The sequence below is a fragment of the Saccopteryx leptura genome, chromosome 9, assembly GCF_036850995.1.
Source record: "Saccopteryx leptura isolate mSacLep1 chromosome 9, mSacLep1_pri_phased_curated, whole genome shotgun sequence".
NCBI lineage: Eukaryota > Metazoa > Chordata > Mammalia > Chiroptera > Emballonuridae > Saccopteryx > Saccopteryx leptura.
Genome location: NC_089511.1, coordinates 5932214 through 6003952, shown reverse-complemented (window position 1 = coordinate 6003952; position 71739 = coordinate 5932214).

Genomic DNA, 71739 nt, shown 5'->3' with positions numbered 1-71739 from the left:
GGAAGGAAGGGGTGAGGCCCTGGGCCCAGGTGGCCCTGGCTTCACAGCCTGTGCTGTGGAGACCAAAAGGCGATGTCGCTGGGCCAGCATGCCCTCACATCGGGCTGCAGACACCTCGACAACGAAAACTGTGCCACGTGAATGGGCATCTGGCCGTTCGAGTCGAGGGAGCTTCTAACAGGGGTCAGCTTGTTCCCAAGCTTGTCTTTAAAAAAAAACCAAAAAAAAAAACCAGAGGACCATTTTAAACATTATTTCGTATCTGTGACTATCCTTGGGACGAAAGGCAGACACCTTGCTGTAACAATCCTATGGTTCGTAGCTCCTGTTCTGTTTGAATTGCTTCAGGGTCCGACGTGACATTTTAGTATCAATCAGAATGTTCAAAAATGTTCATTCGCCATAGTCTTGTTACACAGGCTTTTGTGAATCATTTTATTAGGAGATGGAGGTCTCTCTCATCCATACAGTAACTTTCTAACTCTTCAAACCTTTTATTTCCAAATTCGTGGAATTTCAAGCAAAATCTATTTCTTTGAGAAGTTTTTAAAGGCTAAATGAGCCCATCAACAGAGTAAATAAGTTCGCAAGGGGAGAACACACAGGTCCCTTAAGAGAACGAACTATTTTCAGGCAGTTTCGAAGCAACCCTGTCATTAGGTTGGTGTGCTAATTACAAATCATTCTAATTGATTCAATAGTCTCCCCAAAGACTTCCATAATGTAGTGGGCAAACACTTTATTAGCCAAACTGAGTTACTGTAGGTTCTCAAAAGGAAAAAGAAAAAGAAAAAAAAGAAAAGAAAAAAGCTTTCTTGAAACACTATCAAGTCGGACATTTTCCCTGAGAGAAGGGCCCTTTCTTTGATTTTATTCTCAGTCAGTGTTTGTTCCACTGCCTTGACTTCCTGCTTTTATTTAATGAATGCTAATGTGAGACAGAGGAGGGGAAAATGGGCTTGGTTTCTTCGCTCCATCCATCTTGTCTCCCTTTGTCGAAAACATCTGTTGTTCATTCTTGACCAGGATCAATTCTCCTTTATTTCTTTCACTGAACCCGGTTTGTGGTGTGTATGTGTGTGTGTGTGTGTGTGTGTGTGTGTGTGTGTGTGTGTGTTGGGAGCCACCCCTACCTCCGCTGCCTGTCCCTGTAGCTTAGCTAGATTGGGCCCAGCGTCCTGGGTCCAGGAGGCATGTGGGACCCGAGGCAGTCCAATCAGTATGTCCCGTGCCTCGCTCCTTACAATGAGTCTGGGCTGGACTCACGTGAGAAGGGAAAGCATAAGTCAGTGCCCAGGATGATCCCACGGCCACTGCCGCAGAAGATTCATTTTGGGCCAACAGGGAACAGCTTGAAGGCAGCAAGTTGGCTGCAAATTCTGCAGGAAAATAAAAAGTGATGGTCATACCCTTAGGAAAAAAGACAGGACATCTACATGTCACTCTAGTATCGGGGGCAAGACCCTAACAGCCGCTCTCCATTTCTGGGTCTCCGCTTTGCCCTCTGGAACGTAGGGATAAGCAGACCCCTTTCCCCCCAAAATATAGCAAAGATGCAAGAGCTCCGTAACGGCCTCCGTGTCCGCGAGCCGCAGATCAGAGTCTGAGCCAGTGTCCAAGTCCCGTCAGTGCCGGCCGGGTTCTGAAGGAGCCATGTTCTGTAAAGCTTCCCAGGTGAGTGTGAAAAACGAGCCCGGCTGAGTAAGGGGAGGAAGCGTTCATGCGTTTAGGAAAGTAGCGGCTCTCAAAATGGCTGAGGCTCACCAGTAAAGCTCTCTATAAAAATAAGGGTCCCTGGGCCAGACCCTTGGGACAGCCAGGATGAGGGCCTGGAATCTGCCTGTTCAAGGAGTAGTAGCATTGGTGACCCTGTGTTGGAGGCCAAAGCTGTGGGTGACCCACCCCCCAGAGCACCTCTGTTCCCATCTCCTGGCTTGGCCACCGCTGTCCTGAGAGGCTGAGACGCCACCAGGACAGACCTGCCGGGCTGCCCCGGGAGTCCATCACGACAGCCGGGCTGGCCCTGTTGACCCTCCGAGGGGCCCGACGGCTCTGCTTGGCCTTCTCCGAGGACACAGACAGAGGAGAGGCTGTTTTCTGGGCTCTTTTCAGAGTGAGGAGGCATCTTTGTTGTCTTGGGGCTCAGAGAGGGGTGTGGCGGGGTGAGGTAAGTCAGCATGGACGCTGAGAGCTGAGCAGAACGCTCCCACTGAGAAACGCTGGCGGGCCGGGGGCCAGTGTCCTCTGACCAGGAACAAAAGGCCCGAGGATGGTTGTCACGCCTTCCATTAAAGGGAAACTTAGGTGTCTGAAGCTTCTGAGGGGTCCAGTGAGACGCAGGGTAGGTCCAGCCAAGCTACCCCGCAGAGCTGAAGGCGCCTGTACACACGGAGGGCCTCTGCTTCCTGTGTCCTGGGGTGCTGTCCCCGCGTGCATCTCAGGAGCGACCGTGGCCGTCACAACACTCCGCCGTGCTGTGCTCCACTTCCGTCCAGGGCTTCCGGACAGTAGACCGTCTCGACCCCTCCATTTTCCAACTAAATATGTGTAGGTTTTCAGCCAAACACACTCACACAATTCTAAAAATAAATAAATAAATAAATAAATAAATAAATAAATAAATAAATAAATAAATAAATAAATTCTACTTACATGTGGAAGCTAATGGACAAAATAAACTAACAGAATAGAAACCGACTCACAGAGACGGAGGACAGACGGACAGCTGTCGGAGGGGTGGGGAGGGGGGAGGTAGAAGAGGGACAGGGCACACATGGTGATGGAAGGGGACTTGACTTGGGGTGGTGAAGACACAGTACAATAATAGAGAGGTGACTGATGTATTATAGAATTGTACACCTGAAACCTTTATCATTTTATTAACTGTCACCCCAATCAATTCAGTTGAACATTCTCATATTAGCTGGCAACACTGAGAATGCTCAACATTTCACATTACAATCCACATTTTGAGCTTTTGAAAAAAAAAGCACCACCGTGGAGGCTTGGCAGCCGTGTGGGGGACACTGAGTCACCCTTGCGACTGGAGATGAGCCCCTTGGTCCTCCAGGTCCGGGCGCATAGGGGGTGTGGCCGAGATCACAGAGCACAGCGCCCTCCATGAACCGGCCGCCGCCCCTGCGCCCCAGCGTCCACCGCCGCCGACTCTGAGCAAGCGGGTCCCCCCCAGCCCGGGGCAGGGGTTCCCGGCTGGGCGCTGCCGTCACAGAATTGGACCCGGCTCTATTTGGCTTCCCCGCCCTCTTCCTGACCAGAACTGCCTCGTGGGACAGGGTTTCTCACGTGGTTTGGGGTGACCAGCCCGCCCCTGCTGCTCATGTCATCACGGGTGCGGGGGGCCGAACCCTCAGGGGGGCTCACCCTAAATCAGATCCGCAGCGTGACCGCGGGGGCGCCTGCAGGGCATGGGCGCCTGCAGGGGGTCGTGTTTTACACAGCCCCCCTCCAGGCGGCCCCCCCGCCCCCAGCCAGCTTGGGTTGCCCGCGGGAACTTAAACCCAAAGCCCCCTAAATGACATTAACTTAATAGATGACGTTTTTATGAAATAAGTCTGTGTGGAAGGGGCTGAAAGGGGACGATGAGACAGACTGGAGCTGAGTTTCAGGGTGTGTGTGTGTGTGTGTGTGTGTGTGTGTGTGTGTGTGGTGTGCAGGGGCCCAGGGAGGACAGCAGGGAGGGGGCTCTGATGTGTGTGTGTGTGTGTGTGTGTGTGTGTGTGTGTGTGTGGTGTGCAGGGGCCCAGGGAGGACAGCAGGGAGGGGGCTCTGATGTGTGTGTGTGTGTGTGTGTGTGTGTGTGTGTGTGTGTGTGGTGTGCAGGGGCCCAGGGAGGACAGCAGGGAGGGGGGCTCTGATTTTCAGGCTTGTCCTAAAACAGCTGAGAAGACTGCTTTGCGCTGAGGTCTCTCTTGGAGGTCTGTGGGGGTTTTTTTGTTGTTGTTTCAGAGACAGAGAGAGAGTCAGGGAGAGGGATAGGTAGGGACAGACAGACAGGAACGAAGAGATGAGAAGCATCAATTATTAGTTTTTCGTTGAGTGTTGCGACACCTTAGTTGTTCATTGATTGCTTTCTCATATGTGCCTTGACCACGGGCCTTCAGCAGACCGAGTAACCCCTTGCTCGAGCCAGCGACCTTGGGTCCAAGCTGGTGAGCTTTTGCTCAAGCCTGATGAACCCGTGCTCAAGCTGGCGACCTCGGGGTCTTGAACCTGGGTCCTTCCACATCCCAGTCCAATGCTCTATCCACTGCGCCACCACCTGGTAAGGCAGGTCTGTGGTTTTTAAAAGGAGAAAGGAGTTGAGGTATAATGCACCTTGGGGAGGTGGGCAGATTGAAGGGCGGGGTCTCCATGGAGGGGGTGTCTCCGCTGTGGGGAGGGGAGGCGGCACTCTCTCTGTGAGCATCTTGGGACAGAACCATCTGGAGATAGGGGGAGGGCGTGGGGACCATCTGGCAGGTGCCTCATTTTCATTCTATTTCCGAAATACAAACTTTTGACATTATCCACAAATGAAGTCACACATATAGCCATTGGTGTGTGTGTGTGTGTGTGTAAATGTGTTATTTTGCCAGAAGCCAATATTGAACATAGAGAACTTTTTTTTTTCCACTCATCTCGTAGTATTTCTTCCCTTTTGAATACATTTGCCAGCTAAGGAATGGGAATAGCATAAGCCTTAAGTTCCAGTGGGGACGCCTGACACATGGCCGCTGCCCTGTCCTCCCAGAGTTCCCTGGGCCACCGTCAGAGTCTCCCCCGGCTCGAAGTTGAGGGGAAAGGTACGTCCTGTTACGCACCTTCCCGTCGAGGCAGGGAGAGGAAGTAGCCTTTCGCTGTGTTGTTCCCTCGTTGGAGTGCAAGTTCTCTCCGGTCTCCTCAGCAGGAGACGGGCCTGCCCACTTCTCCACACCGGGATCTGCGTAGCTCCTGCCCAGAATGGGAAATAAAACAAACACAAAACCCAATGTCTTTCTGTAAAAGAAAAGGAAGGGAGGAGGAGGACGATGCTGTGCCCTCTTCCCAGCCCTCGCCGGAGCCTGGCGCCGGGCCTCGGCTGGCGGCCGTGGTCGGGAGGCACGCAGTCGTCTCTCTGGCTGCGATTAGCCACCGAGGCCATGGCGCCATTCCAGGAGTCGGCCTTCCGCCGGCGAGCTGGGCACGCCGGCTTGCAATGCCTCCCAGGTGCGGGGTCTGGGAAAGGCTGGGAGCTAGAGCCGCGGGCTGGCTCTTCCAGAGGAGTGCTTCCCGTCCAGCGAAGACCTGCCGGCTGATCTTCCAGCCGGGGTGGCACACGCCCCCTTGCTGAGCCACGAGGGGGCTCGAACACCCCAAACATCCACACGCTGTCAGAGTGGGGTGAGAGGCGGCTTTCTGAATGGAAGGGCGTCCTGCGGGCACCATGCTGGTAAGTCACCGGCTGAGAGAGGTCCGGAGGCCTCCGAGAAGCTGGGAGAGGCCCCTGAAGGACAGTGACACACAAAACGACAAGGCTGCGATCTGGGTGAGTGCTGGGGGCCTGGCTCAGTCCCTAGATGACACTTCAGAGGGTCTTGCCAACCGGCAGGACACACCAGCGAGGACGCCGCGGCCGGGAGGGGCTGCAGAGACAGGCCGCCGTCCGGGCGGAAGGAAGCCACAGGGAGAACCATGTGCAGATAATTAGGAGGAGAAAAACGCCTCGGAGTGGTTCGGGTTTCCAGATTTCCAAACAATGAAGGAGGCTATAGATGCTGAAAAGGATTGAGTCGCTGTCAGGTTTGTGTTCCCTCACGAGGTACTAATTTTATTTACTAACTCTTGTATAAGTACTTACGTTGAGCCAGGCGCTGTTCTAAGTATTTTACAAGTATTAACGTACGTCAGCCTCGTTACGGCCCTATGAGCTAAGCATTTATATGTCATTACCATTTTATGGATCTGGAAACTGTGGCCTTGGGAAAGTTAAGTAACTTACCTGAAGTCACTTAGCTTCCCGATCCATTACGGTCTCCAGCCTCCATCGCCGGTCTGCAGATAGCACGGCAGCCGCTGTTTCTAATAGGACACAGATACTCAGCGAGCGTTTGTTGAATGGGCGCATGAGTGGATCAACAGCAAGCAAACACACTAGACGTCCGCCGAGTGGCAACACCCTGCGCCCGGTCTCCTGCGGCACACCCCCCTGCTTGCGACAATGACCCAAACACGTGAATTCCTGAAAGAAGCCAGAGCCAGGAGGTCATGACATAGAGCAGAAATCAGAAGAAGTTAAAAGCAGCTCTTTCTCTGCATTCCCGAACGCGATCTCAGCACGGAAGGTACTAACTCACTCCGCCTGGAAGGGTTCCATCCCCGACATCGCTCGGAAAAGCAGCGGACCGACCCTCCTGGGGGAAAAGGCTGGCAAACTCGGGTGAGAAGAAATGAGCAGAACAGGGGTGTTCTTCCAGTCACATCAAAGGGACATCCGTCTGTGGCCAGAGGCTCGAAAGGAATGTATTTTTTTTTAAGTTAAATGGCTTATGAGGTAGGTTATACGTTACCTACCAACAGCAGTGGGCAGTGCTCCTGCACGCAGGTGTGTGTGTGTGTGCGCGCGGGCGGGTGCAGGCTGGGCAGCAGGGTATGAAAGGAAACAAGTGCCTCCTTCCCAGGAGACTGTGCCCTCAGCGATCAAACAATCCCAACCTTTCCTGCAAAAGTAGCTTGATCTCTGGTTAAACTGTCCAGGTGGTTGCCCCAGTCCTAACCTCACAGCGGCGATGGGGGTCAGCCCCAAGTCCTAACCTCACAGCAGCGAAGGGGGTCAGCCCCAAGTCCTAACCTCACAGCAGCCATGGGGGTCAGCCCCTAGTCCTAACCTCACAGCGGCAAAGGGGGTCAGCCCCAAGTCCTAACCTCACAGCAGCCATGGGGGTCAGCCCCTAGTCCTAACCTCACAGCGGCAAAGGGGGTCAGCCCCAAGTCCTAACCTCACAGCAGTGATGGGGGTCAGCCCCAAGTCCTAACCTCACAGTGGTGATGGGGGTCAGCCCCAAGTCCTTACCTCACAGCGGTGATGGGGGTCAGCCCCAAGTCCTAACCTCACAGCGGTGATGGGGGTCAGCCCCGAGTCCTAACCTCACAGCGGCCATGGGGGTCAGCCCCAAGTCCTGACCTCACAGCGGCAAAGGGGGTCAGCCCCAAGTCCTAACCTCACAGCGGCGATGGGGGTCAGCCCCAAGTCCTAACCTCACAGCGGCAAAGGGGGTCAGCCCCAAGTCCGAACCTCACAGCGGCCATGGAGGTCAGCCCCAAGTCCTAACCTCACAGTGGTGATGGGGGTCGGCCCTAAGTCCTAATCTCACAGTGGCCATGGGGGTCGGCCCCAAGTCCTAACCTCACAGTGGTGATGGGGGTCAGCCCCAAGTCCTAACCTCACAGCGGCGATGGGGGTCAGCCCCAAGTCCTAACCTCACAGCGGGATGGAGGTCAGCCCCAAGTCGCTACGGTTTCTGCAGTTGGATCGCCGTTGCTCTTTGGGCCCAGGCTGTGTCCTCTGAGGGCACGTGGAAGGTATCTGACTTATAAGGGCAGCTGAGCTAACATTGCGTCTGACTGTTATGAACATATTAGAATGATGGCTACAGAGGAAAGATTAAAATTAATAAAAAGAAAAAAAAAAACCTCGAGCTTATTCCAATCAATGGAGTGACACGAATCCTACTAAATTAATCCTACTAATTTAATCCTATTAAAGTCATATTCAATAAATTCTGGAGTTAGACGGTGGTAAAGTTTGCACAACATGGTGAACATACTTAACGTTACTGAATTGTGCATTTAAAAATAGCTGAAATGGTACATTTTCCTGTTCTGTGCCTTTTTTTATAAAGAAGGGAGCTATACCTTGCCTCCAAGCAAGAACACCTCTGTGGCGTGAGGCATGGTCCAAGTGTTCTCAGATCGGGCCAACTTCGGACCTTTCCTGGGACCACATCCTTGGTCGGCATCCCCCCCCCCCATCCCCATTCTGCCCCTCCCTGTCCTAAAAGGTCGGACCTGAGATCACTCCCTCAACGAGGCAAGGGCAGCTGAGTGCCCGGCTCTGCTGGTACAGCACTTGGCAGTACCTGACCCTGGTGAATCAAGTGAGCACTGTCAGTCAAGGCTGTCAATCCCCGAGCTCACAGCCTGGAGCTGGGATTCCAGCTCCCACGGGGTCTGACTCCGGAGTCCGCTCTCTGACAACCAGGCTGCCTTCTCTAATAAGGTCACCAAAGAAGCAGCTCCCCCGCCAGGCCAGCACTGTGGGGCCAGCATCTTGTCCCTCTCGGGTCTTTCCCTGCCTTCTTTGAACCTCCACACCCTAGACTAAGTGGGAGCCCATCTCAGTGGTTCTTCCCTGCGACCTCAAGCCCTGTAAAATAAGAGTTGAAAAATAAAAAGAAACATGAACACGGCCCATCCCCCGGCCCACCCCAGCGACAGAGAAGTGACCTTATGCGGGAAACCAGCTGTCCACGCTGACATCGCCGAAAAGTCGCTAAGGATATAGAAAGGTGGTAATAATTCACTTGTCTGTGTGAAGACATTTTGTCCCATCCGGAAGCAGCTAAAACCCCTCATAAATCCCCATTTAATGGCAAATTTGTAAATGCCTGAGTGTAGTCATAATAACACTATTATAACTTTTGTTGAACATGCTCAAAACAGTGGATTATTTATAGCACCATGCTTAATGTTAAACACTTTAAGACACAAATTACAAACTCTCAGAGTCTGGGGGAAGTTTATGGAAAGCTAGAACAATAGAAGTAAAGTTTAATGTGAGGGAATTATAGTGAGAAATTACTCGACCAAATTAGAAATCATTTTTACTTACTTCGTGGTTGGTGTTCAGACCGACAAACGAGAAGGACAATGAATCATGTCTCAACAAATGCAACTGTTCGGTGGAAATCATCAGGTATATTCTCTTTCCTTTCTTCCTCATAGCTAGATTTGAGAGAGCTTTCTCTGTCAGCTAGTGCTACATAACAAGCAGCCACAAAAATAATCTCAGTAGCAAGTCATAATAAGCTTTACTTCTCAGTCGTGCACCTGTGATTGGACTGGAGCTCTGCCCGTCTTGTCTACACCTAGCCAAGCTTGGCTTCACGTAGCAAGTCAGGTATGTCCTCCATATTTGCTGCTGTGTTGATATCCGCGACTGCCCAAGGCACATGCTTTTCACGGCACTGTCCCGAGTGCCACAGAGAACACCAGACACACCGGCCTGCTTCAGACCTCTGCCTGCATCTCATCTGACCCTGTCCCCGTTGGCCAAAAGTGACTCCCGCCCTGGCCGGTTGGCTCAGCGGTAGAGCGTCGGCCTAGCGTGCGGAGGACCCGGGTTCGATTCCCGGCCAGGGCACACAGGAGAAGCGCCCATTTGCTTCTCCACCCCTCCGCCGCACTTTCCTCTCTGTCTCTCTCTTCCCCTCCCGCAGCCAAGGCTCCATTGGAGCAAAGATGGCCCGGGTGCTGGGGATGGCTCTGTGGCCTCTGCCCCAGGCGCTAGAGTGGCTCTGGTCGCAATATGGCGACGCCCAGGATGGGCAGAGCATCGCCCCCTGGTGGGCAGAGCGTCGCCCCATGGTGGGCGTGCCGGGTGGATCCCGGTCGGGCGCATGCGGGAGTCTGTCTGACTGTCTCTCCCCGTTTCCAGCTTCAGAAAAATGAAAAAAAAAAAAAAGTGACTCCCCTGGTCGAGACCAAGGCCAAGGAGCAGAGGTACTCAGCCCAGTATGAGGTCAAAGCAAAACTGGACATAGTAATGTATTTCAAAGAAACAGGAGGTAGGGCCAATCATTACATGACACAGAGGGCCTGAATTGCCCAAATAGTTCCATAGTTTTTCTGTAGACGAAGAGGATGGAGGTGTACGGGGCGGGGGGGACCACACATTATTAGCTGGCGATTTTGCCTGCCCAGTTTGCCTGCCCAGTTCTAGTAATAATGGCAATTTCTTTGGGGGTGAAACCACCTCGCCCCTCTTGCTTTTTTTTTTTTTTTTTTCATTTTTCTGAAGCTAGAAACAGGAAGAGACAGTCAGACAGACTCCCGCATGCGCCCGACCGGGATCCACCCGGCACGCCCACCAGGGGCGACGCTCTGCCCACCAGGGGGCGATGCTCTGCCCATCCTGGGTGTCGCCATGTTGCGACCAGAGCCACTCTAGCGCCTGGGGCAGAGGCCACAGAGCCATCCCCAGCACCCGGGCCATCTTTGCTCCAATGGAGCCTTGGCTGCGGGAGGGGAAGAGAGAGACAGAGAGGGAAAGCGCGGCGGAGGGGTGGAGAAGCAAATGGGCGCTTCTCCTGTGTGCCCTGGCCGGGAATCGAACCCGGGTCCTCCGCACGCTAGGCCGACGCTCTACCGCTGAGCCAACCGGCCAGGGCCTCTCTTGCTTTATAATTCAGACAGGACTGACCTCTCCCTGCCTCTGGGAAAAAAACATGAGGCTGCAGATTGGCCAATCAGAATAATCCATCTTCTTGACTGGTTCTGGTTGGTTCAGGGGTGGTCATGTGACCCAAAACAAGTCGATAAAAGCCACGGCTATCAGAAAAATATTCCCCTGCACATGCATGGGGCGTTCAAGTTTGGCAACTCTTCCTATCCTGCGCTATCTTCAAAGGGGCCTTCCTGTTGCCATGTCACGCCCAGTTTCTCAAGGACTCTCCCACCTCTTCACCCACGAAAATGTCCCTTTCTAAGCGAGGCATCACCTGACCCACCAGTCTGTATGTTGCTCTTACCTCCTAATTGTTGAGTGGTTTCATTCCCTAAAGTCCTGCCTCTTGAACTGAAAAGCCATCAGAAAAACATTTCAGAAACATCACCATCCTCACAGCAACATCAGTTAACTGAAAATATCCTGATATTCTGAAATGTCACCAGTTTAAATGGGAGCTAGAAATATATATATTTTTAATTCTCTTAAGAACAAAACAAAAAGGAGATGCCAAAAAAACCCCCCACAACTCAACAAATGTAAACCCATGCGTGCTGATATTATTAGCATTTGAAACACAAATGTTGGAAGGAGGATAAGAAGAAATATGAGTAGATATAATGTACAAGGTTGATAACCTACTTGGGTGCCTCTCCAATTAACAGTCAATTTGTTACAGTTTTCTGCATGATGCTTTGGGATGCCAAGTCTTTGGTCTTGAAGCCTCAGGCCAGATAAACATCTTAGGTGATTAAACAAAAGCACATTTAGGGAAATAATTGTTCTCAAAGGCCCTGGGGAAAAAAGTCACACCATTCTTTACAATTTCATGATGAAAGATGAGTATGTGTCTGTCAAATTCACTTTGCTCAGTCTCATAAATGGAGGGAAATGCAACAGCAGATGCAAATATCAAAGCACAACTTGTTTTCCTTCGGTCACGGGATGGGAAAGACTCTTGGTGCCTGCAGAAGGAAGAGAGGACGAGTAATGCAGGCAGGCTCGCATCACAAATCTCAGTTTCCGGCCCAGCCTGCACCCTATTTACCCCCGGGGCAGCTAGATCCCGGTAGAGAAGCTGTGGGAGGAGACGAGGAAGAACAGTGCTGACAGTTCTCTGCACTTGTCCCGGTACCTCCCAATTCCACGCCCTCACGACAGGAACTGGGAAACCCGGTATCCAGGAACTGCCTCTCTGGAAGCACCTGCTAGATCTCCAGCAAGCCGGCTCACTACTCCGACGTGGGCGGTCCAAGTCAACGTCTGCGGGAAGACCGCCGCCGCTGTTGTCTGTCTCTCGTTCGTTAGAACAGCAGTGACGCTGTGTGTGAAACGGCCCCAGATCTCAGTGGCTGAACACAACAATCTCAAATCATCTCTCACGCCCAGGCGTCGGCTGATCCAAGCTGCTGGGCGGTGGGCAGCCCTGAGACACAAGACTCCCACCCTCTCCTGAGATCAGTGGGCTGCCCCAGGGATGCTCCCCTTATGGCATTGGGAGGAGTTAAAAAAAAAAAAAAAAAAAGCAAATGGAAGCAAGGAGGCTTCTTCAAGTCTGGGCTTGGACCTTGCACTGATGGAAGGAAGTAAGTCACTTGGCCAAACCAAGAGCCAGTGGTGGGAAAATACACACCTTCCCTGTGGTGGGAGGAGCTTCAGGTCCCACAGCACAGAGGTGCAGGTGCAGGTGCGGAGGGGGGGGGGGTGTTCAGAACAGGGGCTGTTGGTGCAACCTACCACGTTTGTGATGGTAAAATTTTATTCCACACTTACTGATCTGTTGACTCACTCACCCACTCAGTAACCGTTTACTAAGCACACGTGATGTGCTGAGGACAGGGATTCCAAACGTGGAAGAAAGATGAGGTTTCCTGGCCCCATGGAATTGGCATTTTCGTGAAGGAAACAACCCACGAGCAAACAAATAAGTAAAAGAGTCGGAACTTGTGGTAAGCACCGTGAAGAAAATGAAGGGCGCGGGGGTAAAGCGTGAGGGGGCGATGGAGGGGGAGGCGGGCTAGGAAGGGTTGTCGGGGGACCTCGCCCTCCCCACTGAATGAAGGGCGCGGGGGTAAAGAGTGAGGGGGCGATGGAGGGGGAGGCGGGCTAGGAAGGGTTGTCGGGGGACCACGCCCTCCCCACCGACCCACCCGCTTCTCACAGCCTCTCGTGGCCATAGGCTGAGTAGGAATTAGGCAGCAAACACGGGTAACACAGGACACTGTGAACCTTTGGAGAAAGGGTGGGCTGAAAGGGACTGAAATGTACTCTCCAGGTGAAAAGAAAAATAACAAGGACTGGGCAAGGGGTAAAAAGGGAGAGGGCATTCGGCGGGTGGGCAGGAGGTTTGCAAACTAATGACCCCGACACACGCTGGGTGACATGGGGCAGCCCCTGCCCCGCAAAGCCTGCTGAGAGTACAAAGCCACGTCAAGAAGACGGGAGAAGCGTTGGCATCAGACCTCAATCCCAAATTTTATGTTTTTCATAAAATATAAGATAGTCATAGAATTCTCTTTATTTCCCAGTAAGACAAGCGAAATGTGAGCAAAGGGAAGAGGATGACCCCGTGTGAAAGAGCTGGAATTGGGGGGGTGGAATGCATCAGGAACAATATGAATAGAGGTGTGCAGCTTTTTCCCCAACACAGAACCAGGCTCAGAGGCGTGACGTGAGAACGCAGAGGTGGCCCAGAGCCCGCCCCTCTCCTCGTCCTGCCGGGTGGCCACCCCTCTGGAGCGCTTACCTGGGGAGGCAAGGCAGTTTATGTTTGGGGTTGAGTATCCATTTGTTTTAAAATCATAAGTGTTTTTTCTTTTTTTTTTTTTTGTCCTGAGAACTTTGCATGTGGCTTTGTTATTGTATTTTTCACACAGTCAGATTACAGTTCCCTTTTCTTCTTTGCCCCCTCAGAAGAGCAAGCAGAATTCAACGGATATTGACTTTTACTAAGACAAATTCTAGATTTATTGACCTGAGGAATAAATATTAATAGAGGTTAAATTGGGGTCAATTTTTTACTCCAGGAGATGATAAATCTTGATATTTTCCTGCGGTGGGCTGGTCAATACATTTCCCGGGCCCACCACGTGCTCCCATCACAGGGTCTGGCGGAGGGGAGCCGTATGCTCCTTCCCCACGGGCACGCCGCCTCCTGAGGCTCCTGGGACGCGGATCTCGTGTGAAAACTGGACGCTTGCTGCCAGGATTTGGCCACTGCCCAGGGCAGGCAGATCTCGTGTCTAAGAAAATAACGGCCTCCTTTGGTATTTCAGCCATCGTTTTTAGGGCTTTCCACACACGCGCGTGTGTGCACACACGCACACTTCCCACCCCACACCCTCCAGATCAGCCACCACAGTGAGGGCAAGGCAGTGCCAGCAGGTCGTCTGCAGCCGGAGCGGAAGGTTTCCAGGACGCAGTCTCATTGTCAGCGTCTCTGAATTTGTTAGGAATGTGTTCAGCTGCAGTGAATAGAAAACCTGACCTGGCAGGCGATTAAGGAGAAGGTCGTCTCTCCATCTCTCACATGTGGGTAGGGCTAGGCTGTTACTTAAGGAAGGCATTTCAGTTTGCTCGTCCACTGAAACTCTGAGACCAGATTCGCCCGTTTCTGCTTTACTACTAAAAAGGTGATGACGGCTATTTCATTCAACAAATATTGGCTGCCTTGGTATTTACTCCTAGGGCATATATCTATAGATAGATGATAGATAGATAGGTAGATAGATAGATAAATAGAAAGAAAAAAAAACCTTTTCATTTATTTATTCATTCATTCCTCATAACCAACCCGTGAGGTAGGCACAGTTATTATGCTGTATGACATGTCCCAGATGAGGAAACTAAAACCCATGGAAGTTAAGTAACTTGTCCAGGATCACACAGTCCCGATCTAAATCCCGGCTGTCAGGCTGCAAATCTGTACGTGCCGCAACCACTTCCCATAGCTTACCTTGACGATGCCGGACGCTGAACGCGCAGCAGCGAGTGATGTGCCGTGTGCCTGCTTACAGGCATGTTTGTGCTTGAAGAAATAATGGAGCATTTATATAAACAAAGTTATGGCTATTGGGTGATAGGAAGTTATGTCTTCCTTTTTTTTTTTTTCTTTGTTACAGTTTTTTTGCCCTGTGCGGCCCACAGTTTTGTTTGTAAGATCCTACGAGTTGTCCGGGAAATCTGTAAATAATTGTAAATGAGTAAGGAGGGCATCACAATTTAATCTGCCATTCAAAGGTTAAATCCAAGAGGCAGAGATGAACCCCAGATGTCCAAGAAGCCGTAAGAACTGATGCTTTGGGGTAGAAGGCATCTGCAGCCAGAGCAGAAAGCTTCCAGGACGCAGTCTTATTGTCAGTGTCTCTGAATTTGTTAGGAATGTGTTCAGCTGCAATGAATAGAAAACCTGACCTGGCAGGCAATTAAGGAGAAGGTCGTCTCGCCATCTCTCTAGCTCTCTATCTATCTATCTGTTCTCCCTTAACGAGAGATCCAGGGCAAGTGATAGATTTGTGTTGGTTTAGAGGCTCCACAGTGCTATCAACATCAATCTCAGGAAACCAGCTTTTTCCTGTTCATCTGAGCTCTGCCTTTAGTATGTTAGCTTTTAGTTCTCATGTGTTACAACTTGGTGGTTTTGGCCCCTTGCATCATGGGCTATGGGCACAGCCAATACATGTTATTGACAGGTTTTTGATACCTCATATGATTTTCATGTGCATTTCTCTGATTTCTAATATGATTATCAGTTATTTTACATACTCATTTGTGAATACTTGTTCAGGGCTTTAAGCCACTTAACATTTATCAGGTTATCTTTTTCTTATTGGTACATGGGTGTTGTTTATATATTCAGGATACAAGTCCTCTGTTGAATATAATTTTGCTTTACCCGCCCACACTGCACAAACAGAAGGTACAGAGAAATACGTGTGTATTTATATATATATATATGTTATTGTATACTCATCTGAATACTCATCATTTCAAGTAGGATCTAGCAAAAACCATCTAACATTTTTCAATTAGCATGTGCGTAAAATAATATAGGGATAATTTTTCTAATTTTTGCTTTTAATTGTCGATACCCATAGTTTTCTATATATTTAAGAGGAATTAAATTAACCGAAGGAGATTTTTTTGTTTTTGTTTTTGAAATGTATCTTTTCACCTAAAAAGTAATGAAGGACTTGTCCCAGCCTCGTAGGATGATTCCTGACTCCAAGGATAACTCCCTCAGTGGGAGGAAATGATATTCTGGTAACTTACATTATTTTAATGCTGGTGTTCTCTAGGTTGAAACCAGGGACAGTTCAAATGAGAGACTGAGGTTTCTTCTTCCATCTCTTAACAGTTTAAGGCTCTGAAGTTCAGTGTGGTGAATAGAAGCTCTATGCGTGGGCTATTGGAGCACTTAGCGATGTGCGGTGAGCATCGGTGGAGATGTGCCCACAGCAATGAGGGCTGGTGCTCTTTGTTTACTTGAAGCTTGTTGATCTTCTTAATAGGCACACCGGAATCTTGCACATGCATTCAGTGGTAGGCTCTCATCACCAGTCTGTGGACTATAAATGCATGGCATAAAAAAAAATAGGTACTGCCTGACCAGGCAGTGGTGCAGTGGATAGAGTGTCGGCCTGGGATGCAGAGGACCCAGGTTCGAAGTCTTAAGGTCGCCGGCTTGAGCACGGGCTCATCCGACTTGAGTGCAGGGTTGTTGGCTTGAGTGTGGGATCCTAGACATGACCCTATGGTTCCTGGCTTGAAGCCCAAGGTCGCTGGCTTGAGCAAGGGGTCACTGGCTCAGCTGAACCCCCCCCCCTCCCCGCCCAATCCAGCAAAGCACATATGAGAAAGCAATCAATGAACAACTAAGGTGCCGTGACAAAGAATTGATGCTTCTCATCTATCTCCCTTCCTGTCTGTCTGTCCCTATCTGTCCCTCTTTCTGTCTCTCACTAAAGGAAAAAAAAAAAATAAGTGCTACGTAAAATAATAACAATGAAACTTTATTTCCCTATCAGACCCACCTGCACTACAATAAATTCCTATTGGTGGGGAGAGTGGGGAAATCCAAAGAGCAGAAATCTTCAACCATCCGAGTTTCAATGGGAAGGCGAGACTGTTTTATCTAACAACATGCAGAAAAACACCTTTAAGGTTGTTTTGTTACTGCCTTCTGAAATCACCAGAAGAGGCTCACACTATGCGTCCAGGCAGTTTTAGAATGTGTGTTTTATGACTTTTTAAAAAAAATTTTTGATCATTGATTATTTAGCATGTGTAAGTGAACTTTCAGTTAGGCAAAAGAGTGACAGCTATTTCCTGGGCACCAGCCAGTGCTCATAGTTACACCGGACAAAGTCGAGGACGCAGAGAACGTGTATTTGGGGCAAAGGGGAGCTTGAACGTTCCCGGTGCAGGCGGAACACACAGTGGGGAGCTGGGTGACACGAACACAAAGCGTGGCCAGTGGTGAGCTGGGTGACACGAACACAAAGCGTGGCCAGAGTTCAACAGAGAAAATCCCACTGTGACGAGGCAGCTGGAGAACGTGGGGCTCCATCTGGGTCTTAAATCCGAGGTAGATTTGGGGGGAAAAGACAGGGGGAAAAACAACAGGAGCAAAGATCCCAAATTCAGCAACTTAAAGAAGATGGAGGCCCTGGCCGGTTGGCTCAGCGGTAGAGCGTCGGCCTGGTGTGCGGGGGACCCGGGTTCGATTCCCGGCCAGGGCACACAGGAGAAGCACCCATCTGCTTCTCCACCCCCCTCTCCTTCCTCTCTGTCTCTCTCTTCCCCTCCCGCAGCAGAGGCTCCATTGGAGCAAAGATGGCCGGGGCGCTGGGGTGGCTCCTTGGCCTCTGCCCCAGGCGCTAGAGTGGCTCTGGTCACGGCAGAGCGACCCCCCGGAGGGGCAGAGCATTGCCCCTGGTGGGAAGAGCGTCGCCCCCTGGTGGGCGTGCCGGGTGGATCCCGGTCGGGCGCATGCGGGAGTCTGTCTGACTGTCTCTCCCCGTTTCCAGCTTCAGAAAAATACAAAAAAATAAAAATAAATAAATAAATAAAGAAGATGGAAATTTACTTTTTCACGTAAAAGTCTCAAGACAAGAAATTCTATAAAAAGGAAATTAAGAAAAAAATTTCATTTCTAATATTATGACTGTTTTAGTCTATGTACTTAGGAGTATACTTCACCAAGGAGGTGGAAAACTCGTGCACTGAACACATAACACGAACGAAAGAAGTTAAAGTAGACATCCTAAATTCATGAATTAAATAATCAATGGAAAGCCGTCCTAAGTTCACGAATAAAATAATCTTTATTGTTAAAATAGCCATATTTCTCAAAGTGATCTACAGATCAATGCAATTCTTATCAAAATGTCAATGTCATTTTTTTTTTTTTTTTGCAGAAATGGAAAAAACAATCTTAAATTTGTATGACACCACAAAAGATTTTAACTAGCCAAAGCAATTTTTAGCAAGAAAAACAAAGCTAAAAGCATCACTCTCTGGTTTTAAAATATATTCCAAAGCTATAGTAATTAAAACAGAATGGCACTGGCATGAAAACAGACATTATAGGCTGATGGAAGGAACTAGAAAGCCTGCAAATAACCCCACACGGGTGGGGTCAACTGATCTCTAACAAGGGTTCTGGGAATACACGATGGAGAAAGAATAGTCTCTTCAATAAACGGCATTGGGAAAAGAGGGTAACCATGTGCAAAAGAAAAGAATTTGCTCTTATCTTATACCGCACGCAAAATCAGCTCAAAGTGGATTAACGACTTAAACGTGAGACCTGAAACTACAAAACTTCTAGAAGAAAACGTAGGAGAAAAGCTTCCTGACATTGGTCTTGACAATGATTTCTTGGATATGACACCATAAACACAAGGAACAAAAGAAGAAATAGGCAAGTGGAATTACATCAAACGAAAAAGCTTCCTCACAGCAAAGGAAACAGTCACTAGCATGAAAAGACAACCTGTGGAATGGCAGAAAATACTTGCAACCCGTATATCTGATAAAAGGGTCAATCTCCAAAATACATCAGTGACTCCTACAACTCAATAGTGAGAACAAAAGAAAAAGTCACACACACACACAGACAAGTAAACATGTAAAAGTAGACAAAGGAACAAAATAGGCATTTCTCAAAAAAAGATATACAAATGCCCAACAGATGTATGAAATCATCAAGTCAAGGCAAATCAAAAACACAATGAGCTATTCCTTCATACCTGTTAGGATGGTTTATAAAAAAAACAACAACAAAAAAAAAACAGATAAATGTTAGTAAGGATGTGGAGAGAAGAGAATCCTTGTACACTGTTGTTAAAGACATATAAATTTGGTGTATCTCTTATGGAAAACAGCGAGGAGGTTCCTCAAACACTGCACATAGATCAACCATGTGATCCAAGAGTCTCACTTCTGGGTGAAGAAATGGAAAGCAAAATCTCAAAGAGATCTCTGCCCGCCCGTGTACCTCGGAGCAGCCACCATGGTGCAATGCGGCACTGGTGTTGGTCCCCATTTACTGGGGGTCAGCCGTGATGGTTTCATGGAAGTTCCCTCGGCACGATCCCAGCCCATCTCTCGCCTTTGCACGTTCCTGGCAACCAGGGACCCTCTCTTTCTAAGCTCTCACTGCTGATCAACCTTACAGGAGCAGGCTTTTTCTGTACGTGTGTTAACACCCTTTAAGTTACAGTGTCATTCCGATGTCCTGGGACTGTTCTCATTTTCATCTCTTTCTCTTGGCTTTTGCCTATCTCTGCACTGGTTTTGGAGGGTAATCTTACTTTTTTTTTTTTTCATTTTCAAATCCTTGGGGCCACCTAGCAATAGCCCCCAAGGACGATGGCATTTATTTCTAAGATGCCTGACCAGGTGGTGGCGCAGTGGATAGAGTGTCGGACTGGGATGAGGAGGACCCAGGTTCGAGACCCTGAGGTTGCCATCTTGAGTGTGGGCTCATCTGGTTTGAGCAAAAGCCCATCAGCTTGGACCCAAGGTCGCTGGCTCAAGCAAGGGGTTACTCGGTCTGCTGAAGGCCCGTGGTCAAGGCACATATGAGAAAGCAATCAATGAACAACTAAGGTGTCGCAAAACACAACAAAAAACTAATGATTGATGCTTCTCATCTCTCCATTCCTGTCTGTCTGTCCCTGTCTATCCCTCTCTCTGAGTCTTCTCTCTGTCTCTGTAAAAAAAAATTCAATATATTTCTAAGACAGCTGCAACTTGCTGTCCTCACACGCCGTGAACTCCGCGCCAAACATCCTTAACAAATTACGGAACGCCTCTGGTAGATGAAGCATATTTTAATGAATGAGGAGGTTCGTATTTCATAAACACAAGAAAAGTATAAACCGACTTCCGCTGTCAACAGTTTAAAATCAATTTGGAGGCATTTGGAAAGCGTTTTAAAGAGCAACAAGACATCAATAAAATTTAATTAATTGGTTCTATGGATGCACATGTAAATTGGGTGTTAATTATGCTAGCAAATGCTCTTCCATTAAAAATTAAGCTTATGATTAGCAAACCAAGAAAAACAAGCCGTCGTTCTATAAACAAGTCTCATTCCCTTGTATTTGAACCCAACCTTTCGGTAATTAAATCATAACTCTACATTTACTCAGATGACTCGAGCCCTGATGGATGACTGGCGCGTTAGCCAAGTGATCTTCCCTGGGCCGTTCCATAAAAACAATTGATATCTGGAGACATAAGTTATGTGCGGTTGGGCTGCCCTTTAATACGGAACTATTGAATTATTGAAAGTTCTCTTCTATCTAATTGACACCAAACAAAGGAACGGTTGACAATCGCGAGAGACAGAGCGAAGATTGGTGATCGCTTCGGAGCCAGTGACATGGGGAGATGGAAGGCCTAGAACAAGAGGTGACAGGCTGGGGAAGTGGAGTCCTTTCCACAACCCTCCTTCCCACCCACCTCTCCACCCCCGAGATGAAATTCTTGCATCTGAAGATAAAAATGCGGCAAGGTTTTTTTGTTGTTTTTTTTTAAAGATGAACAGCAAGTAGACGAGCACTCTTTGGGGGGTTGCCCCGATTTATTTCGCTGGTCTCCTTGGGAGTCGGAGTCTAATCTGGACTCGGTGCGAGGACCCACCGCGGCGGGCTTTCTCAGTTGACGAGGAGTGAGGGGCTAGCTCTCAGAGCTGGAAGTGCAATACAATACAGGCCACACTTGACCCGCCCCAGTTGGCTTTTCTTCTTCCCGGTGGCTTTTCCAAGGGAAATTAAGTCCATATGCTTCTGATCCATCTTCCCAAGGACCATCAAGATCCTGTTTTATTGGGGCTGTTTGATGGGGCATTTTATCTATTTCAACGAGCCTTTTGATGTCCCCTTTTCTTAGTCATGGTAAGTTGGGTTTACAGAAAAGACAAAGATACACCCTCTCACTGCCACGCCCAACAAGAAAGTAAAACGAAAATGTTTCCGAGCCACAGGAAGAGTAGGGGAGCCGCTGAGGAGTTTGCCTAGACTGACTGACTCATTCTGTCTTGAGAAAGGAAAGGAGAGATCAGACGGGCTTTGGCGATGGGATTCGGCTAGAGGTCGCTTTGTAAGAGGATGTCCTCGTTTTCATGAGAGACTGGCCCTGTCCGTCTGTTTCTCCTTTCCAAAATACTGGGGTGGAGGGTCAGATGGTGGAGGAGAAACTCACAGGCATAGGAAAATGTCTAAGGAAAGAAGAAGCAGTTATGTGTGGATGAATTTTAAGGGTTTTTTTTGGGGGGGTGGTTAGAGAGAGAGACAGAGAGAAGGGCATTGAGGGACAGACAGACTGGAAGGGAGATGAGAAGTATCAATTCTTCGTTGCGGCCCCTTTGTTGCTCATTGATTGCTTTCTTGTATGTGCCTTGACCAGGGGCTCCAGCAGAGTGAATGACCCCTTGCTCAAACCAGCAACCTTGGGCTTTAAGCCAGCAACCTTTGGGCTCAAGCCAGTGACCCTGCGCTCAAGCTGGTGAGCCTGCACTCAAGCCAGCAACCTCAGGGATTCAAACTGGGGTTCTCTGCATCCCAGTTCAACACTATCCACTGTGCCAACACCTGGTCAGGCCGTCTGGATGAGTTTGAACTTCTGCTTCTCACTGCTTTATTTCTGGAGGCCGTCTGTGAGGTCGCAGCAAAGCTGTTATCTGGTTGGATTTTGTGCCATGCCGAGACCCTGGAGTCCATGCAAATGTGAATCTCGACCCTTGCTTCAGTATATAACACGGGAAGAAACCTATTCGTGCTTCTGTGTAAAAATGCACGTTTGAGTAAGTACATGTGTGCATGTTCCCATGCGGACATGCTGCTCCGATTCAACGCCTTCTGATCAAGAGCCAGTCATCACAACTGAGGACAAGAAAACACACCTGCTTGCCCGTGTTGGGACTTGCAGCCCATCACGGAGGTACCCCAGACATGCACGTCTGTTGCCCCACTGCCTATAGAATGTGCCGGAGAGAGAGTCAGAGCAAAAGATAATGTAACCATTGGGCAGCCTGGAGACCTCAAGACCACTGTTGCCTCTTCCTGGGGCTCACACAAGCCCAAGTCCACTGTGTGAGCACCTCCTACGGGTCGGTGTTGTATTAACCAGGACGATGGATGGGGAATGAGAGACTGGTTTCATCTTCTGGTAGCAACAGAGTGTGTGTGTGTGTGTGTGTGTGTGTGTGTGTGTGTGTGTGTGTAGGCGGGGCAAGGAGGTTAAACTCATGATTAATCCCCTGATAGCCAGAAGGTTGTCTGGGAATGTATTTTGGCAAAACTGTAAAAATTTATGCAAATGAAGTCATAATCACTCAATGTGGAAAACAAATTTATGGAAGAGATCCATAGAGTAACCTGGGATGTTATTAAAACAGGGCCACCAGGAGGGTGAAACGAGTGAGGTGCCCAGGGCGTGACGTTTAAGGGGGCGCTCGCTCTCAAACAGGGTGACCTGCTCTTGCGGGACCCTGAGAGCAAACGCCTCCTTACGTTTTATACGCCGCGATCCTCCCTCTCTTCACCCGAGGCCCGCTGCACACTTGAACTCGATCCCTGGCCTTCTCAAGCCCCTCCCTAAGAGGACAGGATCAGCCCCCCCCCACACTGGACATAGAAATTATACTGTTTGTCTGCACTGCAGACACTGGCTGGTTATTCACTAAGCTGTCCCCTTCACACTCCCGGCCACCCCGCGAGATTGACTTCCTAGCCTCCTCGGCAGTTAGGTGCAGCCCAGCCCGGTGACTGAGTTGTGAGCAGATGTGAATATGTCACTTCTAGTCCGAGCCCATAAAACCACTTTCTGCCAACTTTTATTCTGGTCCCTCCCACCAGTAAACGGAGAGGACTCCAAGGATACAGGGGAGGGAGGAGCCACGAAAGGGAACGAGAGTGGGTCCCCAGCCCCACCCTCACGGGAGTGATATGAGCAAGATGAATACATTCATGTCATACTCTGTGGGATGGTACTTTGATTTATAGCAGTTAGACTAGCACCACATATGATGGGCTGTCACTTAAAAATTGCACAATAGAGGACTCATAATGACTGACAGCTTAAACTGGCAAAGTCCACTCTTTCAGTGAGAACAAGCCTGACTGTACAGGCAGTCGAGCTATTTCTGTATAATGTCACTTGGGGGGGGGTCTAAGAAACCCCTCTTGTGCCCCAAACACCTTTCTAACTTAACTTCCACATCCACTGAGACCCTGTAATTAGAATTGTCCCTTTGGAGATTGTGTTTAGAAACCTGGGCCTTAAAACTCCTCAGAGGACCAACATGCTCTGTCCCTGCCTTCCTCGGGGGCTTTGTGGGATGGCTGGGTGACATGATGAGCTGACAGGACCTTGTGAGCTATGGAGTGCCCTTAGCGGGGGTGGGGGTGGAGTGCTACCAACTCTTCAGTCTAAGTTAACAAACATGTCAGCCTACTTGCCTACAGAAGGGAGTGGTGTGCTTGGCAACAGAGACACTAATAGAACCAGGAGAAGTCCCATTAAAGGGGAAAGAGGAGGTTGAAACATCCGCTATGTGTGAGACTCTCCACGCGCATCATCTTACTTAATTCTCACAGCGATCTTAGGAAGCGAGGGCAGTGATCACCCACTTGTACAGTTAAAGAAACCGAGGCTCAGGAGAAATGCAAGTAACGTTCCCAGGAAATGCCCAATCCAGAATTTCAACCCTGGGTTCGAATCCAGAGCCTGCCTGGTAACCACCGTGAGATGCTGAGTCGTGACCTGTAGCTACTGAGGAAAGGGAGCTGGGTAGAGAAGTGGACAGGGTGGGAGGCTCGGGTGGGGAGGGGGTGGGGAAGTGACACAGGACTGGCCAGCCAGCGCCGAGAGAGGAAAGCTCCCGGGCTGGGAGAGCGGAGCGGGCAAAGGGTGTCACTCTGTGTCTCGCGGTGTCAGGTGTCGAGCCGGTGTCCAAGGAGCCCTTCTGCTGGTCACAGGGGCCCGCTCCCTTCCAAGCCGGGGGTGGGGTGTCCCTGCGTCTCCCTCTCCTCCTGTGTGTGGGGCGGCGGATTCCTCTCTGGCCTGGCATGTCAGGCCCCTGCTCCCCGTGGTCCCCATTTCGCGTGGGGTAGACTGATGGCACAGGGATGTCCATGCCGCTTGCACTGTGCCGTGGCCGCTGACATTTCGCCAACCACCCTATGAACTTCCCCAGCTTGAAGCAGCGGCCGCCTGTGCCCTTGGAAACGGAACGGAAAACAACCCTATTGATTTTCTACAATCCACAAGAGAAAGACAATTGCCCTTCGCTGAGAATGTTCATAATGCATTTCACAGCACTCGTTCTCGGGCAGTCCTCCTCCTCCGGCTGCAGCTGGGCCTGGGCAGGCCACCCCCCTCCCCCGGCCCTGGACTCTGGGAGAATTAACCCTGCAGGGCCGGGCCCCCGCCCAGCCCGAGGACCCCACTCCCACCCCTCTCCTGATGGCACTGAGCGAGCATGAATGATGTGTTTGCACAGACAACCCGCTCACTTGTGAGCCATGGTCACTAAACATCACAAAGGAACTCACATCTGGGAGAGGGTTAGAATTGGGAAGAAGAACTACAAGAATCTCTTATAGTAAACTCATCTTTTAAAAGTGCACACTTTGCTTTATAAAAAGCACTATTAACATCTGTATCGGCTTTTGGAGACACGTAAGCATGTATATCCATTGACCTAATTGATTGAAGAATCAGCGTGTCGTTTAGTAAATTTTCCCGTGGACGCAGTCCTTTGGGCTTAGCCAAGGCCCGAGATCTGATGTGCGAGGAATGATTCCAAATTTTACCAGACCTTTTCATTTTTTTCCAACATGTGTTGTATGCCTGGCATGTCCCAATAATTCTATTTTTGATGTTCCCAACACACCACAGAGGGAGTGTGAGGAGTCAAAAAGAGATACGAGCACCTTGCACAAGCAAGCCCGACCCTCCAGGAGAACTGTCGTGTCAAAACCAGTCAATATTTATGCCTAGCAACCTTCACAATATCCTTTTAATTAAAATCAATGGAGGAATAAAACATGCATTAGAATGCACTTGGGATCACTCACCTCATGAGACAGGAAAGACACCAATAATATGCACAGTGTGATGATGGCCGGGAACACGTCCCCACCATCTGGGTGTTGGTAACTGGGTCTCTCTCTGCTCGATGGCCTGTTTCATTAAGTGCTACCGTGTGTGTGTGTGTGTGTGTGTGTGTGTGTGTGTGTGTGTGTGTGTGTGTGTTTCCATTTGGTGCAACTTTCTTGAGACATATATTAAAAATACACCTCTTAAAAATTCAGGTAATATGTTCATCGGTCAAACTGTGACCTAGATTTTGTGGGGAAGGTGAAAACACCGCGGAAGGGGCGAGGCGGCGGGGATTTGGGGATTGGATTCACGGGGCGGCTCCGCCTCTGCCCGGCGGGGAGGGTGCCCGTGAATGGGTCTGGGGCAGTACCTCCGCGGAGCAGCTCGGCCTTCTTTCTCTAAGATGAGGTGATTAGACTCAGTCCTCACAGGTCCCTTCTGGCTGCCTATGCCTATTTCATAGGGTGATAAAAAGCCTAGCAACTGCTGTTCTTTGAACGATTTCCCACGTAGTTCACTGCTTCCTCATCTTTACCAGAAACCTGGGAGATAGGTTCCAGAATTATCATATTTCCATGTTACGGATGAGGAAACGCAACTGGAGGGATGGGGTCGTTCCCGGATGACACCCGGCGAGGGGTCAAGGGCAGAGGCGGAGTGCGGCCACGCCCACGCGTTTCTCCCTTGTCACACGCCACCTCCTGCGTCTGTGGAAAGCGGGGGCGGGGGGATTGAGGTCTGAGAGAAGCCACCTGCTTCGCTTCCACGGCCTCTGAAGTATCTTCTCACTGCGCCGCCCAGCCAGCTGGGTTCACCCAGTTGGCGGTGGCTTCACTTAACCTCTAGCCACTTCCAGGGGTTCAGGGGTCACCAAACCGGGGCCGGTACAAGGTTCCTACGCATCCAGCTCTGATTTCAAAGGCCTCCATGCAGGCAGGCTGAGCAATGACAGGTTAAGGTGGCCCAAGAATGGGAGGCAATTCAACACTGTCCTCTCTGGCCCAGCTGGGCAGATCCAACACCAGATATTAGCACTTTATAAAATCCCAGCGTCACAGAGGCGTCTTGTTTGTTTGCTTTTCTCCTGCGGCCGGGCCCCTCTCCGCTGGCAGGCGGGGGCCCTCTGGGGCTGCCTGCAGGATGACTGTCCTGTTGTTAAAAGCTCCCCTTCCTTATCTCACTTCCTTATCTCCAAAGAGGGATTTGAGAGCCCTCGGCTCTGGGCTTTCCTCTTCAAGGACCTGCTAGAGCTGGTTAATGGAAACTAATTAATGGAAAGGGCCTGGGGATACCTTCCTTCAAAAATTATGGAATGTCCTAATCAGACCGGCAAGCAATGGCTTGACCTCTGGGTCAAAGGGTCACCCTCAAATAATACGATGAATTCAACTATTACTGTCATTTTTTTTTTGTTACTCCAAAAGAGTGACAAAAGAGGTTAAAGTAGGCCCTGAAGGGGAAAGGGACCCCCCGGGCCTCTGCTCTGGAGGTGATAGGGTAAAGAACATTCCTTATGTATTCCCAAAGTCTTCACAATCCGACTGCGCTTGTAAATGATTTTTACCTTGTCAGTTCCCATTACTGAAAAACTTGTCATTCGTTCTCTCTTCCGTGCGTTTCCCTGTCACTGGCTTTGTCACGGGGCCTCTTTATCCTTCTTCACCCAAGTGACTGCTCTTCCTCCCCCCACCCCCGCCCAGAACTCACCCCTCCCTCTCCCAAATTTTTCTTCACTTTGCAGTACCTACTTAAGTTATTTGAAACATATTTTCGTAAAGTTTGGGAGTCTCCTTCTTCAGAGAACAATTTTTTCTATTCCTCCTCCTAAGTCAAACTAAACAAAAACAAACAAACAAAAAACCAAAACCCCTCAAACATTATATATGAAACTAACATAAAAGACTGTAAAAGATAGAAGAAGACAGACTGGCTAGACTCTTCAGGACCCAAGGAATAACATGGTGGCAGGTTCCCTGGGCTTTCTTAATGCCTCATGGACACCAGACTTAAGGAGAAGGAGAAGGAGAAGAAGAGTAGTAAGAACAAAGAACTGGGAGAAGGTAAAGAAGGTAGGACACTGGAATCATCAACAGGGACAGAGCATACTAGCAGAGAGCCAGGACTTTGATCCTTGCCAGGGGGAGGTAAACAGCTTCCTCCCCCCCCCCCTCAGCACTGTGTCAGGGGAAAGCACAGAGAGAGGCTGGACTTGGGCTTTCCTCAGCAGGAATAAGGCACTTCCCCCACTCCCCTCTCGGAGAGTACCAAAGGAGGCCCTAGTGGAGAGTCAACATTGGCACCACTGCACAGCAGCGACAAAGCCAACCTGTCCCCCTGTGATGTCAGGGAGACCAAAGAGGAATCGGCGAATGTCTGCTAGGGGGCTGGAAGTTCCATCCCACCCAGCAGTAATGGGGAGTCCCCAGCACACACACATTCAGAGGTCAGTGGAGGCCAAATGAAAACCTGGGACTTTTCCCACCTGGCAGTCATAAGCCAGCATCCTTCCTTCTCCTGGCAGAGCAATGTCAGAGGATTTCAATAATGCCCGATATCCAAATATCTGTATCAATAAAAAAAAACTTATTCCCTAAAGAGTAGGAAGATCTCAAACTGAATGGAAAAGGTAATCAGTAGATGACAACACCAAGATGTTGTCAGAAGATCATCTGACAAAGATTTGAAAGCAGGCAAAATAAATATATTTTAACAAACAGTTATAAATGTGCTTTAAACAAATATATAAAAATAGAATAAGAAAAACCATGCCATAAAAAAGAGAGGGAAGGCCTAAAGAACCAAATGGAAAATTTTAGGTTGAAAACTACAATGATCAACATAATAAACTTAATATATGGGCTGAACAACAGAATGGAAAGAACAAAGGAAAGAGTAAGTGAACTTGAAGATGCAAACAGTAGAAATTGTTCAATCTAGAAAGAGAGAGAAAATAAACTTGAAAAAAATGAACCAAGCCACGGAAAGCAGTGTGGCTCAATCAAATGATCTAATATACATGTTATCAAAGTTCTGGAAGAAGGAGAGAAAGAGAGCAGGGTTGCAAAAATACTTGAAGAAAAAAATGGCTGCAGAATTCTCAAGTTTTGCAAAAGACACAAACCTACAGATTCAGCTTAAACCCAAAGACATCCACACCGAGACACATCATAGTCAAACTTGTAGTCTCTGAAGACAAAGAAAAAATTGTGAGAGCACTGACAGAAGCATCATTTTTTTCACAAAGAAGAAACAATTTGCATGAAGCATATTTCTCATTAGAAACCATGGAAGAAGTGATACAACATTTCAACAGCCAAAGGAAAAAAAAAAAAAAGAACTGTCAACCCAGATATCTATACCCAGTGTAAACATCCTTCTGGAGTGAAGGAGAAATTGAGACATTCTCAGACAAATAAAAACTAAAAGAATTTGTTGCCAGAAGACCTAACATAAAAGAATGCCTAAAGGAAGTCCTCCAGACAGAATGGATACTGGAACATAGGGAAGGAAGGAAGTGCACAGTAAACAAAGTCTGGGTAAAGACATAGGTGTTTCTTCTTGAGTTACCTATATTATGCTTGATAAAAATTTGAACTGTTGGTGTGGCTTTAAATGTATGTAAATACTTGAGATAATTATACTCTAAATAGAAAGAATGAAATGACATAGAGGGCGCTAAGCTTTTTAAACTTCATTTGTAAGACGATATATATAAATGTAATACCTAAAACAACCACTAAAAATGCTGTCGAGGCCTGACCTGTGGTGGCGCAGTGGATAAAGCGTTGACCTGGAATGCTGAGGTCGCTGGTTCAAAATCCTGGGCTTGCCTGGTCAAGGCACATATGGGAGTTGATGCTTCCAGCTCCTCCCCCCTTCTCTCTCTCTCTCTCTCTCTCTCCCCCCCCCTCCCTCTCCTCTCTAAAATGAATGAATGAATAAATAAATAAATAAAAATGCTGTCGAGAGACTCAAAACTATTACAATATGGAAAGGAAGAAACATATAGATGGCTATTTAGAAAATTCCAAAGAATCCACCAAAAAAAAAAATTTTTTTTTAGAACTAATAAGTGAATTCAGCAATGTGACAGGACACAAGGTAAAGATACAAAAACTGAATATATTTATACTTCTGCACGCTAACAATGAACACCGAAATTAAAAATGCTGTACCACTTGAAATAGCTCAAAAAGAAATTAAATCCTGCAGTGTAAATCTAACAAAAACGTGCAGGACCTGCATGCTGAAAACTATAAAAAAGTTTCAACTTTTTAAAAAAAAACATAATAGACTCCTATATATTCACTACCCAAATTTTATAATTCTTAATAATTTTTTTTCTACAGATCTCTCTTTTTTCCCAAAGGAAGTAAAATAATATAGCTCTATTTAAAGAAACTCCCTTTCTTAATGGAGCCCATTTCCCTCCAGAACTAAGCGTAATCCTGAAATTCCCTATGCGCCTTCTGATACTTCTATTGTATGAACGTTCCTGTAGCAAGAAATAAGACTGTTTTATGAACTTTTTCAAGGATGACATAGACGTTTTCCTGCTGTTCCAGACAATACAGTCCACTTTACAAATTGCTCTTTGCTTTCGACGCTAAGGGTTTGAGACTTAACCATGCTCATGCTTGAAGACCGAGGGTTTTTATTTTTACTTTGATTATTCTATTATGATCCTAATAAATAATGTGTAATACTACGTGCCAAACACTGTCCTAAATGTTTTACACACTTAACCTGTTGATCCTCATTAAGATTACAGACCCTATAATTTATTGTAGCTGTACACATAAATGTATACATTTATTGTTTTCACATGAGAAAAGTAAGGCAGAGAGCAGTTACTTGCCCTTGGTTGTTTTGTTACTAAATGTGAACTCCTGAATTTGAACCAGAGCCTCTGCCTCCATGGTATAAACACGTATTTAAAAGCTATCCCAGAAGGGAAAATGGACTATTCCCTATTTTCAACCTCCATTTCCGGAATTCACAAACCATATTTTCCTTTTGAAAAATACTAAAAAGGTGAAAAGCATTGTGCATGAGAACATGTTTTATGTCTAGTACACATTTAGATTTTTTTGTTGATGGACATTAAGATTTTTTTTGCAATTTCCATCAACTACAAGTATCCTCATTCTTGTCTTCTTGTGCACATAGTAGAACCTCTTTAAAACACGTACGGACACACGGCCCTGCGGGGTTGCAGTATGGACTCATCTGCCCATAGGCAATATATACAGAATGCATAGGTATATGCTTTTGGTGTGAAGGTTTCTATTTTTAAATGGAATTTAATATAGTCTTTTCTCTATCAATTCTGTATGCATTGTCAAATATTCCAGCATCATTTCGTTTGAGGCTGACATTCCCCCCTACACACACACACACACACACACACACACACACGCCACACACACACACGCCACACACACACACACACACACACACACACATACGCCACACACACACACACACGCCACACACACACACACGCCACACACACACGCCCACGAATACACCAACTTTCTATATTACCGAGTACCACTGTTCACTCACTCCTGGTGTCATGACTCTAACCTGTGATAGATAAACTCCAAAGTACTCATGTTTCCCCTCTCTATTTATTAAAAGGTAGGGTTTTATTTTTTGTGTTTTTTTTAACAAGTGGAATTATACTTCTCAGGCTCAGTTGTGACCTCCTTTTTCAATTAACATGTCACGGACATCTTTCTGTGCGGTTGACGGCTCCAGGTTTAATGTCAGCAGATCCCATTCTATTTAACGACCTCCTGTGGATGAGCCGTTAGTCTGTTTCTATAGTTATAATACATATCACATGGATTATAGGTATAGATATAGATATGTCTTTATATTTGAGATAAATTACTCATTACTTAAGAAAATACAAAAAGGGGAACCTTGACAGTCAAAGAGTATGGCAGATCACAATCACAGCCATTTCATTCTCGGGACAAACTGGGCCCATTTATGCTCAGCCCCTCATCTTCCACCCAAGCCTCCGACCCAGGAAGTGACAAGATCAGATCTAATTTGAGAAAGCCCGTCCCATGGTGGAGTAGCAGCGTGCATGTCACAGAAGCCGCACAGAAATAGTCAGACGGTGTTCCGGAAGACGTGCGTCTCTGATCTCAACCGTAACCAACGTTTGGTGGAGACGGTGAGTGGCAAGGAGCCTTTGGGTGCCCGGGGCCAGCCAGGTCTCTCAATCCAGACTGAAGGGCTACACTCGGCTGCAGCAGCCGCTACAGAAGCAGGCAGTGGCTACTGCAGGAAGGTGTGCAGGCATCTCGGGCGAACTTCACTGCAGAGGAGCTAGGATCCCTTCATCACAGGATGATGCTCTAACCCTCGGGGTGAGGGTTAGAGCACCATCGCCATACGCCGTGGCTGCAGCCCATGTGAGAATCAACCGATGAATGCATAAGTGAAACAACAAATCAGTGTTTCTCTCTCTCTCCTTTCCTCTCCCTAAAATCAATTTTAAAAAAAGAAAGAAGTTACGCACAAAAGGAAGATGAATAGCTAATAGCTACTCAGACTGTGCCGTCTGGTAAAACAGCCCTCTGGCTTGCTGCTACCAAGGAGTCTTGAGACAAGAACTAGGAATGATCTGAGTGCATTTATTTACAGCAAATGTTTTGTTCCGGCGTGATCCAGAAACTTGGTAAACTTAAGCCCAACTGCTTGGGAAGCTCAAGCCGCTGCTTGAAGTAATATTTTTTCTGAGACGCACACTTTTTTTTTTTTTGCTCCTATGGTTTCTTATCCCAAGTGGCGTCCAGGCTAGGAAGAAATCTCACTTCCCTCCATCCCAACCCAGGAAGGGGACATGGACACTTCACAAACACATGGCTTTCTTGACCTCCGTTTCCAGAACTCGCAACCCATATTCTCCTTCCGGGTAATATTAAAAAAGAGGAAAAGCATTTTGCATGAAAACATGTTTTAACTGTATTTGTAACACTCAATAAATAAATTACAGGTTTTATATCCTTCTGAGAGAGCTGCCAGTGATTTATTCAGTTATTAACTTTGCACGCTTGGTAGCGTGAATTAAAGGCTGGCCCGCATTGGAGGCGCGGGGATTACCAGCCGGAAGAGGCCACCGCAAAGTCGGGGCAGCCCCCGCGGGCCTTTCGGGACCAGCGGCCACGGTGTGGCGGGGGACACGGAGGACGGAGGAGTCCGTCCGGTCCGTTTACGGCAGCTTATAAGTTCCATAAAAAAGGAAATGAATTATGCATTATTGGGTTTACATAAGGTCACCCAGTGAACTCTGACCTCTCTCTTTTCTCATTTGGCTCAATTATTAGATGAAATGACAGATTTGATCTCTTTTCAAATTGTATTAGAAAGGGTCTCTTTACTTCGCCCTCCAGCCGCAATCAGCTGACAGGACGAGGCAAGTGCATTAATTATGATTGATTTAGAGTGTCTATAGGGTGATTATTTCTAGAATTCTCCTCCTGAGCCAAAACCTTTTGACCTATTTCAGGCCACACAGCAAATTAATCCATAAAAAGATTTAAGGGAAGACTCTGGGACAGCGGTTTCCCTCCTGTATTTGCAATCAAAACATTTAAGACACTCCGGGCAATCCAGAGGGATTGAATTACTGGAACACTCCATGGTGAAGACATTTAACAACCTGACAACTCGGTTGAAAAACATCTTGTGAATAATAACCAAGAATGGCTCCGAATTAGCCCCCCTCAGAGGGAGAGACTCTTAACTCCTAACTCCCTCTGTTCTGAGCTAATAGGAGAGCAGGGAAAGAAATCTCTCTCTCTCTCTCTCTCTCTTATTTTTTTTTTAAGGGATTGTGAATTTGTCACAATTGAAATTTCAGAATAACATGTCTGTTGTGGGGACGTTTAATCTCCCCCTCATCATTCCAGGGGATTAAAAATGACAGTACTAATTAAAGAAGTAAAGAAAAGAGACCACTGTCGGTCGCATGCATAGGCTTGCATTATAATAAGGCTCAGATGAGGAGAGAAAAAAAGAAAGTTGGGGAGGTCTCATTGTTAGGAGTTTCTTTCTAAGTATGGAAAAGCATCCTGCAGATTAATTCTATTTAAAAAGAGGGTGTTTGACCCAAATTGCCATCTCTGAGTTATTAAATCCCAGTGGAAGGATTAAAGGGGAGAATTTTCTAGAATTAATGCCAGCAGATCAGTTAACTCAGTCCTACTACCTGCTCTCCAAAGCCCCCAGTTGGTAAAGAAGAAGGAGTTTGGGTAAGGATTGGATAATTCCACTCCATAGCACGTACAAACTGTGTGACCCCGGACAAGTGACTTGACCTCCCTGATCTCTGCTCTTTTTCTCCTACAGGGTGCAAATAAAACCCATCCCACTGCAGAGGGGCAAGTGAGGATTAGAGACCATATGTGTTTAGAGAAACAAAAATATTTTATTGTTGTTATTTATAACCCCCCCCATTGCCTTTTATGGACGTAGGTCATGGGAACTGAAGAATCTTTGATTTGCTGAGCACAAACAAAATTTCTCTTCTCAGATTTGAAAATAGCATTAATTGATAGGAGGGGAGAAAAACCCGGGGTGGAGGAGGGAGACCATGTGTAAGAAGAGAGGAAAGATCAGCTCAGGGGAGGGGCGTGGAGTCAGGGGTGTGAGGGGGCCCTGACCCGTGCAGGAGAGAGACCAGAAAGCCAGGGCTGGAGCGGGAAGGTTGGGGGGTGGGCTTTCCTCAGAGGCAGTCCGGGTGCACCCGCGACACAGGCCCCTCATTCTCTCTCCCTTTGAAGATCCTCAGTGGAAACACACGACGCTCACTGACTCTTTGGTGTCAGCGGGCTTTTCCAATCAGTGCAACATTCTTCAGGCCCAGCAAGGAGGGTAGAGGGTGCCCCTCACCCAGGCAGAGGTGCTGTCACATCTGGGCTCCGGCTCCGACACCCTTAATCAAGGACGCGACCGTGATGGTTGTAGTTCCATCAGCTTTTTTTTTTTTGTATTTTTCTGAAGCTGGAAACGGGGAGAGACAGTCAGACAGACTCCCGCATGCGCCTGACCGGGATCCACCCGGCATGCCCACCAGGGGGCGACACTCTGCCCCTCCGGGGCATCACTCTATTGCCACCACAGCCACTCTAGCGCCTGGGGCAGAGGCCAAGGAGCCATCCCCAGCGCCCGGGCCATCTTTGCTCCAATGGAGCCTTGGCTGCGGGAGGGGAAGAGAGAGACAGAGAGGAAGGAGGGGGGGTGGAGAAGCAGATGGGCGCTTCTCCTATGTGCCCTGGCCGGGAATCGAACCCGGGTCCCCCGCACGCCAGGCCGACGCTCTACCGCTGAGCCAACCGGCCAGGGCCGTTCCATCAGCTTTTTGTTCCTCTGAAAGAACTTCCAGAAGAAGGAGCTCCTTCTGAGACGGTGAGCAGCGACCACGACGGCTCTGCCACCGGCTGGCCCGCGGGCCAGGGATGGTGTCCCCGTCACTTCTCTGGGACGTCCGCGTCCCCACTGGGAAACGTGGGGTTGCAGATACGGATCCCGTCTCTGTCTCTGCTCCAGACTCCACGGTTCTATCTCCCGACCAGCAGGTTTCGCGTTGACAGAGGAAGCCCGGGGTTTTTAGCTGTCTTCAGGGACCCAGCGGATTAACGTGCGTGAATGACAGAGACCAGATGTGCAACAACGGGAAGAGTGGAGGCCGTGCGGGACAGCGGAGGATACAGGCGTGGCTTCAAAGTGCTCCAGTTTACAATGTTTTGGTTTTTTTTTTTCTCTCTTTTATAAAAAGCCTTGTGCAGACCAAATTCTGCCCTCTGGGAACCAGGTGGCCCCCCGGCTGGGACACCTAGAACTTGGTTGGTTCTTTAACCCTACGGTTCAGCCCATTTTCGCTGCCATACCAACCGACTTACACACACACACACACACACACACACACACACACGGAGCCAGCGCTGCGTTGGCTTCTGGAGAGTCAGTTACATTAAACCGAGCGACTGTGGGGCCGCCAGGCTGTCGTCGTCCCGGGGCCTGGTCATCAGTTATGAAGCTAATCAGGACCGACCGGCACAGACACCCGTGGCCATCCTCAAGCCTGCTCCTCTCGTTCTCGGGTGATTGCGTCACCACGAATGCATGGGTCTTTTTTTTTTTTTTTTTGTATTTTTCTGAAGCTGGAAATGGGGAGAGACAGTCAGACAGACTCCCGCATACGCCCGACCAGGATCCACCCAGCACGCCCACCAGGGGCGATGCTCTGCCCACCAGGGAGCGATGCTCTGCCCCTCCGGGGCGTCGCTCTGCCGAGACCAGAGCCACTCTAGTGCCTGGGGCAGAGGCCAAGGAGCCATCCCCAGCGCCCCGGCCATCTTTGCTCCAATGGAGCCTCGGCTGCGGGAGGGGAAGAGAGAGACAGAGAGGAAGGAGGGGAAGAGGTGGAGAAGCAAATGGGTGCTTCTCCTGTGTGCCCTGGCCGGTAATGGAATCGAACCCGGGTCTCCCGCACGCCAGGCCGACACTCTACCGCTGAGCAAACCGACCAGGGCGAATGCATGTGTCTTAACGAAAACTAAGGATAATAATAATAATAGTAATAATAATAATAATAGTGACCCAAACGAGCACCTGGCTGAGGACGTGGCGGGGTAGCCAGCACCACGTGGTAAAGCTCGGAGATGGGGGGGGGGGGAGCAAGAACATGTTTCCAAACATTTTCAAACATGGAGAGGACAGCGCCCCCCTCCTGCAGGCCGAGGTCGGCTCACTCCGGCTCTGCTCTCCAACGGAAAAGTGGCTGAGTAACCTTGCACGGTGGCGGGCCAGCTGGACTTCGGGCTCACTGGTTATTGTCATTTGGACGGGGGACCAAATGAAGACTGTCCAAAGAAATAGGAGGAGGCAAGAGCCAGGACCAACAGGCTCTTGGGGGGCAAAAAAGTTGAACAGCTTTCACCAGCCTAGGAGAGAGCCGGGGCCGCTTACGGCTAAGCCAAACGGAACCGTTTCTCGAGCAGTGGCCCTCTGCAGAGCCGTCTGCGCGGCAGGCTGTGGGCAGAGAGGAGGAGGAGGAGGCCTCCACCCCGACGTGGTCAGTGGGCCGGGGCTGGGGAGGACGAGAAGAAGCAAGGTGAGCCCAGGGCAGAGGGGCGGCTTCCCAGGTTGGCGAGGTCGCGGCCAGGGGACGTCTGCGGGCGGTCTGAGAGCCCGCCTCTCAAGGCAAAGGGGCGAGGACAGCACAGGGAAGGTGGCAGAGACCCTTAGGGATGAGACCCTTGGAGTTGAGATAAAGAGCTAAAGGTATTGAGCTCTCCCAATATGGCGGGTGACTTTGAAGTGTGTCACACGATTTAATGCAGTTAGAATAACACAACACCCTTCTGAGGCCAGTCATTATTCCCATTTAACAACAACAAAAAAAAACCGAACAAACGAAGATACAGAGGTACCTAGAGCTTAAAGAGTTCGTCCAAAGTCACGCAGCTGATAAGTGACGGCCCAGGAAAAACCCTGCGCGTTGGTCCCCGAGTCTGCACTGGTCACCACTCCCCCAGCCCCTGTTGGGGTGACAGTCCTGGGATTTCTAAGGGAGGAGTTTGTGGGGTGGCTGGGAAGGGCCAGATCAGAACACGATGCTGAGAGGCAGCCCTGGCCGGAGACGAGCTTCAGGGTCAGCCTGGTGCGAGGGGACAGGAGCAGGAAGGAAGGCTTCAGAACCCCCTCACGGGGCACGGAAGAGGTCGGGGCCGGGGGCCGGGGACCCGGGGACTCGGGGAGAAGAGCCTCGTGCTGTTTCATGGCTTCGTCCAAAGCTCGTCCCACGTCGTGGAAGCAGATGAGGGTGCTGGGAGCGGGAGGACCTCCCTGCTGTCAGCACTCAGAGGAATGAAGTCTTCCCACCAAGCAAAGCAAAGGCGGGGAAGACGGCGGTCATCAGACCCTGGGCGCGCGGCAGCTCCGTTCATACCTTCTGCGTCCTCATCTCACAGTGGACGGGCTCTGTCTCAGGGAGCGCTCATCACCCCAGATTTTGGTAAGGATCTATGACTTCTCTCTTCCTTACAGTCCCATCAAGAGAGAGATTTTTATTGTTGTTCTACTTATTCATGCATTCATTCATTGGTTGATTCTTGTATGTGCCCTGACCGGGGATCGAACCTGCAACTCTGACGTGTCAGGAGGATTCTCCAACAGAGCTACCCAACCAGTGCCTGCACCTGGGGCTCATTTTACAATTTTTTTTTAAAGATTTTATTTTATTGATTTTGGAGAGAGGAGAGACAGAGAAAGGGGGAGGAGCAGGAAGCATCAACTCATAGTTGCTTCTAGTATGTGCCTTGACTGGGCAAGCCCGGGGTTTCGAACCGGCAGCGACCTCAGCGTTCCAGGTCGACGCCTTCTCCACTGCGCCACCGCAGGTCAGGCCAGCACCAGGCTCTTACAGCTGCCACACTAACACACACCATCAGTCAAAGCGCATCACCGGCCACACCCAGTTGCAAGGCAGATGTTGAGATGCCTGGGAAGAAAATTGGACCACGGTAAAAGCAGAACATGAAAATGCAATTCTCCTTAGCAAAGGTCTTCACCCTTTTAAGTGAGATGTCATTTCTTTCCTAAATAAGATGTTACTTTTCAAGGGCGGGTACTTCGTAGAAAATGAAGTTCACTTCCAACTCTCTTCCCCGTCTCTCCCTCCACCAGACGCCCCTCTGCCACTGAGTTGGTAGAGCAGAGACTACAGGCTGTTGCCCTGCAAGGGCGAGGAAACCGGAAACACACACGGTGACCCTCTCTCCTGTCCACTGGGTCTCCGCTGGCCTGGCTTGGTCCACTTTCTCTAGAGTCCCGTCTGCCCACAGGGAGAGCTCCTGCTCTCGGGGCCTGCTGGGGGGGTTTGCTTTCCTGGGCACTTTTGACAGAGTCATTTCTACATAAGCACGTGTGTGCCCACGTTGCCTGTGAGCCCAAAGAATTGTCCTTTGTGGCTCCCCTCCTTAAACAGGTTCCAATTAGACACCGCCTAATGGCACCTCCAATTTGACTGCCTGTCCAGGATTCCACAATGCGTGGGAATTCTCCCAGCGATCATTCCTGCTTTTCCCATCCTCACAACAGGGACGGGAAATAATGCATGATTGAAAACTGGCCACCAAATGTTAAAGAAAAAAAATTGCAGTTGTGTTGCTTTGAAAACTTATTGCACAGCTGGGGGCATTTAGAGAACGTAATTAACAAGCCTGGGCTGCAGTGTGCCCCTTCTCTGGGAAGGGGGGAAATCACAGCTAGGATTTGTCCAATTAAATTATGGGAGAGGTAGATTCAAAGAGAGAGAGAGAGAGAGAGAAAGAGAGAGAGAGAGAGGTTGGCAGGCGCACTTCTAATGCAGAGGGAAGATTTTTGAGTCCGATGAGACCTGCAGTCTATTTCGGGCTAAGCTGGTCTGCAGTTTCCACAGACTCATAGGCAACTTCAGGATCTTTAACCCAAATGTAATTATAGGTTTTGATAATCAGAGTTTGGTTAAAAAAGTTCCCTCTTTCCTCTAAAAACAGGGGTTGGACTATGCTGACATCAGGAAGCTCCTTTAACACCCCTCCCCTTTTCTCACTTCTATGGGGGGTTTCCACCTAGCCCGGAGTCAGGGCCACAGTCTAATGTAGTGGGCCCCGGGTGCCTGGGCCTCTGTGTCCCCTTCACCCTTAAACACGTCTTAAAAATTGTATTTTACAATTGTGTTGGCATGACGGTCATTTCCATCCAGGCTGGGTTCATTCTCACACCCCCTTTTTTAGTACGCTCCTTCTGTTTTCCTTGACCGTACAAAGAAATTAGAGCGAAGGCATTCCCGTGGGCCCCTAGAAGCAGGGTGGACCCAGGACACTGGGCCTCGTGGGTGAGTCGGCTCTGCCCAGAATTCCCCACAACGCACCCAAAGAGAGACAGGAGGGTGCCGGCTAAGAGTCGGTTCAGAATAATGGTGACGGTGACACAATTCACAGCCACACAATTCATAAGAGCCAATGCCAAGTGTTTGCCTGTACCGCCGACTCACCTCCCACGCCCCCAGCCTGTGCCCACCGCCCCCAACACATGCACACACGCACGCACCAAAACCAAAAATGTTATTCTGACATCATTGGTCTGGAAGAACACCGGGTACAGTATGCACTCTCGGAATGGCGAGCTCGCCACCTTTTCCCGGGGGGACGTTCAGCCGAAGACAAAAATGCGTCAGGGCAGCAGGGAAAATTCATTTGTGTAAGCGGGCCCCCCTACTGTGGAATTTTCAATTATATATATCTAATTATGGCTGTCAGTTGATGGATTCAGAAAAGACATTTCGGTGCCCCCCCCCCTCCTTTTTTTTTTTTGTCTTTTCGTCATCTCTTCTGTTAGAATGATTATAGCACACTTACACAACTAATTGCCTTACTGCTGATTAGTGATACAATTATGCAGACCCGGCTCCTTGTGTGAACAACCATCTGCAGAGGGGGAAAAAAAAAAAAAAGTGACACTATTCAAAAACTATCCATAATTTAACCAATGTTATTCCAATGCACTGAGCCCAGACAATCGACCAGCCTTCATATTTCATACCCTCCCTGGCAAGAGGAGGCTGGGTTTTGTGTACCCAATTCACCTCTTTAGACACACTGTGAATCAGAAAGAAAGAGCGGAGAAGAAAGTACTTCAGATGTCAGCCCATAGTGGGGGACTGAAGCGTGGTTAACGTCCATTCCTCCTTTGGGTCATTTTTCTTCAAATTTTATACCACTTGGCAATTTTTTGTTTCCTTTCACACTGCTGAGAAAGTGCAGATGTTCCCAGTCCCCGAAGTAGGCTTGGGTTCGCGGGGGTTTTGTGGCCTGTGCTTCCCTGTCCTTTTCTCCCCTCCCCCACCCCCCGTAATGCTGTTGTTGTTGTTGTTGTTGTTGAAGGAAAATAGATAAAGAGAAAAAAGAAGGGGTTTGCATAGAACTGAAGGACGCAGGCTGACATAGGACGTTTCAGGAAAGTGTGTCTTTTGTTGCCGACTGGCAAAGTGAAAAGGACGTTGCACCCCGTGCCCTCGGGGGGCCACCTGGGGAGTCCAGGTGGGTGGAAGGAATAAACAAAGAGGCATCTCGGGCTTCCCTCCTGGGCCAGGCACGGTGGTCAGCCCTGTCTGCGTGAGGATCAGAAGGGGCCAAGGAGGGCCAGGGAGGTCCCAGACTAGGACGCAGGTGCCAGGGTCTCCTTCAGTGTTCAAGTCAGACGGGAGGTTGTCGGGGCAGAAAAAGGAACCGTCTGAGGCCTCCGAGTGGTGGGATTCTCCTCAGTGTCGATGTGAGTGTGGAACGACATTCTAGAGCAGATAATGGTGTTGGACCTGAAAGGCAGACGCCTGAGAAAAAACTGTCTAGAATTAAATGCCTGTGGTTCCTCTCTCTCTCACCAGCAAAAGGAGAGGTGAGAGGTGGGGGCCTGGTCCCGAGAGCTTCGTGGGGGCGGGGGGGGGGCCTCGTCTCCAGTCTGGATGGGGGCTCCACAGGCAGCATGCTGGGCGTCCTGGCTTCCCAGGGGGAGGATCCCGGTGGTCCCGAGCATGGAAATCTGTCTGCCCCCCGCCCTGTCCCCAGGCGCTCGAGCCATCCCTCCTCCGCCGTTCCTCTCCTTCCCGTCTGCTCAGGGTTTCACGGGAAAGACGGCCCGACGTTCCCTGCGGTTCTCTTGTTTGTGTTAAAGCCAGAACTTTGATCTCCTGGTCCCTCTGGACTTCTTAAAAACTAGGAAACCGATGGTTGTCAGGACGGTCCTCCTGTGTATTCTGAACTAGAAAAGGTGAATGCACATTCAGCCAGCTCTGTTTTGGTGAATGTTTCGTGATAATGAAGTTAAAAATGGCAGTGAATATTTACAGAGAGATCACCGGACGCCAAGCTCTTTGATGGGCTCCCTATGAATTGCTTCATTTTGACCTTCACAAAACCTTCCCGGGTGGGTGATGATTACCCCGCTGCCTGGAGGAGGATCCTCCCAGTTAGTAGAGTGAGATGGGCTGAGCCAGGTCGCAGGGCTAGTCCCTGGAAGAACAATGACTTCAACCCAAGCCTTAGTGCTCTCCAAAGCCAGGGCTCTTAACCACCAAGCCCCACCACTGTCTCCTCCATGCCGCAAAGAGTAGTCATCGAAACAGAGAGGACAGGGTAGCTCTGCTAAGTAGAGTGTTTGTTTCACTAATGGGCGGAGAGAGAAGGAAGGGAGGGAGGGAGGAATTAGGAAGGAGGGTGGGCGGGGAGGGGGGGGAGGGAGTAACTGCCTTGCAAAAGGCAACAGGGGGGGGGTGAATTTAGCTGCCCTGGAGTCTAGTCACTGCCCTCCCCGAAGGGCTGAATGCCCAAATGGCCTGGAGCAAATTGGATGACATTGCCCTGTGTCTTCACCATAAAAGGAGAGAGTTGGGAAAGGGCAAGTCTCCTTCCCAAGGAGTCTCTGCCAGCCCCGCTGGCCAGTGCTAGCACCATCTTCTTAGAGCTCGCATAGACCTCCCGTCTGAGTCACTGGATAGCACAACCCATTAGGAACTAGCTTCGGTTCTTTGATCATTCCTTGGGCACTGGTCTCGCCACCCTGGTGAGAGTGTAAGATCATAGAGAACAAGAATCTTCTTTCTCCCTCCTTCTTCTCTTCCTCCTCCACTTCTCCCCCCCCCCCTTCTTCTTCTTCCCTCTTTTCCCTGTTAGGGTCAACTGAGTGCCCATTTTGGGGTCAGCAGAAAGTGTGGCTCACTTCTAATTGTCCCATCAACGTGCTGAGGCTCAATAAACATGTCCAGTGGGACTGAATGCACGCTTGGTCAGCGGACCAATGGCAAAGTTCCTACCCTTGATTCTCACTGTGATCTCTCTAGAAAAAGAGGCTTTGCATGGAGGGAAGATGGTGACTTTGGAGAATGGCAAGTCCCGTGCAGGGCACCATCTGTAAGTGTGGGTCCTCCGCCTTGTTCTCCCTGCTGGCAAAGGCGGAAGGGGCATTAATAGCTTGGCATGCACAGGACAGTGGGACGGAGGGGGTTCTCACCTGAGCGAATTCGGAAGCATTCACCCTACTGGTTCTAAGACAGCACCAGGGACCCAGGACCCAAGGGGAGCTTTGGCATGGCCTGGCAGACAGAGTTTGGTGACTGAGAAACCGTGCTGAGCCCTCAAGGGTCCTGTGCGGTGGGTACCGCCATCTCTCTCATGTTACACACGTACGAGCTCATTCCACGCCATTGTCTCCGAGGAGATGGGGCCACTCCTGGAAGCTGGATGGTGTGTCCAGACCTGGTGCTATTCACCAGCACACTGCTCCCCTGTTGGATGAAATCACTGATGAAGAAAGGACTGAAAGGGAGTTTTCAAGGTTTCCCCAGAGAGGGTGACAGGCATGCTGGGCCGGAGATCACCAGAGGGAGACCAAGGGGAAGGTCCTGGCGGGGAACTGGAAGACGGAAATGGCCCAGTGTGTCTGGAGAGGAGCGAGCCGTTCCGCACGCACGGAGCAGAGGGCGTGGGTGCGGGTGGAGAGAGCGGGCGATCGCGAAGGTGGTAAACCACCGCAGGAATGATCACAACATCTTCGAGGGCCTGCGCCCTGCTGTCGGCTGGGACGGGGGCTTTCCTCCCACTGCCGTTCTACAGCCCCCAGCAGACGGGTGCCACCCGCCTCGCTGGAGAAATTCCAGCCCAGAGACTCCGGTGACTCGCTCAAGGTCACAAAGCTCAATAAGCCTTAACAACGAGAACTTGGGGTCTGGTCCCCAAGTTCATGCACTTGGAGAGGTTAAGAGCGTGAGCTCTGAAGTCAGACATCCTGGGACACAGACTAGCCGCGTGGCCTTGAGCCAGTTATGAAACCTCCGTGTGCCTCAGTTTCCTCATCTGGGTGGCAACGATCGTCATTTTTACCCATCTCACCTGAGTGCTGTTCTCACGACTCGACAGGATCATGCATGTGAATCCCACGCCACGATGCGGGCGCTGGGTTTTAAGAAGGCTTGTTATTACTGTTGTTAGGAAGTTGGAGTCCATTTTTCAGTGCTGTTTAAAGCAAGAGAAGGTCGTGGATGTTGATAAGAAAAAGAGTCCCAGTTCTGATGACAGAGAGAGGTTGACGGTCACCATCAGTCGGCCCCCAGCCCAACTGAAAGAAAAGGACAGCTTTAACCAAAGGCTTTGTTGGCTGAAAGAAGCCGCCAGCTTCTCGAATGATTTTGAAACAGCTCTTCAGCCCTCCCTTAAACGTTCAGTGAACAGCTCTGGGGCATTTCGACCTTGGCCCGGGGACAATACGATGGGCCTCCCTGTGCCAGGCCTCAGGCTCAGACGGGGGATCGTTGCCTTATGAGGAAGCCCTGTGCCGCCTGGTCCAGGGAGCCCCGAGGCTGCAGCTGCTTCTGGGGAGCTGATTCCGTTTCACCCGAGTCCCCCCACCTCTAACCGCGGACCCTGCACTCTCAAACAAGTGTGGGCTTCCCGCCTGCAGTGCGCGGTGCCGGAGGGTCAGGCCGTTCGGACTGCTGCGTGGGAGAGGGTCTGTGACAGCACACCCTGTTTCTATCCCGGTCGGCACACCCTGCCGGTCAAGGCACGGTCCCCAAAGTTGTGTGCCCGGGCCGCCAGACACAGCCTGATTTATTCACACAGAGTGCACTTGTCCCTTGCGACACGTGAGACGGAGCCTTATCTCGGCTTCGCAACATCTCCCTTCTGGGTTGACGCCGCCGTGACCACTGGGCTGAGAAGCCCAGCGGCCTGGGTACGGGATGCCCCAGACACCAACCCCCTGGCCGTCGTCCTGGGTAACCGTGGGGGAAACTCCGAGAAGTGGTGCAAAGCGGGGCCTCGGAGTGACCCCGCCGTCGCTGGGATGGAGCTGGAGTGCGTGGACACCAGCTGCAGCCCGTGTTTGAGGGGTGCTCCAGGGGGCTCTGAGGTCCCTAGCAGTTTGGGCCCCCGTCCTGGGCAGCAGGGCAGTCTGAGGTGTTGGAGAAAGCCCCCACCCCCACCCCAGCATGGAAAGCGGAGGACAGGAGGAGAGAGGGCCGGAGCTTCCTGGAAGAGAAGCCCCCTCAGGATGCGGACAAGCGCCGAGAGGACCTGCCTCGTTCACCCCTGGACGCGGACCCTCTTCCAGCCGAGGCCTGCCGCAGCTCACTTGTCCAGAGGGCCGAGCCGGGCAGCTTCAAAGAGCCACCGCCGTGCGGTGCCGTTCTTGATGGCGACGACCTGTGTCGGGGTTTTCCCACAGCACGTTTCCCGCGGGCCCGATATTAATAAACTTCACCGACACGGTAGACTAAGAGGAGATATGCCAGCAAGGGGTGACAGTTACCCCGTGACTTAGCGATTCTACTTCTTTGATTTTAGTTGGTTTTCATTTCCAGTTACCGTTTACATTCAATAACGGGATCCTACTTCTTGACCCTCAGCCTATCTAAATACACAGGCACGTGCACAGAAACCAGTGCACCAGGATATTAAATGCTGCTTTATTGGTAATAAACGTTAAAAAACACGAAAGCAGTCTAACTGCCCGTCGGTCGGGAAACGCCGGGAGACCCGGCAGAGATGACAGAGAACGAACGATGGAGAGCTACAGACACCAACGTGAGCAAAACCGAGGATGTAAGGAAAAACAATCTGGCCGCCGGAACGTGTGACGGTGATCTCCGTCTATGTAAGAGGCGTGAAGGTATCTCGATTCATTCTTGTACAGAACGGCGTGTAAGTAGGTGTGGATGTATATACTAAGAGGTCACGGAGGAAACACGTCAAAATGGAATAGGGATGATTTCTGGACCGGGAATAGAAAATGATTTGTGAGGGGGATGTTCTCCTTTTAATCAACGTATTATTTCAATCACTTACTCTGAACATGTGTTCGTGTCCTATTTATCTAGTCAAAAAACGTGAGTGACAGCCGATGTCTTTTTACTAATCCGTCAAAGCAGAAGGAACATCTAAACTCTCAGAGCTCTCGAGGTCGTTTTGTGTGAGGAAAATCACTGTCTACACCTTCATGCCCACCCCCCCCCCAGAGGGCATCGTTACAACGGAGCTCGGAGTGGTGGTGGCACTCTCGGCCCCAACCTCCAGGGCATACTGCAATAGTGTCGGAATCTCGGTTTGAAAGACGGCGGGCTACGGGATGTAACTTAGGAAAACGCCCACGGAAAATAGGCAAAAAGCCAATAATAACGGGTCTGATACCAGATGGACGCTGTTCGGCTCGGTGTAAAATTCGCTCATACGGACTCGGTATTTGCCCAGCAATGCCAGCGGAGGGCGGGGCGGCTGTGGGAACTTTCCAGAAGGCAGCATAGATGCCCCCTAGACAGACACTAGCCTCTCAGTGGCCCACCACCATTCTCCGGAGTCACCTTCACCCAGAGAGGATAGATGTGAACAGCTTTAAGTCTCAGCATGAATAGTATATACCCAGCAAAAAGGAGTAAAATGTTTAAGTGACAAATTTGACCGTTCCTCCCTTTGTTTTTAATACTGTCCATTTAATTGTACATTTACCTAATTTACATTTTAATCACAGTGGCCATTTGCAAAAATCCTGCAGTTTGGACCATGAGCCTAATTCGGGCCGGCTAGGGCTGCCTCCAGCATACCCCCAACGGTGGGAGCGCACAGATTTCTATCTGGAACGTCTCCACAGAGGATACTTCCAGGAAGGGGCCAAGTAGATGCTAATCAGGATTACAGAAAACACCGTGTTTGGCTCCAGAAACATAAACAGACAGACTGTGTTTTCGCAGCAGCCTAAACACGCTTTGGTCAGAGCCCAGCTCCCTAATTCCCCCGAGCGCCTCGTCTGAGTAGGAATGCTCAGAAGGAACAGGGTTTCCCCGGCCGTGGGGAGAGGGCCTGGAGGCCTGACTTCCGAGGGAGGCCTGAGCGGGAAAGGAAGTTCACACGCTGGGGGGTGCTGAAGAGGCCGCCCCCCCCCCCAGGGCCCTCCCTCCGAGCTGGTCCTGCTGCCCCGCGAGCGGGGTGTGGCTGCCACCCCGACCCCCTCCGAGGATGACCCTCTGTACTCCGGTTTGTTTTTGTTTTGTATTTTCCCCAGAATGGGGAGCCTTTGCCGAGATCATCATCCTCAGAGCCAATCCTGTTCATTCAGATTGTTTTATTACTTTACTTCTTTTTGACTTCACGACCCATGCTCTATTGGAGCATTTTCAGACTGGGATTACATGCTTGGCTGTAGGACAAACGAAAAGGTGTCCGGAATGACCCCACCTGCTAATGTCACGTTCCCTCCTTTGGAAAACGGAGTGGAAGGGGTGCTACCCGGCCCCATCGCTGAGGGCCATTGTTGCTGGAAAAGCAGATAAATTATCAGGGCCACGCTTGCGGATTAACTCATTTATTTTTCCACACACCCCCCCACCCCCCACACACACACACCCCCAAAGGAACAGAAAACATGGACCTCAAGTCAGGCATGACCAAACCTGAAGAATTTGACTTTCCAGTCCTGCTGCTAGTGCGACCCCCTCGTGATCCGGGCGGCGGTGGGGGCGCCCTGGGCCGGGCTGGGGGTGGGAGGGGACGCCCGATCTGGCTGGTCCCCGGGAAGGAAGGGGCTGAGAGGCTGGCCAGCCCGGCGCAGTCTCTCATGAATAAACACTCTAATTGGGGACATCACAGATAATGGGTCTGACTTCTTTCACTGGAGGGCCTGATCATGATTTGCTAATTGGATATTCCCAGGGTGGTGGGTGTGCCCTCGCTGTCCCCGAGTGATTACTAGTTAATGGGGTTTTAGAAGTTCTTATTCCAGACTGATACAGAGAGCCACGCTCAGGAGAGGGAGCCTGGAGCCCTTTCCGGAAGCCCAGCTCTGGAACGCACAAGGTGACACCAGGTTGCAGGAGGGAACCAGGCCTGGCAAGGCCTTTCTGAGCCGGGTGTCACTCCAGGCAGGACCTCCGTCCTGACCTCTGCCAGAGATAAAGTGCCCTCCCCAACCAGATCTTTGCTCCAAACAAGTCCAGGGCAAGCCGGGCTCAGGGGACCATTAGGATGGCTCTTCACAGGCAGGTGGGAGAGAGCTGCTTTGGAATCTCTGGATTTGAGCTCCGATGAGAAGACGCACTGTGTGATTGGAAGCTGGTACCAGAAAAATAAGTTCTCATGAAGCAAAGGCTCACTGCTCCAGCCAGAGCCCAGAGTGTCCCATGTCCCACGGGACATCCGGTTCCTCTGCCCACAAGGACACAAGACTTCCTTCTCGACAACACTTACAGATAATTCAAAGTCTCTCCTTGGTGTAGGCACATTCCTGAGCGGTAGCCCTGCTCTGTTAATTCCTGGGCACGCATCTTGTACGTGGGGGGGGGGGGGACAGAGACTCACTTCCTAGAACTCAGCTACCCATCCTGTCGGCCGTGTTGCTCAGGTGGGAAACACCCAGGCTGCTCCTGGCAACCAAGGATGGCGATTCCAGCACATCACACGTGACGAGGACACCCCGGGTGAAGCTTCCACTGCCTTCAGTTCCCAACACACGACCCGCATGTGCACAGCAAGGAGACGACATTGTAATCTGATCCTCTCTGCACCCCTTGGGGCCCTTGGCACACACCAGACACTGTGCTATGTATGGACTTGATCCCTGGCACCTCATCTGATCCGGCCCGGACCCCTGGGAGGTAAACACTGGAGTTATCTCCACTGAACAGACGGGAAGACTGGCTTCAGACCCAGAGCAGCAGGCGGACCTGGAACCTCGATTCCAGGTCATCTGGTTCTAAACGTCCTTGTCCTTACCTGTCTCACCACAAGGGATTCCTTGAATTTCACCCTCTTTGGCATTTCTTTCCTGGAGATAGTTGATGAGATATGGCCCGGATTCACCATGCAGAAGAGGAAGGAAACAGGTCTACTTTTTGTAGAAATGGTCAGAACAGATGCCAAATACAGGACACATTTCTTATCGGCGGTTGGTAAGAATGGTACCTTCTATTTTTTTTTTTTAATTTAATTTAATTTTTTTTAGATGTACTCATAACCGGCTACTTCCCCAGAAACTGGAAGTGACCACATTCGTCAACCAAGAAGACCCGCTGTCGAGCCCGGACACGTTGAGGAAGCTCTCCAGGACTGATGTCACCAGTACCTGAAACGATCTGTCGGAACGGATGTCGGCTGAGCCCTGTGCCCGCGCCCTCGCGAGGTGTCGGGAATTCTGCCTGTTTCGAGAGGGCAGTCGCTCGCCTCTCTCCTGTTCGGCACCTCCACCAGAGCTAAAACACCTGGTCGGAATAGTGGGGCTTTGCAGGCTGATAGTAACCAGTACCCACGTCTTCTTCTCTCTCTTCCTCCCTCCCAGCTCTCCCTCCCCTGGTGCTTCTCTCTCTCTTCCTCCCTCCCGGCTCTCCCTCTCCTGGCGCTTGTCTCTGTCTCTCCTTGAGCAATTCTCCGGGCATGTTGGGGACAGCTCCATCTGGCTCATTTGTTATTCATGAATTAACATGTGTTTTGCATGCGTTCACCTTTTAACAACGGATCCGAAGTGCACCGTTAAGTGTAGCAATAAGGGTCTCCGTGTTCAATCATGTAAACCATCAGTCAAGCACGTCTGAACGTGGAGCATCCCCATATCGTTGTGTTGACTTAGGACGTAGTGACATTAAAACGATGTACACAAGTGCACATTTTACTCTAATAAACACCAAAATAGAAACTAAGAAGTCCCAACATATTTCGACCTTGCTGTGTGGGGCACTGGGGACTAGCATGCTGCTTTGTAGAGATCCCCAATACCTAAGACCAGGGGTCCCCAAACTTTTTACACAGGGGGCCAGTTCACTGTCCCTCAGACAGTTGGAGGGCTGGACTATAAAAAAAAACTATGAACAAATCCCTATGCACACTGCATATATCTTATTTTAAAGTAAAAAAAAAAAGGGAACAAACACAGTATTTCAAATAAAGAACAAGTAAATTTAAATCAACAAACTGACCAGTATTTCAATGGGAACTATGCTCCTCTCACTGACCACCAATGAAAGAGGTGCCCCTTCCAGAAGTGCGGTGGGGGGGGGGGTGGGTAAATGGCCTCAGGGGGCCGCATGCATCCCACAGACCGTAGTTTGGGGACCCCTGCCTAAGACAGTGGAGGGCTTTGGGTACATTGAGTGTGGCGGACAGACATTGGAGAACAGGACCTGTTAGATGGAAGGAGCGATGACCCAAGAGCTTACAGATACACAGTGAGAGAGAAGGCGGGGAAAGGCAGGCCTCGATTCTTCAAGGGAGACCAGACGTCCAGACCTTTATAGGAAGTCCACTGATTTTTAACATCAGTTTGATTTGGGGTGTCATACTGCAGACCACACCAAAGACATCGAAGGGCCAAATATGGCCCAGGTTCTGCCAGTTTGTCACCCTGTCCCCCAGTCTGGAGGCAATCTTTTGCAGCTTGTTAAAACCCCAGTCCCTTAGGGAGATAGTGCATTAAACTGGATTAGCTCTTTTTGCCTGAGTGCGAATGAACTTGACAAGTTTAGATAATGGTAAGGAGAGAGAAAAACGGTGCTAGCAGCCAGAGACACACTGAGCGACCGCAGAAGAGCAGACCTGAGACACCCAGATGCCTAAGGATGGGACTCTGATCTGCACGCACCCCCCACGCCACCACCTGCTAGCCCGGGGTCCGGCGGGGTGGCAAACGCATCAGCCCCTCACCAAGCAGCAGCATCCCTCTGGGCAAGGGTAAGCTCCCTGAACTTGAGGAGCTAACAGGGCCTGCTTTCGTGCTGTGAACCTGGAAGGTCTGTTTCCTCCAGAGTGCCTTGGGGAAGGTGAAACGCCTCCCACAACCCCTTCACCACCTCCCAGCTCCTGCCCCAGGGACCTCCCTAGGACCATGGCGTCTGCTTTCTAAGACTTGTTAAGGGAGGGGCATGCAAAACATATGCTAATGAATGAATGCAAATGAGGCAGATAAAACTGTAAGGAGGATGTCTAGAGACAACTTAGGGAGACAGATACAGGCTCAAGAAGGCAGAGACATACAGCAGGGGATCCTGGGAGGCACCGAAGGCAAGAAAGAGCTTGCTTATTTTGGTGCAGCAAAGACATTACCAGAGGAAAAAGGAAGCAGAAGCAGAATCCTCCCACCGAGCAAAACTACAAGGCGAGTTCAGTACAGGTGTCACTCAACTGAGTGGGCTAATTAATATGAACAGCGACTTAGAAACCAAAGGCACTTCCCACGGGCCAGACTTCACTGACACGCAAGAAATGTCATGTCATGTATTGAATACCCACAACATCCCTGGGAGCTAGAGGCTATTATTAGCATCTCAATTTTACAGGTGAAGAAACTGAGGCACAATGATGGCAGAGTCACAGACCGGTGTTGCCCAGCTGGCAGGTGCAGGTCTGGGGTTGGGATCTGAAGTGGTGGCCTCCAGAGCTGCTAGGCTGACAAGAAGATGCACACCAGCAGCAGAGGACCTCTATGGTCCAGGGTCAGGGTTCCCATTCCCAGATGACACTCGCCTCTCCTTCATTGCTTTATTTTTTCCCGCCAAACGAGCATTAAGTGGGCAGAATGGAGCTATGACATGGCTTCTCAACTGGGTGACAGAGTGTCGGTCTCTTCGTCATATGAGCTTCAACTCCTAGGGACTAAGGGGGGGTTTTCTGCTTAGAAATTCTCTGGTGGGTTGCTGAACCATCATAGCTTGTTCAAGGAGGGCTCAACATGGGGTCAGAAAAATCATCTCAGCACAAAGTAATATTCGAGATCTGTTCATTTAGGAGACGAATGTCCCCTCCGGAAGCACGGAGATTCATCATACATGGCAAATATTTGTTTGGACACATTTTGCATGGAGGATCATTTGATTGATGGATAATTGTTTCCAGCGTTAGCTAAATACTCTCAGCTGTCACCGCCACATTGCGAGTTGATGTGTTATCTTTTTCGGCTTTCATTCTTTCTCTCTCATTTCTCTCGTGAACATTATTATATTAAGACCAGCTTTTTTAAGTTGACTTCTTCACTAAGGAAAAAAAAAAAAAAAGAAAAAGAAAAAGAAAGAAAACACATGACTCCCCTTCCTTCTCCAGGGCACCCAACGACGTGTTTAGGAACCTCAGAGGGAAGGGTTGGGGGTCGGACCCAACGGGAACTGGACACTGGGAAGCAGGACACCCGGCCTGCTGAACCACGCCCTGGTCCACACCCAGGTTCCCGGCGGGGGGAGGGGGCTTTGCAGGCTTCATCCCTCCCAAGCCTCTGTCAACCTGCTCGCTGTCCAGGTCAGACGACCCAGGCCCAGAGGGATGACAGCCCAGCGATCCCCAAGGGCGTTTCAAGTCCCACAACGTAGACACCTGTGCACATGCACACACGCATGCACACACACATACACGCGCTCACAGGGGATCCAGGAGACCCAGGAATTTGAAGATGAAAGATGAATATGGGTGAAAGTCAGGAAAGCTTATCGGAGCTGGTCTTTTATTCAGTTAATTTTTCACAGAGATGCAGAAGGAGGAGCAAGGATTGATCAGTTTTTGTCCACTGGGGACAGGGACTAGAGGGAGAAGAATTAGTATCATTTGCACTAAATGCCCAGGTCTCCTTCTTCTGACACCTGTTCCCTAATTTCTGTCCGTTTCCTGGCCCACAGGCTGCTGTGTGTATTTCCACGGGTCCTCTACAAATAATCAATGCAATTTCTGTGGCTAGTTCACACGGCGATCTGCATTTCTGTGTACTTTTCACTCCTGGAAAAGTTCGTGGCCAGAGAGGGGGAAAAAAAAAAAGCTAGGTTCTCTTAAAGGTAATTTGTTCAAACACTTCTCTTGTAATGTTTTTTAATAATAAGTTTAAAAATCTATTATTATAGAATAATTGCTCATCAAATTTCTTCTTAAAAGTCAAAGCAATTTTCAAATTATAAAGAACTCCTCAAATGTGTCTAGATAATTATGAGGCTGCATTTTGTATAGCTCCTGTACCTCAGTAGGCTGCAAGGCCTGGTACAATCTCTGCCTTGGGAGCCCAAGACCGAATCAACCGTGCTCACATGTAAAGCGCCACGTGAGACGTATTCAACACCCAGACGCACTCGGAGATAGTGCAGGTCCGGTTCCAGATCACGGCCGGGAAGCTGGTATGACAATAAAGCCAGTTCTCACTAACCTTTGGGCAGAGGGCTTTGCCTTCCATGTGTAAAAAAAAAAAAAAAAAAAAAAAAAAAAAAAAAAAAAAAAAAAATCTGTGAAAGGCAATAAATCAAAGTGCAGTAAAAGGAGGTCTGCCTGTATAGTGATGCTGGGGTTACATACATATGGAAATTCTCTCTCGGCCTCCTGTAACATCAGCTGGTAGGACCAATGCTTTTCTCCCAGGGCAAGTTGCAAGGTTGATAAAACTGCATGATAATAGAGAGAGGAGAGTTCGGCAGATGATAAATAGATAGATAGATAGATAGATAGATAGATGGATGGGCTATGACTTCAACCAACTCACCCCTTCTGGAGAGAGCGAGCTGGCCAACGGACTCGGAGAGCTGGCCCGTCCACCAGGACTGTTGCCATGAACAGAACCGCTTCCTCTAACCTCCGGGGGAAGACTGTCGTGGCTCTTAGCTCCCTCCCTCCACCATTCTCTCACCCACCAAAGCGGAAACCCAGAAACCAAGTAGGGTTCTGAGGCTCTTGCCCCCAGGGTCCACCTACCAGACAGCACCCAGGACAAAGCTGACTTTTTACAATGGCGGACGTCTGTGTGTCCTCACCTAGGAAGCTAAGTCTCTGTGAGCTTTCCTTTAAGAAAACAAAAACAAAACTGAAATAAAGGCCAGTCTTGGAATCTTTAGGGTTGTGAATTGATTCAGGGAACTGTGGAGAGCTGATGAAAACTTGTCAGGCTCCCTACCTTTGATGGCACGTGTGTGTGTGTGTGTGTGTGTGTGTGTGTGTGTGTGTGTGTGTGTGTGTGTGTGTGTGTGTTTTCCTACACACCTATGTAGGGCGTATCAGTCTCCTCTTTTCTGTTCAGGGCTGGAGCGTGAGTTTGAATCTCAAGTGCCCACATCCAGGGCTGCCCTGGCACTTCCTGGGCCCTGGATCCTCCAGTCCCTGCTTTGCTAAAACCAGGGGACAGAAGAGACACCCAGAGCCGCTGGGAAAAATGGCCTGCTTCCCTTTAAACGTGGCTCATCTCGTCAGTATTCTCCGCAGGCCGATACAGTGGCCGGCTGTGCTCTGCTGCCTTTCAACTTGGAATAAAATACATTACTTATGCAGCGAATGTTTTTAATGTAACAAAGCAAAGGAATAAAAATGGCTTACAACAGTTTTATTAAAAACAAATTCCCACAGTAAATACATATACACTGGGTTTCTGGGAGCAAAATAGCCCCGGACATCACTGCTAAGTGCTGTGAGAAGTGCTTGTAAATTACTTGAAATAAAATACATTGTTGCCCGGACATCGGGGATGAAATGCTGCAGTTTGTAATAAATTAACACAGAACTTCACTTCCCCTCCTCGAACAAAGCAGCCATTTGTCTGAATAACCCACATTCAGCTGTGAGTTATATTTTCACAACTCCAACTGCATTCATTTGCAAATTATTCTGCAGTTTTAATGCTCAAGTTTTAAATACCTTAAGAACTAATAAATAAAGCAAAGTAGAGCAAAGAGTTGGCTTGTAGTTTAAAAACTGCCCTAATTTCTGGGTTTTCTTGTGGCTACTCCTCCCCCCCCCCCCCCCGCCCCTTTCCAAGTTATTTATTTATTTTGTAAATGGCATAAAGTTTCTGTAAGCTACATTTTAAAAAATAAAAGGCTAAAATGTATTTGGAGGATATTCCTACCAGACAGAAGTTGCCATAATTCCATTCACTGTGAAGGTAGTTAGCCTGTTGTCATTTTACATTTTTGAAGACTTTTTTTCCTACCAGCACTTTAATTTAGTGACAGAATAATTTATAATGATCTTTGAGGGTTTTCCCATTGTGTGTGACTTTTGTCTGCCGTTCTTGGAATTGGTTAGGTTTTTTTTTTTTTTTCCCTTCTCCTTCTCTCTCTCTCTCTCCTCTCTAGTAGACTTTGTCCAGAAAAAAAAAAATCTCGAAAGTCGTGTCATTTCCCCTGAATTATTTTGATTATAAAACAAAAACTCTGCAAGAAAACCCTTTTCAAACCTGTTCTGTGAAACAAAATGAATCGCTTTCCAGGTTCTTGAAAGAAGAATTTGATAGGAGCATTTATAGATTCAGTTTGAAGTTTAAAGGTTATTTTTCTGGCAAAAAAAAAAAGTGTGTTTCGGGGCAGGGGGGCGGGGTGGGGGTGCAGCCCGGTTTCCTTCTGCGGAGTTACTGGCTTTGTCGGATTTCTTTGCGTTGTTTTAAAAAAAATGGTCTCCGTGCAGCCAATTGCCCTGGATAAAAGTAATGTTACCATTTCCAGGAAGAGATTTTGGGGAAAACTCTTCAGAAGCATGTTATTTTCAGAAAAGGGCCTCATAAAATATTTCTATAAAGTAGGAGTTGAAATCATTTTTTAAAAAAAGCACTCTCTTTTATAAATCTGTTTGGGCAAAGCTCTGTTGACTCCCCCCTTGCTTGTGGCCTGCTGTATTTTATTTTGCAGAGAGGTAAACACTGGCCTCGTTTAAACAAGGGCATTTGCTAGTGTGGTTCTTAAATAGTCCTCCAGTTGTCCTCTGGCCATTCATCACGGGGGGCGGGGGCGGGGAGGGGGGGGTTAAGGGTGCTTTGCATCCAAGACCTTTATCACCTCCCAGAAAATGTTTGTTGTTTTTTGCCTCATTTTTTCCCCCTTTTACTCCCTCTCACCCCTACCCCCACCCGGAGCTGCAGGGGACTGTCTTAGGACTTTTTCAAAGCTTCTCCTAAAGACAGAATTCAAGTCCTTCTGCAGAGAATTTAAGAAATGCTTGATTACTGTGCTGCAAAGCAGGAGCTCTTCCCAAATTCCCTTTTAATGAAGATGTCTAAATAACCATTGCTTTAGAGAGAGAGAGAGAGAGAGAGAGAGAGAGAGACTGACTTCCAAAGAGTTTAAAAATAAGGATGTGCTTAAAACTGCAACAGATACCTTGACCTCTCCTGGACCGTTGGTGGGGGGGGGGGGCTGTCACCTGGGGAGGTAAACGGACATTAGTAACTCCCCGAAGAGTCAGATGGGGAGGGGCTCCCCAGATGGAGGCCGGATGCAGAGGGATCCCAGGCCCAGAGGAGATTTAACAGTTCCATGGGCTTCAGTGAAGAGAGACTGCTTGGCTAGATTCCCTGCCCGGTCATTTCTGCAAATGCATACACCTTTGTCATTAAAAAAAAAAAAAAAAAATCACTCAGTGATTACTGGTTTGATGCTATTTAATTCTCTGACCATCCAAGCCTGATTAAGAGCATTTGCTGGGGCCCTAAAGATTTCATAGCAGGCCACCCATCTGGTGTTAGGCTTGAGTCCGTGAAAATCCCTGAGCTTAGCACTGAATATTCTTTCTAAAGACGTTTGAGTAAAAGGGCTGACATTAGCATATGTTCCCCCCAAGTGTCCTGTTGAACTTTCTGCCGGGCATTACCCTACCACGGGCTTTCTGGATGCTGTCCAATGAGCAATTGGCTTGGAACTGTAAAATTAGCCATCTGCCTATTAAAAATGTAACCAGCTGCATCCCATGAAACACAGCGACTATTGAAATGAACTCATCCGGGAGCGAAGCCGCGTCCCCTGCTTGGACACTTTTCCAATGGACTGCGGGTCCGAGACCCTCCGTGGGCCAAGAGCCTCCCGTCCTTGTTCGGAGGAGAAAGGACAGGACTTGGGAATAAAGAAGGCTCACGGGTTTTGTTTTGCTGAGAAAGTTCTGGCATTTCTCAGGTTAACCTGGACCTTCAGTGCAGAATTCTCTGTTTCTTTGCTACTTGTTTAAAGCAACTCCCTACTACAGGAAGAAAGGAGAAAAAAGATTATATATAAAAAAAAAAAAAAAGAGCAAATTCCAAATCTCTCGCTCTTAACTTCAAGATGTTATGTTCAGATAGTCCATCCCAAATCCTGGGTATTTCTAGTAAACCTTAATCCCTGAGCCTAAAATACTCTTGAGCAGGCACAATAATAACTTAAAACAGAGAGCTGGAGCCATAATTACCCCAGCAAGAACCACCATTTCAGCAGATTTCAGGCATTCCCTATTTACTACGAGTCTTGTTTATTAAAAATGAGAACTTTCAAGTCTTGCGCTATCTTTTTATTTATTTATTTTTTCTTTTCCCAAAAGCCTAATGGAGCATTAAAAAATAATTCATTAACTAATTAACAAAACTGTGTTTATTTACAGTATAGAAAATGTTTCTATCAGGAAAATAACACACCATAATACGGCGTGTGTTCACAGCAAAACATCTGCAGCTTAATTTAATGCGTTTACTAAATGACAAGGGGAAATCAAAGGATGTCTGAAAACAGCCACTTTTCTGCCTGTGGTCCTTGTTTTCCTCTCTGGAGGTCACAGGTAGGAAGACGCCCCGTGGGAGGTTGAGGCTGCCTCAGAGGTGCACGGTTCCCTCACCTTTCTGCAGTCAGAGGCACAGTTTAGACTGGGAGCCTGTCAAACCGATGGGTCCGGGCCCCTGTCCTAAAGAGAACTGCCTCGCAGCCCTCAACTCTGTTAGAGGGTGAACCATGCGAAGTTGCTTTTTTTTTTTTTTTGTCTGTCAAAATCGGTCAGCTATGGACAGCTTAATTGCTTTTAACCTAATATTTCCCATTTGGACCTTAGTCTCTTTCTCTCTGTCTTTCTCTCTCTCCCTCTTCCCTTTCTTATTTTGCCATAGGCAGGGTTTTTTTCAAACGTAAATCATGAAGCTCAAAGCAAGGACTGAATCCTACATTTGCCTATTGGGTTAGCCTATTTTAAAAGTTAGTTTGTTAGGTTCATTTTCCCACTAAGCCTGCCCTGTCCCCTGTCCCCTGCCCCCTGCCTCTGCCTGAATTCAGAGGGTACAGGGTGTTCTGCTTGTGGGGGGGGGGCTTGGTTCCTCATCACCCCCCCCCCAAAGTAAAATCCCATGAAAAAGAGATAGCGGGAAACCACTTCCGGACAGCTCGGGTGGATGTGTAAATTACCGCCTCTCAGGAGGGAAAATTATAGCGTGAAAAAATAAACCAATGACCCCAGCAACCGTGCGTTGCCAACGGGATGTTCTGAGAACCTTGACCTAATGCTCAGCGCGACCTCGGGAATTACAAAATGAACCAGGAAAAAAAAAAAATTTTTTTTTTCGTTTTCCCCACCACACCCAAGGGGAGTTGGTCCACTTCTTTTAGAAATATACAACAATAATAATAACAACACAATGTTTCATTTCAACTCCGGTATGCAGGGGGCATCCTTTCTACTTTCTAACAGTTGAACCCTGGATATATCATATGTATAATCCCCATAAAAGGAAACTTCTTGTATAGCCATGTCACCTGTTTTTGACGCAAACAAAATTTAAGACTTTAAGGTTCGTAGCACAAACAGTATCTATCACGGGTCTATTGGAAATTCAATTTAAAAAGATATTTAGTTCAGCACAGCACACTTCCTGGCGGGAATTGTTTTAACCACGTCCTTCTATATTTATACCCAAGGAGCCCTGTCCCTTGTATCTATTAACCCACAGCACTGATGTCCGTGCTGCGGTTGTCCGAGTGTGGCCATACTGTGCTACTGCGATTTGTTTCGGGAGCTATCCACGCCTCCTCCATAGTTTTCTCTCCACCGGGTCCAAGTGTCGCGGTAGGCTGTTAACGTGGGGTACGGTTGGGGAGGAACAGACATTCCTCTCCTCTCAAGGTTCTTCCTGTCGGTCCAATAGCCCAATAGGCATGAGACAGATGAGCAGTGGGGGGAATAACCGAGTTTAATACGTCCATCTGTATGGGGACCCCGCGTGCACGAGAGGGTCAGAGATAGACGGGGAGCCGCAGGCATCGGAGAGACGTCCGGAGCTAGGCCTGACGTGAGGCGCCTGGGCGGCTTCAAAGGCTCGTTGCAGGAGGAGAAGAAGAGCAGGTGCTTAGTAGACAGAAGGTTGCCCTGCCCTCGAGGTAGGTCAAAAACAGTTATCTCTGATAACTGCAGGTTATGGGTAGGGGGCAGGCCCTTAACTCAGGTTTCTTCTAGACAGTTAAAGGGAGGGCAGAGTTTCTCTTGAGCCACAGGCTTACGTTGCCTTTGGCTGAGAGGAACCCACGGTCCCCAGAGGCACATGATGGGGTGGCTTGTTCTGAACACCCCCCCACACACACACATACACGCACTACCAAATATCTGTGGCTTTGCATCAGAGTGCCACTTGACCAGAAACTTAGAAACTCCCCAGCAAATGTGCTACCACACCCTGTCTGTGACCTTGGCAGGCATGGCCAGCGTCTCCCAGCTGCTCTGGCCGACCCAGGCATGGGCTCAGCACACACTACGGAACACGCAGAATTGGCCCAACAGGTGGAGGCCGTTAGCTACAACTACCAGGTGCACACAGAGATCAGCTCAAGCCCTCCACGGTCAGCTGATCCACTCCACCAACGAGGCAGGTCTGTTTCTCTTTGGGCGGTCCTCTACCTGTAGGAGCAAGAGATGCACAAGGGGCAGGCAGGAAAAGCATCTGTTCTATATAACGTGGAATGATTGGAACCAGTACCTTTCCCACGATTTCCTGGGATCAGGGAGCCTCATTCATCTCTTGCTCCATCTGCCCGGACCTGCCCAGGCCTGGACAGTGCAAAATGTTGCTTCGACCGACAACCTAAACCAGATGGGTTTTCCTCAGCTATCCCTCACCTCCAGTGGACTCAGACATTCCGGAAAGAGATCCACACATCCCTCGACTTTGCATTTTGGACCGTAGAGAAGAGGCTTTTACTCAGAGTTTGAGGGGCGCACGTCCCTGCCGAGGGCCTTCCGTAGTTCCCTGCCTATAGCGAACACCTGGTCAGTCTCCATCTCACAAGCCACACGCCCCCACCTTCTCCTCCACCCCACCATCCCCTCTGCCTATCATTTCCCCGCATCCTTTTCTCAGACCTAGGATCCTTGCAGACTATTCCCTGCCTGGCCCGTGCTGACTTCTCTGCCTGGTTAATGTCTGCTTATTCCTCATCTGGGCTTTGCCTGGGCCCGATCCGTGCAGGCTGGGCCTACGGTCCTCTCCCCCAAGATAACCGGATCGCTGAGCTGTGAGGCTGAGTGGGTGTGGCCCCCCGCACCCCCGGCCCTGGGGCAAGACTCCTGCACTGGCAAGCCTAGCTCTCCACTTGCTACCTGAGGCTCTGATGACTCTGCAGACAAGTCACTGAGCTGCTCTGTGCCTTGGTTGTCCCACCTGCAAAATGGGGAGAACAGCAGCTACCTGAAGGTTAAGAGCATACATCCCTGCACGGTGCTTAGAATGGCAAAGAGTCCTGCACATTTTAGCTCTTGTTTTCTATCATAGTTTTCAACATCCATGCGTGGGAACCCCTCACTGAGTACAGACAGGGGCCTTACTCTGTGCCCTCTATTCCCGGTTCTTTGCCTCGAGCCTCACGTGGTGTAGACACGTGCAAGGATGGCTGGGTGACCTGCTCTGCTACACGAGCAGTGAGTGAGTGAGGAAGGTGCCGGAAAGGGAGGCGGGTTAGCAAGGTGGGAAGAGAACACTGTGTTCTCTTATATACATCTGTATTATGAAAAAACCCCAAAAAACCCCAACCCTCTTCTGGGTTTACTTATTTTCCAGCCCACAGTGAGGATGGGAGGCTTGGAGAACCTGACACTAAGTGACTGCTCTTTTAACCATCTGCACTTGATCACCAGGCCTCGGAACCGCCTCCCGCCACACAGGGAAGAGTGTGGTGCTGTGTGAAGGGGCTTCAAGCAGGGCAGGGCAGGGGCCAGGGTCCCCGCGGCTAGACAGCTGTGACCCTGTGTTCGCTCTCCATCCCCATGTCTGAGTGTGCACCCCACGCCACCAACTTGACCAGCCGGGTAACCCTGGGCAAGTCACTTACTTCTTTTTGTCCTCAGCTGTCTTGTCTCTAAACTAGGGGGACAACGTGGGTATGACCTCCTAGGATGGCCCTGAATCTAAACGAGCTCATCCTCATACACCCCGACGCCCAGCACCTGGCACAAAATAGGCACTTTATTATTATTATCCGCCGAAGCTTCTCGAAGGGGACTCCCAGGCGGGGTTGACGGAGCCGGGCGGGGGGGGAGGGGGAGGACGAGGAGGGGGGACTGGGGGGGACGAAGGGAAGTTTCCAGGTGAGGGACAGGGGCTGGGACCCGGGGGAGGGAATCCGGCATTCAGCGGGGGAAAGAGCGCATGCGCGTGTCTCCCGCCTGTGTTTGGACTGGCTTTTCAAACAGCGCAACCTCGGCTAACCTTGGTGGCAACACCGCTCTGAAATGTTGCTCCCAGGGTTTGACATCTCCTCATTCTTCCGACGACTGTTTTCGCCTTTGTTGCTCGGAAAATATGAATTAATGATGAATACTAATGAGCCCCATGACAAGCAAGGCTAGATATACTCCGCGAACGCTGGGAGCTTCAAGCCCCCTGACGCTCACGACAGGGGAAAGCGGGGCACACCCCAAGCTGGCCGGGCCCAGAGCCGCTTTCTTCTCCTTTTCCTCCTCCGTCTGACGCCTTTCCTTTCAAAATCTTTAAAGGGATCTTCGTGGAAAGCCTCATGAGTGAGACTTTGAACTTGTTCATAAGATTTTTATGTGTCTACCTAGAGTAGACATGAAATTGCTCTTTTTAAAAGTACTGTTGCATTTATGAAAATCTTTCTAGATGCCTTTTTATTGTTCTGTGCTTGCTTTTTTTTTTTTTTCCTTTTCTTTTATTGTCTCTGATGCCGTTTCATGGAGCCTGGGGATTTGCAAAGTAGCCAACCAGAGGGAGCTTAGGTCATTGATACTGAACACGCGGCGACTTCCTAGTTGATGCCAATTTTCCCTCTGTCGCCAATAAAATAAAATAAAAAAGCAGTATTTGCTGGCCGTTGGCATCAAAGACAAGTTTTATGGCATGGTCTGCCCCACTATCTCAGCACGATGGCAAATATATATTTCAGCATTAGAAGCTGCGGAGAAACCCAAGCCAAACTAGCTCATGTGGTTAGGAAGACAGACTAAGCACCCCGCTCTCTCGGTCGATGTCTGTCCCCAGGTCCTGCGAAGGCACAGCTTGAAGGGACAGAAGGTACCTTGCCCTGAGGGCTCTCTCTCGGCCCTGCATTGCTTCTTTTGGCTGCTCTGCACAGACCAGAGGCCTGGACCAATGCAAGAAATGTCAAGAGGAGAAGTCTGGCCAAAGCTCAAGGGTCCCCCAAAGCCATCAGGAACCAGACCCTCCCTCCTTGACCCAGGCTTGATGGGGGGAGGGGGAGGCTCCCGCAGAAGGAGGGCCGTTCTTCCCCAGGTTACTCCGGTTTTCTGAGGACGTGGCTTCGGATGCTAACTGGCCTGGAGCCTCTCGGCCTGAAGACTCACGTTGCCTATCTATAAAATGGGGGTCCCGTTATTACCGCTTTCCCGTGATGGTCAAAAGGACTCGGCTCCATGACGCCTCTAAAGGCCTGCGCGCACTGTCCGGCTAACGGAAAGAGCTCTGTTGTGGTTGAGATACACTCACAGGCCAAGGAGTGCGGGAGCCAAGTCACCCAGTGGTTCTGACTCATCGGAGAGGAAAACGTGCTATCCGAGATCTCGCAGAGGAACGCGGCTTTCTCGCCCGGAGACACCGCGCCTGCACGCGGGACATCTTCACACAGAGTTGGAATTGTCTCCATTTCACGTACACTGCGCTTAGCAAGACCTCCTTGACGGGCCTCCTCGTGCAGAGAGCAGCCGGCCGTTCCCCAGCCCGACACGCCTTCTGATGACGTCTTCGTCAAATGACACGTAACCAGTTAGCGTGTCTATTCACTCAACAGCAAACTCACCTCACACCTACCCGTTCTGGGCCGTGGTGATATGAGTGGTGGGAGAGGGGGATAGCTGGCGGGGACTCCCAGCCGTCGGGCCAGTAACGAGACAGGCCCTGTCCTTGAGAAGCACCCTCGGCGAATGGGCGCTGAGAGGAGCTCACGCAAGTGACCAGGAGAGGGACGGTTCCGTGCGACAGGCTAAGAGTGTGGCCTCTGAGCCAGATGGGATTCAAACCCAGGCTTCGTCACCGCATAGCCAGCCGCGTGGCCGTGGGCAGATCTCTTAGCCTTCCTGTACCTCGCTCTCCTCATCAGTTAAATGGGCTGAAAACAAACAGTCCCTGTTTTGTAACCTTGAATGATTTAGCACATACAGAGCATTCGGAATAAGGCCTGGCACACAGGGATGTTATGTAAACTTTACCTTTAAAAAATAATAGATGGAAATGGAGATGTGTTGTGCGAACTACGGACCTCGCGCTCTGTGAGGGCTTTGGGCTGATCATCTCGTTTCTCCTTCGCAAGGATGTGGATGTGTGAGCCCTGGGCGAGTGACTCGGCCTTCGTCATAAAAGGGGCTTGATGGAGTGCCCGCCTGCACCGTTGCTGGAAGGATTCGGTGGCTTAACATGTGCAGAGTGACTGGGGCCCGGCCTGTGCAAGCTAAGGGCTCAGCAGAAGGAGCCCCGTGAAGTTCCAGGCGCTTGTCCAGGTTCACACAGCTAAGGGATTGGGGCTGAATCATGATTTAGGCCCAGACATGGTCCTACCACTGTACCATATAGTGACTGGCTCAAAGTGACAAGTACAGAGGGGTCTAGGTACAGCATTATGAGCGCATGCCCTCATCGGTCCTCCTGGGAGGCCAGAGAGTTCATACGGATCAAGTGACCCTTCCTTCTTCCCTCCCTCCCTCCCTCTCTTCCTTCCTTCCTTCCTTCCTCCCTCCCTCCCCCCTCCCTCCCTCCCTTCCTCATTTCCTTCCTCCCTCCTTTCCTTCCTTCCTCCCTCCCTCCCTCCCTCCCTCCCTCTCTTCCTTCCTTCCTTCCTTCCTCCCTCCCTACCCCCTCCCTCCCTTCCTCCTTATCTTTCTTCCTCCCTTCTTTCTTCTTCCCTCCTTTTCTTCCTTCCTCCTTTCCTTTCCTTTCCTTTCCTTTCCTTTCCTTTTCCTTCCTTCCTTCCTTCCTTCCTTCCTTCCTTCCTTCCTTCCTTCCTTTCTTCCTTCCTTCCTTCCTCCTTTTCTTCCTCCCTCCTTTCCTTTCCTTTCCTTTCCTTTCCTTTCCTTTCCTTTCCTTTCCTTCCTTCCTTCCTTCCTCCCTCCCTTTCTCCCTCCCTCTCTCCCTCCCTTTCTTCCTCCCTTCCTTCCTCCTTTCCTTCCTTCCTCCTTTCCTTCCTTCCTCCTTTTCTTCCTTCCTCCCTCTTTACCTCCCTCCCTCCCTCCCTCCTTACTTCCCTCCCTCCCTCCCTCCTTTCCTTTCTTCCTTCCTCCCTCCTTACCTCCCTCCCTCCCTTTCTTCCTCCCTTCCTTCCTCCTTTCCTTCCTTCCTTCCTTCCTCCCTTTCTTCCTTCCTCCCTCCTTCCCTCCCTCCCTCCCTCCCTCCCTCCCTCCCTCCCTCCCTCCCTCCCTTCCTCCTTCCCTCTGTCCCTCCCTCCCTCCCTCCTTTCCTTTCTTCCTTCCTTTCTTCATTTCTTCCTTCCTTCCTCCCCTTCTCCTCCTCTTTTCTCCTCTTCCTCTCCCTCTTTTCCTCCCCACCACCATCTCTGTCTCTCTCATAACAGTGACAGTAGACATTCATTTACTTTGGTTGATGTAGTAGTAATGACTCAACATACACTAAAAAAATAAAATAAAGTTACAAACCTTTACGTGTCCAGAGACACGACCGTTTGTCACAGGCCAGGATGTAGTCACACGTCACATGATCACACAGGACTGCAGCCGCCCTGGGTGATGACTGGTCTGACTCAGCCCGGAGCGAGGAGGAAAGCGAGTGTGGTTAATTAAGACTGCAGGGAATGTTTAGACTGTGTGCAACTGATACCCCGGCCACGGTCTCCCTGTTTTCCTGGGGGTGGCATTCTGCACACAACTCAAGTATCACTGAATTTCCCCAAATCCCTCCAGATATGGTCAGGGAGGGACTCGAGAGGAAGGAATATCGTGGTGGCAAGCTTAAAGCGTGTTGACTGATGAGAAGGGACAAGTACTGATTCCCAAATTATGCTTCTGTTTATACTTCAATTAGCACTGAAACGGGAAGCTCTGCCCTTGTGGGAGGGGCACGGCCTCGTGTCCGTGCGTGGCCTCCGCAGGGCCGGGCTCCGTGGCTCTCACGTAAATAGTGCCCAGGAAGGAATGGTGACTCCGGGGCGGGGGTGGATGGAAGAGGGAGGGCATTATCCGCCTGTGACAGAACAGGGGGTGGATGGAAGAGGGAGGGCATTTGTCCCACCTGTGACAGAACAGGGATCTCTCTCAGCTTTTCTGGTGCAAGATCCCCAAACGAACACCTAACTTCTGAGGTCCGGTTTTCTTCACTAAGGACGTGAAGCTCGGCAGACCCCAGTGGGTCAGCACTTCCTGAGGTGGTTTTGAGCTCTGTGTAAAGGACAGTTCACCTCCTCCATCTGATCTCCTCGCTCCGGAAGCCAGCCAGTTGGCCCAAGACACTAAAACACACCTGTTCCCGGCGAGGACTCACTCCTGGACTTCTCACAAGTACCACTCCTACAGAGGGTGCAGCCTCGCCAGCAGGCGGGGAGCGACCCTGCCCCCCCCCCCCCGACTGTCCCGGGAAACCAGGGTTCTTTCCCAGTCAGTAGGGACAACCACGAGAATAACCCGTCTTTGGAGACTCACAGGGCACATGGGATTATGCTGAAAAGGGTCTGCTCAAAAACCTCACTCAGCGATGTTGAATGCGAGGATTCCCAGATATGTTGGACCAGGAACTTTAAAATTATATATGTGACGTATGCTGGACAATTCTCTATCTTACCTATAATATATATTAAATATACCTCTGTGTCTTCTCCACGTCAGTGATCTAGAGGGCTGGAGATCTCTCCCGGGGAAATGGTTTCTCTCTCGCCAGGGAGCCATGGGAATGATTTTAGTACCTGCAGGAGGCCCCGCAGCGGAGAAGGGCTGGGCTTGGGCAGAGAGGAGGGACGCGGGTACAGGAATCCGTGACAACAGAAGTGGAGAAAAATGGCGAGGGTCTGATTTGTAATTACCGCCAGTCCCTCTCCCCACCAATATCGACGGGCCCAAGGTAGACACGGTTAAAACCCAACGCTGTCTTCCTGAGCAGCTAGCTATCGGAGACCTGGTCACCGACCGAGATCGTTTCTGAGACCAGGACACAGAACACACACTGCGTGGGGCAAGACCTCACGGGGCCGCTGTGGCCGAGGCTGGACGGGGTGGGGGGCCGGCGTGGAAGCCCACGTGCAGACTCGTTTCAGAGCTCATGGTGGGCAGCACCGGCCCTGAGACTCAGGAGAGCTGGGCAGAGGCCGAGGGACGGTGAGTCGCCCGTGAAGTTTGAGAATGAAGGGCGAGCCACCCGTGGGCCAGGCGCCGTTGTAGAAATACGCGCCGCATCAGGAGAGGGGGAAGCTGGGACATCTCTAAGATCCTCTCTTGAGCGGTCACATTTCCCTCTTCTTCGTCTCCCTGGGACAGAGCAGCCTCCCGGAAATGGGACTTAGTGGTGACAAGGCCAGCCCCCTGCAGACCCTGCTCTCTGCGTGGGCTGAGTCCTCGGCTCCTGGACCCATGGAAGCCCGTCACCTGGCGCAGCGGGGCGGGGACCGGAGGCTCAGGTGCCTCTTGGGGAGCCTCCCAACCGTCAGCATTGGCCTTTGTGTGTCACCGTCCTGATCACCAGGTCCCCGAGACAGAGACAGCGGCTGAAAAGAACTCAATGGCTCTCAAGCTCCCAGCAGGAAAGCTTCGGGGCCCCGAGGTTGGAAACAGCTCCCAGCCTGCACCTCCGGCAGGTATTTTTAGGTCCTGTCTTGAAGACACAGAAACTTCCCTCCATCTCGGCTTCTTTGTCTGGACTCACTGCAGCCCCAGACGTGTCATTGAAAGGGGGTATAATTGTGGTCTCCTCCACCCGCCGAGCTGAGCTGAGCGAGGCTGAAAGAGCGTCCCGCTGTGCAGCGGAGCGCGTGGGGGGCCTCCCCTGGCAGGGGGAAGGCAAAGTGGATTTTTAAAAGTAATAATATGTTGATCAAGAAGAGAAAAAAGAAAAAAGAAAAAACCCCTCTATTGAGGCAAGGGGGGCTTTCCGTCCGGGTTGATGTGGGGAGAACGGTGACCTGTTACTTTGTATCCTGGGCCTTGGTTCTCTTTCACACGCTGCCGAACTCAAGCTTGGAGGAGCTGAAGTCTCAGACTGGAGGTTAAGAAACAATGATGTGTGGAGTCATCTGAGTGAATTCAGTGGCTGTTATTAATATGAGGCTCTCCGAGGAATAATTATAATTGTCAATCACTGGGCACAGCCTCGCATTAAAAAGAGAAACAGAAGAGAAACCGAAAGGATGCAGGGATATTGACAAGAGGCATTCTGATAGGGCAGAGGAGCTGAAAGAAGGGATGTCTGAGTCCCGCGAGGGGGTCTGGCCGCCATCTCACCGTGAGGCAAGCGGACAAGGTGACCCCGGGGCCATGTTTTCTGGGAGCTCAGGGACAACCATCTTGAGGGCTGAGGGTAGGACAACCAACTGTAGGGCCAGTGGTCCTTCCCAGATGTCACAGAGGGTATCAGGTTCCTACAACTCACAGGACCATTGGGAGTGACATTAACCAAATCACCCACCATAACATGACAGTCATCCATGTTACAGTGGGTGTCGATATGAGACAGCAAAGAAAAGTTGACTGCAGCGTGTGTGGCGTCGATTTACACAGATGGGGTGCCTTGTTCACTGGGGTGAAAGGGGAAAGCATTTGCCCACAGGACTGACAAGGAGATCACCCGTCCGTTGTCACCTTCCTAAGCTTCAGTTGATTGGAAAGCAAGCAGCCTCCCCCCAGAATGAGAATGCAGAGGCCGGGTGAGCAGGCAGCACAGCCCAAGGGAGGGCTTCCCCGGGTCCTGCAGCCAGCCAGAGCCAGGGTCCTGCAGCTAGCCAGAGCCAGTGTCCTGCAGCCAGCCAGAGCCAGGGTCCTGCAGCTAGCCAGAGCCAGGGTCCTGCAGCTAGCCAGAGCCAAGGTCCTGCAGCTAGCCAGAGCCAGGGTCCTGCAGCCAGCCAGAGCCAGGGTCCTGCAGCTAGCCAGACCCAGGGTCCTGCAGCTAGCCAGAGCCAAGGTCCTGTAGCTAGCCAGAGCCAAGGTCCTGCAGCTAGCCAGAGCCAGGGTCCTGCAGCTAGCCAGAGCCAGGGTCCTGCAGCTAGCCAGACCCAGGGTCCTGCAGCTAGCCAGAGCCAAGGTCCTGCAGCTAGCCAGAGCCAAGGTCCTGCAGCTAGCCAGAGCCAGGGTCCTGCAGCCAGCCAGAGCCAGGGTCCTGCAGCTAGCCAGAGCCAGGGTCCTGCAGCTAGCCAGAGCCAGGGTCCTGCAGCCAGCCAGAGCCAGGGTCCTGCAGCTAGCCAGAGCCAGGGTCCTGCAGCTAGCCAGAGCCAAGGTCCTGCAGCTAGCCAGAGCCAGGGTCCTGCAGCTAGCCAGAGCCAAGTTCCTGCAGCTAGCCAGAGCCAAGGTCCTGCAGCTAGCCAGAGCCAGGGTCCTGCAGCTAGCCAGAGCCAGGGTCCTGCAGCTAGCCAGAGCCAGGGTCCTGCAGCTAGCCAGAGCCAAGGTCCTGCAGCTAGCCAGAGCCAAGGTCCTGCAGCTAGCCAGAGCCAAGGTCCTGCAGCTAGCCAGAGCCAGCGTCCTGCAGCTAGCCAGAGCCAGGGTCCTGCAGCTAGCCAGAGCCAAGGTCCTGCAGCTAGCCAGAGCCAGCGTCCTGCAGCTAGCCAGAGCCAAGGTCCTGCAGCTAGCCAGAGCCAAGGTCCTGCAGCTAGCCAGAGCCAAGGTCCTGCAGCTAGCCAGAGCCAGCGTCCTGCAGCTAGCCAGAGCCAGGGTCCTGCAGCTAGCCAGAGCCAAGGTCCTGCAGCTAGCCAGAGCCAGCGTCCTGCAGCTAGCCAGAGCCAGGGTCCTGCAGCTAGCCAGAGCCAAGGTCCTGCAGCTAGCCAGAGCCAGCGTCCTGCAGCTAGCCAGAGCCAGGGTCCTGCAGCTAGCCAGAGCCAAGGTCCTGCAGCTAGCCAGAGCCAAGGTCCTGCAGCTAGCCAGAGCCAGGGTCCTGCAGCTAGCCAGAGCCAAGGTCCGGCCGGCCGACGGGGCCTGAGACCAGACGGGTCCGGGGATCTGCAGGGCCTGGTGCAAAGTGAAAATGTAGCAACCCTTGTTCAACAATCATTAAGAATTTCAAGATGACAATAATCGGGCATTAAAACCCAGTGCAGGGTCTGTCAAGGAGCGGTCACCTACCCATGAAGCCCGAGGGGCTGGGGCCTGAGACCACAGAGAGAGTCTTCAGATGTTACCGCAATAACTGGTGAGGCAAAGAAAGCCCAAAGAGACTTTAAAATAATAGAATGTCATTAAGAAGAGAAAACAAGCCGCTGAGGGGGAGGGGCCTCTGGGTGGGCACTTAAGCCCAATGGTTATACCTCCAAAAGATTACGGCGCCTCCCATGCTCAATGTTTAATACACAGCATTTAATCCAGGAAGCAACCAATTGTAGTCAAGTTTCGTATTGCGCACACACGCCACCTCTATTGCCGACATTCGTTGACCATTGTAACCACGTCATAGGCTTGGTATTAAAGGCTTTCGTCTCATCTTCGTAACAACCGTCCAAAGAAGAGAGCCTGGTGATCCCTCGTTGAATGACAAGGGACCCGGTGTTGACTCTCCTCCTCAGAGACCGACAGCTGCTGAGTGAGCGGAGCCTGCATTCGGACTTCCGGCCTGGATTCTTCACCATTAGACCACACTGCCTGCTTTGGAAAGTGCTGTCTCGCTTTCTGCGACCACTCTATGTCTCACTTGACCATCAAAGAGAGAGAGAGAGAGAGAGAGAGAGAGAGCCATTTTGAAAGGCACTTGGGAAATGGGTGGGCGAGTCGGAACTCAAACCAAGCCCCAACCCATAGCTCCACAGCTGAACAAAGGGAAGATCGCAGGGGAGGGAGCCCCCAAACACTCCTGAGCAGTTACACAGCCGTAGACCCGGGGCCCAGGGCTGGCTAGCACCTCGGTGTGTCACGTGACCTACAGCCTCCGGCGGGGTGGGAAGGGAGCCAGGCAGACAGACCAAGAATAACAAATTGCAAAGCCTTACGGGGAAGAGACCACCGCACAAATACCTGTAAAATCTTTTCATTTTCAAATTGTGTTTTGCAATAGCCAGAATTTAAAAAAAAAAAAAAAAAAATTTTTTTTTTTTTTTGAGAAGCGGGGGCCCAACAGGTTGTAAAATTTGAGAGCCGAGCAGAGAAGCGGTTTCATGCTAACTTTTATAAAGAGCAGAAAAGGCGTAGAGGGAAAGTTAACGAAGGCATAACTCCGTCGCCAAGAGAACGTTGCTGCTTATTAGGAGGAACTTGTGCCGGGTTGGAAACCGGGTTTGTACAGACCAGGAGGAACGAGGAGAAAAGTCTGAGGTCTCCAGCCCCCAGGATTCACCAGCTGCTTTCTTTTATAAAAGGAACTATTTTTTTTTTTTTAGCTTTATTGAAGTATAATAAACAAATGGTAAGATATTTAAAATGTACAACGTGATGATCTGGTGTATGTATATGTTACGAAAGGATTCCTCACGTCGTGTTCATGAACACATCTATCACCTCCCGTGTGGACTTTTCTTAGGGGGGGGTGAAAACATTGAAGCCCCACCCTGTTAGCAGAGTCCCGTCCCACACGCCCGGGTCAGCAGCTCCAGCCACCGTGGTCTACAGGAGAGCCTCAGACCGTCTCCATCTCATCACTGACCACTGACCGTCTGGACCCCCGTCCCAACCTCTCCCCGTCTGCCCGGAGACCATGTTTTTCTCTCTGTTTCTCAGCATTTGACTTATTTATTTTATTTTATTTTTTGCATTTTTGCATTATTGTTTAGATTTGAAAGGAGCTGTTTTATTAATAATCCATAAGAACCAAGCAAAAGCCAACACAGTATTCCCCCTGGGAGCTGGGAGGAGCCCGCTGACACTCAGAGGGTCTCAGCACTGGTGGGGGTCGGGGGGGGGTCGGCTGAAGAACTGTCACCAACATCGGCGTCCCCAAGGCAGGCACGATTGTGTTGGTCGACTTTGTGTCCTACGGGGGGCTCTACCCGGCACATGCAAGGGCCAGACGTGGAACTGGCAACAGGTCCGTGGGAGAAGGTGTTTCATGAACCCTTTGGGCAGTACGCACGTTCGTGTCCGTCCTCGTGCCTCCTGACCCTCCAAGAGGACGATCGCTTTATTTTAAAAATGTGTCAGGCAACATTAAAAAAAAGGCAGATGTATGTTCTTCTTGTTTCCATAAATTGGTTATCCAACAGACATGATTTTAAGTGAATAAAACTGAAACTGGAACCAATTTCATTTTTTGAAACAAACAAACAAACAAAAAAAAAAAAAACCCCTCACTCCCAGGGGTCAGCGAGCATGAAAAAAAAAAAAACCAACTCACTACTCAAAAAGGGTTAAACCCTGCCTTCTCTCTATGGTAACTTCTACTTGGAGTCTGGAAAGAGCTCTTTGAGATTTGGGGCGACTGTTACTGTTACTGGGATGAGAGGTTATGCACGTACAGAGTAAAAAGGAAGAAACCTTTGCAGCCCTGTGCGCTCTGCCTACATCCCTGACCTCCTCCACACCTGGAGACGAAGCCGTCCCGGACTGCCCGCAGCCCCCCGTCCGTGCCTGACAGCAGCTTCCCAACGGGAGCGCGTGGCTCTGTAGAGGCGACGTCCGTTCTTTGCCACGTGTGCTTTAAACAACCCCCCCCCGCCCGGGCCCAAAGGAAATAAGTACAGGTGCCACCCCTATCTTTAAGTTTAGGTCCCAGGAGACTTAAGAGATGTTGAGTAAAAATGATCCCCTCACATCCAGCGTTAGAGGCCCTGCTCTCTAACTGCCTGAGTTCCTGGTCCGTCCCGTGAAAGCCCCTGGCTTCCCACGTTTTTATTAAGCACATATATATTGTGTGAGAGGTGGGTTCCCTGTCCCCACCTCGTCGGGGAACTTCTCAGCACTCACGCTCAGCAGTTCCCAATGAGTTCTGTCCCTGGGGCCGGTGCTGACTCGCCAAACACTTCCGGCCGGGGAATTGGGCGAGGACAGTCCGGAGCGAGATCCCAAGAGGCGCCTGGCTTCACCCCATCACCCTCCACCTCCCCCCACTAGGGACTGTGGGATCCTCCCAACCCTCGTTTTCCCATTCAAGTTGGGGACGACGGGGACGGTGAGGAGAGGGTGGCCCGGCGTGCGAGACTAAATGTCAGGCTGCACGGGAGAGTTCTAATTAAAGTCCAGGATGACAGACCTCTGTAACATCAGGTGGGTCCCTTTCCACACGGGAGGAAACATGACGTTGTCGTCCAGACCAAGCTTTTTTTGAATTTTTTTGTAAATTGAAATCACAGT